Below are 72089 nucleotides of genomic sequence, written 5' to 3' on the forward strand. Positions count from 1 at the left end.
GTAAGGGCAACAAAGGACGTCCTTGGTGTGATCACTGCCACCGACCGGGACACACGATTGATAAGTGCTGGAGTCTACATGGTCATCCTCCTCGTGTTGCTCAGATCATTCAGAGTTCTGTTGCTTCTTCAGCTTCCACTTCACAGTTAACACCGAACTCAACTCCAACACCTTCCTATACTGACTTTCTGAAATGGTTTGAGGATCGTCAGGCTTCTGGTTCCACTACTACCATTGCACACGCTGGTACTTCCTTTGCTGGCATATCTCATTCTTCGGGTCCTTGGGTTCTTGATTCTGGGGCCATCGATCATATCACTTGTAATAAATCCTTATTTTCCTCCCTCACTACTTCTGGTAATTTGCTAATGGTCACCATGGCCAATGGTTCCCAAACTCAATCCCAGGGTATTGACATTGTTCATCCTTCTTCATCTCTTTCCATTCATAATGTTCTTTATGTTCCCGACGCTCCCTTTAATTTATTATCGATAAGTCAACTTACTCGATCTCTTGATTGTACCATTTCTTTTATTGATACGTCTATTTCCTTACAGGACCGGAGTACGGGGAGGATGATTGGCTTCGGATGTGAATCTCATGGCCTATATCGGCTTCAACAACCCTCTTTTGTTGGTTCGACGACGACATCTCCACTACTTATTCATGCTCAGTTGGGACATCCAGGTCTTAATAAGTTAAAATAGTTACATCCTAGTCTTTCTCACTTAGAGTCTTTATCTTGTGAGTCCTGTCAATTAGGTAAGCATGTTCGTAGTTCTTTTTCTCCTCATATTGAGAGTCGGGCTATGTCTCCTTTTGCTTTGGTTCATTCTGATGTTTGGGGTCCGAGTCGTGTTTCTTCTACAATGAGGTCAAGGTATTTTGTTACTTTTATAGACGATTTTTCCCGTTGTACATGGTTATATCTAATGAAGGATCGTTCAGAATTATTTTCTATTTTTGAATCCTTTTTTCTAGAAATAAAAACTCAATTTGGTACTTCCCTTCTAACTTTGTAAAGTGATAATGCACGCGAGTATTTATCTACTCAATTTCGTGTTGGTGCAAGTTGCACCAGAATCAAACCTAAGTTTTGATGTTGTCAAAGGTTCAAGTTAAGTCTTGTTATGATCTAACAAGTTGACTAAGTATGCAGGATATTTACTCAACCGGGAAAGACCTAGTTGGAGGCTAGGCAGGAGAAATCTTAGCAGATCGTGGAACCCAGGTGCAAGTCTAAGAAGGTCGAGGGGACCCGAAACTTGGTAGTGTGATCGAGAGGTCTGGAGGACCGAAGATCAAGAGAAAAGTCCTGGGGAGCTGATCAAGGCTGAGTGAAAAGTCCAAACTAGATCTGGAGGATCAAAGTTTGGTAGGTATGTTGAGGTAAACAAACTAGAGGAGCGACAGTGAGGTCGGGTTCCTGAAGGGAACAACTTTAGGTCGTTGATTCAACTGAAGAAACCGGGAAGGTTTCCAAGTTGAGATCAAGACAGTCCTACTGTCTTTATATTACTCATGCATTTTATTACTATGCTAATATCTGTTTTGTAGGTTATTTTGGCTAACACTGTTTTGCAGGTCAGACATGATCGGTCGACCGAACCAGGTCAACTCAAAGCAGTAATAAGCACAAAACAGATCAAACCAGAGTCCGGTCAAAGCATGATCGGTCGACCGAATAGTAAGATCGGTCGACCGAACCTTAATGACTCAGCACTAGCAGCTTAGCAGCACCGTTCAGCAGTAAAGGAAAAAGAAGTTGATCGGTCGACCGAACTCGGAGATCGGTCGACCGATCCAATCAGCATTAATGGTGCAATAAATAAAGATCTCGGCAGATTTCAATGAACAAGGAAAAAGCTTGTTCGGTCGACCGAACCATTAAAAGGCAGTTAATGCAGAAAATCGAGCCCGCGTTAGACTCCAGCCAGGAAGGAAGGGAGCGGGTTCGGTCAACCGAACAGTGGGATCGGTCGACCGAACAGTGGGATCGATCGACCGAACCTTCAGTACACCTATAAAACGAGGCTCGAAGTCTGAGGCAAAACAACACTTTCTAATCCATTAAAGTTCCCCTCTGCAAGCTGCTCGTGCTACGAATTTTCATCAGTCTTGCAAAGCTACTCCGTCCGACCGAGCTTCGACTTTAAAATTCTATTGTCAATATATTTCATTTTTACTACACTTAATTTTATAAGATAGTAGAGTGTTACTATCTTACATCTTTGTACCTGTATGATCAACTTCTTTCCGAAGGTTTCAGAAAGAAGTGTTATAGTGGTTTGCCCATCAGTGCGGTCAAGGACCACGGGTCTTCGAGTAGGAGTCGAGCTAGGTTCCGAACGAAGTAAACGCTTTTGTCTCTCTCCATATTTTCCACTACTTAATTCTGATTTTAAAAGATAAAAAGGAGTTTTAAAAAGAAGCGATATTCACCCCTCTTTCTATCGCTCTCAATCGATCTATCATTTCGTACCTTCTTGACATCTCATGGTATGTTGTATCGTACGTCTTGCCCTCATACCCCTCAACAGAATAGGGTTGCTGAATGCAAGAATCATCATCTCCTTGAGACCACTCGGACTCTTCTTCTCCATTCTCATGTCCTTCATCAGTTTTGGGGTGATGTCGTACTTACTGCATGTTATCTCATCAATCGCATGCCTTCTTCCACTCTCCAGGGTAAAATACATCATCAGGTTCTTTATCCGCATCAGCCTCTTCATCCTCTACCACCTCGGGTCTTTGGTTCTATATGTTTTTCTCATGCTCTTGATCCCGACATTGACAAACTCTCTCCCCGGTCTTATAAGTGTGTCTTCCTTGGGTACCCACGGTCTCAAAAAGGATACAAGTGTTATTCCTCTACTCTTCGTCGGTACTTCATCTTTGTTGATGTCACATTTTTTGAGTCGGTTTCTTTTTTTGGTCCTTCCGCTTCACAGGCCGAGGTTTCTCCCTCTTTACGTACACCAGTAACTATCTTTTGTCCTCCGGAGGTGCCTTTATCATCTCCAGCCTCTTCTGCTCCTTTGCAGGTATATCAGCATTGTCCTCGTTCTGCTTTGTTGCCGACCAACACTGACACTGTCATGGGCACATCTTTGGAGCCAAATCCTTCGTCATTTCCTCTGGTCTCATCTCCTGACTCTGATGTTCCTATTGCACTTCAAAAGGGTATGCGTTCTACTCGTAATGCTTCTCCTCACTATGTTTCTTTGAGCTATCATTGTCTTTCTCCATCCTATTATTATTGTATGTCTTCCTTGTCATCTGTTTCTCTTCCAAAGACTGCAGGTGATGCCTTTGCCCGTCCAGGATGGAAACAAACTATGCTTGATGAAATGAGTGTCTTACAGAGCAGTGGGACTTGGGACCTCGTTCCTCTACCTCCTCAGAAGTCGGTGGTTGGTTGTCGATGGGTGTTTACGGTGAAGGTTGGTGTAGATGGCACGGTTGATCGGCTTAAGGCTCGTCTTGTCGCTAAAGGCTATACTCAGGTATTTGGATTGGATTATGGAGACATCTTTTCTCCTGTTGCCAAGATGTCTTCTGTGCATCTTTTCTTGCCTATATATTGCTGTAATTCGCCATTGGCCCCTTCATCAATTGGACATCAAAAATGCATTCTTACATGGTGACCTGCTCGAGGAAGTCTACATGGAGCAACCTCCGTGTTTTGTTGCTCAGGAGGAGTCTTCTGGTCTTGTATGTCGCTTGTGGAAATCTTTATATGGTCTCCAGTCAGCCAGAGCATGGTTCAGTAGATTTAGTACAGTAATTCAACAGTTTGGCATGACTCGAAACGAGGTTGATCATTCTGTCTTTTATCGTCACTCATCTACTGGTTGCATCTATGTAGTGGTTTATGTTGATGATATTGTCATCACAGGTAATGATCATCTTGGGATTTCACAAGTAAAACAACATCTTTTCAAATATTTCCAGACAAAAGATCTCGGCAAACTCAAATATTTCCTAGGGATAGAAGTGGCACAGTCTAAAGATGGGATCATTATATCCCAAAGGAAGTATGAAATGGATATTCTAGAAGAAACAGGAATGTTAAACTTAAAGACAGTCGACAATCCCATGGATCCTAATGTCAAGCTCCTACCAAATCAGGGGGAGCCTCTTTCAGATCCTGAACGGTACAGGCGATTGGTAGGAAAACTAAGCTACCTTACTGTCACTCGTCTGGAGAAATATCTACTAGTTTTGTCAACTCACATGATCAACTAGCAGATATATTCATTAAGTCACTTAGAGGTTCCCGAATTGACTACATATGCAACATGCTTGGTGCATATGATCTATATTCTCAAGCTTGAGGGGAAGTGTTAGAATAAGTATAGGGGTATTTTTGTCTTTTGTTATATATCTTCTTTCCTATATAAAGGCCTAACTCGTGGTTCCCATGGTACGAGATTTTAGGTTTTGCTTTGAACAAATAACTTCAGAGCTCTTGTGAAAACTCAACATTCTAGTGTCATAAAGTGTTTTCGTTTTGATTTGAGAGGTGAATATACTTCGAATCATTTTTTACAATTACTTGCTTCTGATGGTACTATTCATCTAACCTCTTGTACAAATACTTCTGAACAGAATGGTATGACTGAACGAAAACATAAGCATCTTGTTGAAATATGTCGTTCATTTTTATTGTCTGCCAGTGTTCCTAGTACCTTTTGGGGAAAAGCAATCCTTACTGCTTCTCACGTGATTAATAGAATTTCAATCTCACACAATGTAGGCTTGTCACCTTTGAAAAATTGTATGGTCATGCTCCTCTCTATTTCTCTTTGCGTGTTTTTGGTTGTACTTGCTTTGTCCTTCGTCCACATGCCAAGCGTAATAAATTAGCCTCTCGGTCTGCTCTTTATGTTTTTTTGGATTATGGTGTTACTCAAAAAGGATATCGTTATTTTGATTCCGTTAGTCAAAAATTGTATGTCTCTCGTCATGTTGTGTTCTTGAGCATATTCTATTCTTTTCTATTCCGGCTAGTTCACATAATATGACAAAATCATATCTACTTTGTATTGATCCTTTCAATACCGACACTGAGGAAGTTTTACCCACAGCTCCTACTGGTAGCTCAACTGAATCTGGTACTTTGGTTCCTGAGATATTCGCTCCACATGCTCCTCTTTCTACCACTATCCAATCATCATCTTCTAAGGTTGCGAATGATCCTTCTCTCCATCATCGTCAATCCACTCGTGTTCATAAGTCTACTAAACTGCTAGATTTTGCTTAGTCTTGTTATTCTCATTCTTTTGCTTCATTTATTGCATCTATTCATTGTCTTTCTGAGCCTGTATCCTATAAAGAAGTTGTTTATAACTCACTTTGGCAGAGTGCTATGGCCGAGGAACTAACTACTTTGCATCAGACTCATACATGAGATTTGGTTTCGTTGTCACTAGGAAAACACACTATTGGTTTTCGTTGGGTATATAAGATCAAAACTAAATCTGATGGATCTATCAAGCGATATAAAGCTTGTCTTATTGCTAAAGGTTATTCTCAAGAATATGACATGGATTATGAGGAAACATTTGCTTCTGTTGCAAAAATGACAACTATTCGTATTCTAATTGTTGTTGCTTCTGTTTGTCAGTGGAGAATATCTCAGATGGATGCTAAGAATGCATTTCTAAATGGTGATCTTCATGAAGAAGTTTATATGACACATCCTCTTGGTATTTCACAGCAACTTAGTGAAGTGTGCAGGCTTTATAAAGCGATATATGGTCTCAAACAAGCACCTCGTGCTTGTTTTAGAAGTTCTCTACAGTGATTACAAGTGTATGTCATATTCTTTTATCATTATATGTTGATGACATGATTATTACTGGTGATGATTATGATAGAATTGCTTCCTTGAAGTCTAAGTAGGCTCGTCGTTTTGCTATGAAAGACTTGAGTATATTACACTACTTTCTGGGCATTGAGAGTGCTTATTCTCCGAAAGATTATCTTTTATCTCAGTCAAGTATATATATGATCTATTTGAATGTGCTTCTCTTACTGATAATAGAGTCGTTGATACTCCTATTGAGACTAATGCTAGATATTCTCCATCTAACGGATCACCTTTATCGGATCCTAGTTTGTACAGAACTATTGCTAGAAGCTTGGTATCTTGCTATAACTTATCCAGATATTGCGTATGTTGTTCATATGGTTAGTCAATTTGTCACTACACCAACTATAGTTCATTGGGATGTTGTTCTTTGTATTCTCAGGTATCTTTGGGGCACTCAATTTCAAAGTCTTTTATTTCCTTCTACTTCATCTCTTGATTTGCATGCATACTCTGATGCGAATTGGGCTAGTGATCATACGGATCGTAAATCTACCACGCCTTCTGTATTTTTCTTGGTAATTTCCTCATTTCTTGGAAGAGTAAGAAGCAAGATGTTATTTCTAGATCTTCCACAGAAGCTGAGTATCGTGTCATGACCTCAACTACTCGTGAGAAAGTTTGGTTGCATTGGTTGCTTGCGAATATGGGTATTTCTCTTCATCAACCTACTCCATTATATTGTGATAATCAGAATACTATTCAAATTACATGCAATTCAGTTTTTCATGAGCGGATGAAACATCTTGAAATTGATTGTCATATTACTCGTCACCATCTTCAGATTGATACCATCACATTGTCTTTTGTTCCATCAAAGCTACATATTACTGATATGTTTATCAAGTCACATTCTGCTTCACACTTTCATTTTTTATCTAACAAACTCTCAATGTTTCTAGCTATAGTATCGTGAGTTTGAGAGGGGATGTTGGATTATATATATTTATTTGTTTATAGCTTTTAGGATAATTTGATCTTTTTTCTTTTTATATTTAGAGTTTAGGATTTCTTAACTAAATTATATAAAGGTCTTATTTTCTGTATTTCTAATTATTAATTTTGGATTCAATAATATGATTAATTTTTTTTAAAATTTCTACAATACTTAAATTAATACTTAAATTGTAGATTCATCCTGCCTGCATTTCTCACCTTGAAAACTTTCAGGGCTTGAACCTTGAGAAGATGGATCAGGTGAGTCTTATAAGTTATAATCTTGTGTTCTTGGAAGAGTTTGATATTCATATTTCTTATTCACAATGTCTCTAGTTGACCTGCAGGCTACTGATCTTTTTTCTTCATTTTTTGTTAATTCATGTATCCAGCTTTTCGAACCAACTTTATATTGCTAGCCAAATTGACAAAACATTAAGCTGGAAGGTATGCTATTCTCTGGATGTTCCTTAAAAGCATGATTGAAGCATAAGCGAATTCTAGCTAAATATTTCTCTCAACTGATGCTGATCCTTCTGAACTATCTAAAGGATGTGAAGTGGTTGCAAACTCTATGTCTTGAGGTTTCATGTACATACGATATATGATTTCCTTGCACAATAGGAAATTGCTCTTAAACTATCTTTCTTGTGATCTGACAACTAGATTGGGAGGCCAGTGGTGTTTTCTTTGGCTGCTGAAGGTGAGGCTGAAGGTGACAATGATCGTCCCTTCCCCAGATTATGAACGGTTTAGAAGACAGAGCTAGAGACCTGTCTCTCTATGAACTCGTGAGTGTAGATGAACCTGTTCATCTAGGGATGGTCTAAATTAAGAAACAAGTGTGAGAAAGCTATCACACATGGGGCAAAGTTCTCCATTTAGATATGTTTGAAGCTTTAACCCGATCGAAGGTGGAATATGTTCGGATCAAGGTTATGTATTCTACATCTGTGGTGTCAAATTTATACCCGCATGCAGGCCCGAACCTGAGGTGAGGCCCAGGAGGCGTTTGCCTCAGGCCCAGTTTCAAGAGGGGCCCAAATATTATTAGTGTGTCATGTAATTTAATATGTATATTTTAATTTTAATGAAACTTGCATCATTGATTTCTCTCCTTAATTTTTCACCATCGGGACTTGAGAAGTGCCCCTTTGCCGATCACCTGATCCTCGTCCTAAATTCGTCGTTGCGAAGTGCTGTTGTGTCTATCCTCTCTTAATTTCGCCGTCGCGAAGTGTCAATCCTTGCCCTAATTTCGCCGTGAACTCTCCTCTTCAAGGGTGGTCGTTTCTAGTTTTCTAAACGGCCAGCGATAGCAACCTGCCAACCTCTTCGATTAATCTTCCATTTAGGTAAGTTTTTGTTTGATCTGTGTAGTTTTTATTTCTGATCAACTTTGCTGTTTTTTACTTCTTGCTTGCGACATTAGTTCTCTTACTTTTGAATTGTTGTGTTTTGTGCGGTTACAAAAGCAAGGAAAAAGGTGAGAGGGAGACAAAAGCAAAGCTGATTTTTCTTGTATTCAATGATTACCATAAATATTTATTTTTATTATATTTTGAAATATTCATGTTATTTAATTATTTATTTTATTATACATTTTATAGTCTAGCTAAAAAATCTTGATCGCATATTTAAAGGAGAATTATATTTTGAAGTGTAGATGATTTTTTAAGTTAATATAATAATAAGATGGTGTAAGGGGCCTTTTTATTGAAGTTCGATTCAGATCATCAAAATCTCAGGTACGACATTGCCCGCATGTATTGGCTTAATGGTTCATATAGTTATTTTTGACAAAGAAAAGAATTGGTTCGTATAGCAACTAGACCCAACTGAGGGTCATGTTTGAATCGGACCCAGCTCGGGTTTGTAATCATGTCAACGAGCTGAGTACCAGTTGACTAGGTTTCGGATAAGAAATCATAACCAACCTAGCTAGTCCTCTATCGGGCTGATTACGGTTCCAGCCTAAAATATATTTATTTTTTTTATAAAATATTCACTATAATGAAATATTTATAGTAGTATTTGTAAAATTTTAAAAATATTTAATGATACAATTGAACAATTTTTCAATTTTTATTATCCCATTTCTCATTTAATTTTACGTAATTTTTGTAGTGTAATATTAGTTTTAAATTGCAACCAACTTGACCCTTGTCGGGCCCAATTACGGCTCTAGTCTAAAATATGTTTTGCACAAGATATTAATAAAATTTTAAAAATATTTAATGATACAACTAAAAATTTTTCCATTTTTTTATCCAACTTCTCATTTAATTTTAGAGAATTTTTTTATGTAGTATTAGTTTTAAATAAAAATAGTGCCAATAAAATTTTATCTTTCTTGTGTATTAAGAATGGAAACGAAATGAAAAAATATTTTTTCCATATTCCTGAAATTTATTTATTTGTATTTGTTTTAAACCTTAGATATTTATTAGGAAGTTTTACAAGAAATATTAGATTTGTATTACTACGCTTTAATTCCATTTAAATATTCTTCTCTATATCCTAATAATATTGTATATAATATTAAAATTTATTTATATGATATTTATAAAGAATATAGTATAAAATATGGAATATAAATTAATATTTTTAAAATATAAAATTCTAGTAGTAATCATTTACAATTTACAAAAGCATTATTTTAGGACACATGAACTTGAAAAATTATTTTACGACTTCTTTTGATTTTAATGAAATAGATAGTGAAACGGATTTCAATATCCTAAAGTAGTGATCACAGAAGACTTAAAATTTTCCTATCTTCTCCATGATCACCAGAGACATTTTAGCTTGTCTACTGTCAACAGTTATTATGGAACATACATTCAATGTCGACGATAATATACTGGATGGATGATGATCGATTGTCTTCTGACTCATTGGAAATCCAAACATTACTTGACGGTTGGACTAAAGCTGAAAAAAAAAATCAAAGGAATGTAGCTTTCAGATAACAAAGTTGAAAATTTTGATACCTAATATATACTACAGGAATGGAAAATGAAAATGAGTAATAATGTCACTTTATAACGTAAAAAAGAACTACGTAAGTTTTTATTTTCCTATATCCTAAGAAAATATATAGGCAACGTGAATAAATATAAACCTTTTTTTATGAATTTATTATTTTATTTTAATATAATAATCTTTAACCATAGTAAATTATGAACATACAGTTCTAAATCATAAATCATAAATCATAATCATCTTGGACTAAGTGTCAACCCTAGAAACTGTCCAACCGGTGATTTCAAGCTATGTTCGGGTCTAATACAACCAACACAAGTTGGAAGACCTTGATAGTTGAGCTATCCGATCACATTTTGATTCGGACTAAAATAGCAACATAATTTCATATGGGTTTTTTATTTATAACTCGCTGTTTATAAAGATCATCTTAATATCTATATGGTAAATCTCAAAATCGTATTTCTAGCATAGTTGAAAGATTTGACTATGTTAGACTCTTGTTAGATCTTGGACCATCTCTTCGATGTTTATTATTTACAATTTTACAAGTTCTTTTCTTAAAACTTAGAATCTTCCTCTAATGATTATTATTCAGTTAACAAAACTTTGCATGCGATAACATTTAATATACAAGTTCCAATTGATCAATCAACAGTCCGTACATACAAGAAAATGAAGTTCCTTTCCCAATTCTCTTCAAAATCAAATTATCCTAATAAAAACTTTGAAATCTGGTCTGTACTATTTTTGTCGGATAGAATGATCCAACACTTTATCATCTCCCTGGACTTCCTCCTTTACATCTGGTAAATCAATATCTGAATCTAATTGACAATATTTGACACCATCATCATCGTCTATATTCTCATACTCATTTTCCAAGCCACCATTTGCATCTTGTTCAACTTCTGTATCAATGATAGATGGCTGATTGTTCTCGGAAACCCGGACACGATTGGCATCATAGCTGAGTGATTGCTTGTTGATCGATAACCGAGTGCTACTTTTGGCCTGAACCAAGTCAGTCACCCTAACCTGTTTAGGCAAAGTTCAGTTCAAGTTGTTATTATACACAAGTGGAGTGGACAACATGGTAAGAATACAATCACCTGCATTGGCTTCATGATATCAAGATCACGATCTTCATTTCTGTTCAACTCTTCTTGGGCTTGTAACTCCATCGAATCCCTCAGGAGTTGACTCACGAAAGTCACATCATCCGACATGACACCAAACCCTCTCAGTAGCTTTGAGCCAAGCTGCAAACTTGTCTGTATTACAAGGATAACCATCCGAAGAATTTAGTTAGCATAATGCCTAACCATCAGAAGAATTTATCACAATGCCAACCACTAGTTATGTGGTCAGAACAAGGTGTTGCTACTTCTTGGTATACCTCAGCATTCTCAAGAATAGCATCAGTAGCACCAGCTTTCTTTAGATCCAATAGATGAGAAACATCCTGAGCCCTTGCATAGATTGGAATCTGTAAAAGCATGCACCATGAAGCTTGATAAACATGAGAAGCTGCAGCTTGTGTTTTTTTTACAATGGAAATAAAATACAAGTTTTCCTCTTTGAAATTATGAAAATGTGCATGCTCTAATCAAATAGGGAAAAAAAATCACCGCAGGAAAAGCAAGTCTTATTCTTTGAACTGCATCAAGTGTCCTACTTCTTCCTGCATACATAACCATGACAGCTTTTGGGGACGATATACCAGCAGATTGCAAAACTGCTGGTCGGGAACCATCTCCATACAGTATGGGGAAACCCAGCTTCCTTGCTTCCTGGTCGGCAGAATAAGATCATATTTGTTTTTCAACAATTAGATGCTAATTAGATGCAAATAAATGTCAACTATTACAATTGTGAGAATCATTGTTAGTGGAGATGGAAGACTAAGACCACTTTGTACCTTAACAACCCTTAGATTAAGATCAAATGCAACATATGGCATACCCTCGTCTCCAGCCAAAGGAGTTGATAAAAAATTGGCCAGAACCTGCATAACTTGACGTTGAGTGTTTAGTGAAAAAGAAAACTACATTTTGATACAAGTTGGGAACCAGTAGCTAGTAGAAACCTTGTGATACCTGTCCCATTTGCTCAAACCCTAGAATAACTATTGGTTCACTTGCATCAAAGCTCACCATGTCAGCAATTTTCTGTAAAGTTTAAAGCGCTAAACTAGTAATTGAGAAGAGGCCAATATATATATATATATATATATATATATATATATATAATATTGCGCTAAACCAAAGGACTTACCTCTGTAGCTTGAAGCTTCTCATCAATGATTTCAGCAGCTTTTCTTCCCATTTCATTTAGCAAAGGTGTTAATGCCATAGACAAGACGACGACTATTATGAGAAGTTTATTCAACTCAAGTGGTAGAACTCCAAGCCTTTTAAAAAGAAATTTCTCTCAATCAGAAAATCTAAAGCAAAAGAAAACACCAAGCAAAGGTATTAATTGTATATCTTGCTGACAGCTGACCTGTTCGCTAAAGAAAACACCACAAACCCAAACTCCCCCCCTTGTGAAAGAAGCAGTCCTATTCTTACACTCTCTTGTAAGGTTAATCCAACACGAGGACCTATTGCAGTTATTATCAAGGTCTTGATAACAATTAAGCCTGATAAGAGGGAAAGTACATTCGGCCATTCTCGGAAAAGGAGCTGCATAACAGAAAAATTAAAACAACAAAGGATTAATATTCATAGAGAAGTATCTGATACTGGTACATATAGAACAATGAGACAGTTTGGAATGTAACATCAATCTCCGAAATCAATAGAGGTGACAAGATTTATAACTTACTACTAAATAGTTAGGCTATATTGCTCTCCTGAATTCAATTGAAATTTCAATCATTGGATAGTTATGTTTCTAGAAGTAATCGTTAGAAATAATTTATTTTCTTATTATTAATTGTATTATTCATAGTGATGAATGTAAAAACAAAGCTCACTTTCATGGAATGTGAGAATGAAAGGCCCATTGAAGCAAAAGGTGATATCACTCACTCTAAGCGGCCTCGCCAGCTCCATGGCAAGATGCAGGCATGTAGGGCATTTTGCCCTAGTGCGGCGATCCTTTGCATGGAGAGGTTAGACACCCAACAAGGCATTTTGCACTCGTTGAGAATTGACCTCAAGACCTATTGAAGCAAACACTCATGCAAATACCAATTGTGCCAACCAGTGGGGGCAAGAATGAAAGGCCCAATTGAGAATAAAGAGACAATTAAATGCATATATTGATGGAATGTGAAATGAAAGGTTGAAAAATTAGTATCTATCCATTAAATAGATCTTTTTCTCCATCAAAAAGATTAATGAAGAGGGAGAAACATCTTGAGAAGTTCTATTATTTTCTGTATACTTGAAGATCAAGGTAACGTTTCTCCTAACATATTGTGTTGCGAAAATTTTGGGTATTAAAGCTTATGCAAATGTAAGACTTGAATATCATATTCATGAAACAAGTTTTAACACATGTCGTAGTGACCACAATTACAATTCTAAATGGGTTGAGATTATCAGTAAAATAGTATTTTATGCATCATTAAACACTTACATGATTGATAAGCAAGAGCGAACTAATTTTTTTTTATTGATTTGTCCATGTGATGCAGATTTATTCTGTGATTTGCAAACATTATTTTATAGTCAGATAAAAAACAAAGGTTAGCTATCAAAAAATTTCAGCTTCTCATGTTTGGATAAATTTGATGGATATGGTAAACAATGTAAACTCCCTGAAAGGATGGATCTCCATGTTTTGTTAGACGATAAGATTTGTCCAGGCATCATTAGCATTCTAATTTTTGTTCAATTAGTTATTCCATATTAGATATTTCCATCTAGAACAAGCATAAAATCTTGAGGGATGTAAAATCATTGTGAATTCATGATCCATCATTCAGAATTTCAGTTCAAAATAGTTTTTTTAAATCTATAAAAGTAAATATATATATATTCAACTGTGGAATATACATGACTAACTATAAGCCAACCCCAGTTAACCAAACAAGACAATTATAACTATTCTGTTGGATAATTATATTTTGCATATAGAGCAAACCAAAAGCAGAACTTGTGAATCTACAACGTTCTTAGTGAATTGAAGGAAATAGATTTTTTTGAAAGTTAATGCAATCGTGGTTCATTGAGAATATGCAAAATTCAATTACATATATCAATTAGCAATACTTCGCATGTTTATAAGAACTTCTGAACAAGAAGAAATCACATACAATCAAAAAGAATAGAAAATGAATGTTTTGACACCGGGTCAATCTTTATGGCTCATGGCTAAGTTGGAAGTTTGATTTTATTTTTCATCAATAATGATATGCAGTCTGTTTAAGAAAGTCTATTAGAGAATTGCGAAGGTTGACAATTTATACACTAAGAGCATTTGATTTGCATGAGGCTCCGTCATTACCAAGGGCATGTGAAAAAATCTACAATTATAGACTTTATCCTCAGCAAAGAGCCCATGCTGAGTGAATTCCCCTCAACAGCAGTTGATCAGCAATGTGTGAGCTCAAGAAGTTAAAATTTTGTAACTTAACGCAAAAGTGTACCAATATATTCAGTTAAAATTATTGATGGTCCATAAGTAACTAAAAATTTACTGAACTGAAACAACTTTTGCACATGCTAGATATAATTCAAACATTTGCAAGCACCTGCATGTCAATGGACGTCCCAGTGGTGACAAAAAATAGTCCAAGCAGTAAGCCTCTGAAAGGTCTTATGTCAGCTTCAATTTGTGTCCGGAAATTTGTTTCTGCTAGGAGTGCTCCAGCCAGAAATGCTCCTAGCTACATGAGACAATGAGAATAGTATTTGCAGACAAATGAATTCAGATAACTATAAATTATTCATAACCTACTGTGTCGCTGAAGCCTAACATTTGGGTAAGAAGAGAAGTCCCTGACACTGTAAGCAAACACAGAGCAACAAAAGCTTCTGAGCTCCTTGACTCAGCAACAACCTGTATCAATTAACTAGTCTGTGGAAGTATCCTGTTGACATGATTGGATTAACAAGAAAAAGTTGTGTATATCAATATTCATACTTCAAATATTCGCCTGAGAAGATATTTCCCACCAAGGGAAAGAAGACCAAGACCACCTAAAGCTTTCAAGCTCTCAGCTGCTAAAACTGGCCAAATACTTTCAGTTGCAAGGTTCTGAAATTAAATATCAAAAGAATACTTATGATGTGCATGTACTTTTATAGAATCATGTCAAATGAGCATCAGTATCCATTAGACAATATGAAAGAGATGACAATGATACACGATCAAACCAGGTATGATACACAAGAGACAGCCTAAAGCTGAATAGATAATTTTTCTTTAAAAAAAGAACAGAATAACAGAACTCAATCTCAATATTGAAATTAAGATAAAATGAAATGTATGGGCAAGAGATGGCATTCGCCCATTTGAAAGTGAAGCAAATAATTGAAAAAAAAATGGACTAGGTGAAGAAATAGATAAATACTGAAAGGGGCCAATTTGATAGAATGCAATGGAGCAAATCATATGGACAGGTTTATATTAGCAACATGAGAACAATATTTGGACAGAAAATCATCATCATCCAGCCAGTTCAGTCCCGACTATTTGGAATTAGTGATGCAACAGGAATAGATCGTGCTGCCAACAACTCAACTCTTGACAAATGAAGAGTGAAAATAATATTATTTAACATAAAAATGATCTTAACCCCTTTTAGAGGTAGAAAATATAACATATTTGTAAACTCACGACTAGGTTACTAAAAATAAAGCTAAACAACTATTTAAAAAAAATTAGATAACAGAATCTATAAAAAAAACCAAGTGACTTATTAAATACTCTAATTACATCTTTCTCCTCATGAAGAAAAAGTCAACTCCATCGAGCAAAGGAGTAGGATATTTTGTCAAGTCATATGATGCCTCAGAGTGGAAGTTAGATGATCAAGGTTATCTCTATGGAAGATGGTTGTGGTACGGTGTACCTCTTGTTGAATCTCAAAAAATAAGTCAGGATCACGTGCCATAGTTCTTCTTCGATCCATGCGCCTTCTATATCTAGGAGTTGTTTCTAGCAGACTAATTGTCTCTAGTGCTCTGATGAGGAGCTAGCACTATATGCATATCAATGACTCTCAAAAAAATTGGTCGACAATGACGAGGAAGAGCCGACACCAAAGTGGTCAGAGCACAACTTGTGCACAAATGATCAAACAAAAAACGGGATGTCGATTGATAAGAAATTAGATTCATCATATTAAAAATTGGACTAACGTTTAATTCAAGTGATAAATCAACAACGTAAGCATTAGGATCTATTTTTCTCTCACAATATAGAAATGACCAAGAAATTGAGCATGAAGTTATCTATGGGAGTTTTTAGAAAATTGCTCAGGGTGAACGCAAATAAGGACATAATCTCCTATATGTATTTGTCTACAATGTGTATCTACTTGAATTTTATAAAGTTCATTACACATTAAATGTTTCTCCTGATATGGATGTGTATCTTTTAAGGACATTCAAAAAATCTCACAGTTGACTCAAAAGAGTAGCAGGTAATGAAAGCAAATCGATGTCGCTTACTGGATTTTACCCATAGAGCTATTTACAAACTCAACAATGGGTAAGATAGAATCCCAAATCTCTAGTTTTTCCCAATCGTGCATCTAAGAAGATTCTCTATAAGTTTGTGAGTGAAAGGCATATGAAAATTTGAGTTATGTTGTAGTCAATTCCTGAAGGGTATTTCAAAACTAATTTATCAAAATGATACGTTTTGGCTATGTTGCCCAACATTGCATGAGATTTCAAAACATGGCAATATAAAATACATATGGTTGTCAATTTTTTTGTGCCTTTGATCTACTTTTTTTCAATTGGCTTGATAAGCTGATGGAAATAGCTACCCTTTTTTATTGAAGAGGGGCTGCATATTGATGAAAGTTGGAACACTAAGCATAGCCCCAATGATACAAGAGCTTTGCATCAGTAGTTCCTTTTTACCAAAACAACAGTAGTCACTCAAGAAAACGTGCATGTTAGATTGGTATGATCATTAAAGAGATCCAAGTTATATGTTTGAAGGGAAATCATAACTTAGCAAGATATGCTAATTTTATAACCATGACATGCATAGTTGACTACATGAAGTTGCTTATCCCAATAGCTGCAAGTCTTTTGGCAATTCAAAATTTAGCCACTAAGCTTTTTTACATTCAGTCAATAATCATAAATGATCAACCAACCCTTCACTAAAACCCAAATAGAGTTTGGCGCAAAAGAGAACTTCATTTTCTTATAACGGTCCTTGGTAAAGTATGAAGAAGATAACAGCTAGAACATTAATATTGCTCATCTTATGGACATCTCCATGTAGCAGTTCTTAATCCTACATGAATATTAAGTATACCTGGCTCTCAAGCACCGGTAGAATCACCAGTAGAGGAACAACTGCAATGTCCTGAAATAATTGACAAAATGTAACATCAATTGAAACTGTCACCACATGATAAATAATAATGTTTTCCAAAAAGAGTAGATAGCCAAAACATTCATGAGAAACATACTAAACCAAGGAAATGAATACAAGATAAGTTATACAACAGGAAGAATATGAACCTGCAGTAGAAGAATGCCTAAAGTTGCAGAACCAAAACGGGTTGGGAGCTCTCCTTTCTCTGCAAGAAGCTATGCAAATGAATTGCAAGATTAGAGAGATGAAAATATCTTAAGTATGCTAGCTTACATATAGAAATAGAATAATGTAATCTTTTATACATGCATTGTTATGCTTTTGTCGGGAAGCCAAAGGTGAGGTGCTTCACCAAGCATCATGTCAGAGGAGGAGAGTGAAAGAGGAAAGTTTTCGATGATTGGGGGGGGAGGGACAGCGAGGTAATCAGCCAATCATCTTGTTCTTATGCTTAGCTATGTTGTCCAAGTGGGAAGGAGAAAGAGGAAAGAGAGAGATTGGATTCATTAAGTGGACCACAAATCGCACATTAACTTCAGGTATTCTTTTTGGGTGCTCCAACTACAACAAATCACCCTCTTTATCTATGTACAATAGAGGGGAGAGAACTTCATAACTTGCTCAACCCAATGCTAGTGACCTATGCATACTTACTGCTCGTTTAACCCGAAGACCATTCCTGAGGTTCACCTCCTTGATCGTGTCTCTAGTCAACTCAGTCTTGGTATTTGATTTGCATGAAAGATATTTAGAACTCTTATCCCTGCATTCTCAACATACAATTTCATTCTTGTCGTTTGATGTGTCATCTTCCTTGGTAACACTTTCTTTGTGATCTCCTTTTGACTTCTACCTTTAATTGATGTGGCATTGTCATATGCTAAACCCTAAAATTACTCCTGTTGGGGAAAGTGAACCTCTGTGATCATGAAGGTAGAAAATTTGGACGAAGCTCAAGTATTCGTACCATGAGGCTCTTGTAGGAGATTGGTTTGACTACTTGACTAAAAACTTTTGGTGTCTTTGGACCAATGGTAGATCCAAGAAGTCAAGGTAGAGTCAGAGGCTCCTCCTTTACTATAATGCAAGAAGGATTGGATCGGTTAACTCCTTGAGCCATGGAACTTTTTGAGGATCTAGATGTGAAAGATGGCATGAATTTTAGAGCTTGGTGGTAGCTTGAAATCATAACTAACTACACCAATGAGTGGTGTAGAATGGCCTACAAAAGCAAACCATAGCTTTGTGTTTGCATGATCTTGAATAGACTATTCGATTTTATAGTGCCTATTGACCACTGTCAAAGTGTGGTACCTAGATGTGCCAACCTTGTATTGGTTGGCATGAGTTGCACAACCCATGTTTCTATCGGCATAGATAGCAGTTTGCCAATTTCAATGATTCCAAGTCTATAAAGATGGAATATGGACTACCTTCTAGACTGTTAAAGTTAAGCACAAGCCTGGCTTAATGTTCCTACTAGAATCCGAACCTACCTATCTTGCCACAGTTGTGGATGGAATGACATTATTTTGTGCCAAGGCAATAAATTGCGAAGCTAAGGAATGGAAGAAGAAAGAAATAAAAGAAAATATAGATTATTGACTTAAGATAAACCAAGATATAATTGAAATTTTTGACCTAACCACTAGATATGTCAGATCACATATTAACACATCAAGTTGTGTTGTCAACGCAACAGACATTTTTTATTCCGTTACCTCATTGAGAGGCGGAACGGTGTTGTTGTGTCCAAAGAATATACACATATCTCCATAATGACATGATATTATCAACTTTGGACCTAAGCCCTCATGACTTTGCTCTTGGGCTCTACCCAAAAGGCCTCATGCCAATAAAAATATGTGCATATCCTTTGGACACAATAAATGGTATCAGAGCCACGGTCCAGACTAGATGACATATGGGGTGGCCTTGAACGATGTTGCAGGGAGACCTAGAGCAGGTCAGGATGATCGAATGCTCGCGGGGAAGGCCCTGGTAGGTCATGGTGATCGAATGCTAGACAATTGGTATCAAAGCAAAGCCATGAGGGCTTAGGTCCAAAGTGGACAATATCATATCATTGTGGAGATATGTGAACATCCTTTGGGCACAACAAACGTCAACATAAAAATGTGTGATAAGCTTGTTTGTAAGCCTTGAAACTCTAGTGGCCAAAGGTCCTTCGTGAGCATGAAGTTTTATTCCATGTATTGTAGAGGCAAAACCCTAATTCTCTTTCGCTCCTTAACAATCGAAGGCTTCTACGGAGCAATTTCTCTTCTTCTCTAGCATTTGCAACACCTCAAATTAAGCTTCCGCTCCTCCTCCTCGCCCCCGCCTCTTCCTCCTTATTGGAAAAATTGGCATCCTCTTCTTCCTCGTCTAGTCAGTGTACTCTTATTCCACATTGAAACATCTTACACTCACTGTCGAAATGCCCTCTTTTTCTTCATTCACCTCCTCTTCCTCCACACTAGATCTTTGAAACAAGGGGCAAAAGGCACAAAACTATGAAACTATGTCTTGTTTTGTCCAGGGACCAAACCCCGGCTTAAACCATGGCCCAGATAACATTTTCCCAAAAGCATATATGTTTTCGTCCAAAGTATACCGTTGTACACCAATACTACGACAACTTCTAAGCTAAATTACAACCATCCAAACTTTTCCCTCCTAAAATGTATCAAGGAGGAAAACCGAAGTTTGGAATGGGGCATGGAGGCCATGATAAAGAAGATAATTATTCAATAGCAATCCATCAAAATTCAGGCTATTAGAAAACAGAACATTATTAGCACTGCAATAAGAACATGGCAAGTTGCATAAGTTTTATTTTATATGATTTCTTCGAACTAGTTTCCTAATGATAAGAAGGTCATCAACTCATCATCATCATCAAGCCATATTTATCTCAGCTATTTAGGTGGACTATGTGGAACTTATCCCTCCATTGAGCTTTATACGAGGTTTTATCTCCAATGTTGTGTTTACTTTTTGGTTGAAAGAAAAGAAAAAGAAGGGAATTAAAGGGAAAAGGGGAGGAAACCAATTCCTTTCACAGGCTTTGTATTCATAGTTTTTGCTTATTTTTGTGTTGAGTAAACAAGGGGAGTATTGTAGGCATGAAAATTGTGTTTCTCGTTTGGAAGTCATGCTCTTTTGCTAATTTTAAATTCATCTGCTTAAGTGAAGACAACATAATACCAGCCATTTTCATTTTTATTACATTGATTGTTTTCTTTGTTGCCCTTCTAATCCTTTCATTTTTCCACTCTTAAGTATTGTCTTATACTTATAAAGCCCAATTTTCGTCTTTGAATGTACTCATATCATCTCAAACTATTTTCTCTCATTTTATTATTTATTAGATTTTATCATTTATTAAGTCTACAAGTAACTAATATCAAATATTAATATTTTTATTTAGCATTTTCTGTAACTTTTCATATAACATATTAGCATTCTTATCGTAGTTTATCTTTTCCAATATCTGAAAGTAAAATGGCAGGCCTCTGATGACATAATTTATAGCTAAGGCATAAACCAACAAAAACAACAAAATATACATCCATGAGTTATAGAATTAATATGTCATTATAGCAATCCATATAGATAACTATGGTGATATTGCTCAACAACCATTGAATTTTTCCTATATTTGATTTAGGATTCACACATATGATGATGCATTAGTTTACCTCAACAAACTTATAAGCACACCTGTAGTACAAAGGCAGAAGAGGATAGTGAAAGGGCAGCTCCAATCACAATCGCTTCATCAATGCTTCGGATATTGACCTGCATTGGAAAAGAAATTTAGGGACCATAGAAAATCAAAGAAAAAGTAAAGCTAGTTGATTATGAATTACTAAATTCAATTACTGTTATATTCCACAAATTAATTAAGAATCAAACAAATATAATTAGTGATTAACTAGAATTTTGTGAGATTAAATTATAGTTTTACATCTGAACCAGGTGATATCAGAAGCCAATTTTTAGTGGCCTTTAGTGTAATTTTTGCATTTAGATGGGTTGATTCATGTGGGGATCAATTTTATTTTGCTTCAAGCTCAAACTATAATTGCATCAGGTTTAAATCAAAGGTTTTACTTTTATAGTTGACCACTATTGAATCAAGAAAATATCCTTTATTTTCCTCGTCCTAATCCAAAGAAAAGTCTCGAACCCTCCCTCCTCTCTATTCATGCGACACAAGGTGGTTGATTTTTTAATATTATGATTTTAATTATTTTAAATATCCCTTTATTTTTCCTCTTCCTAATCCATGAAAAGTCAGGAAGCCACCCTTATCTTCTATGTTCACATGACATAAGGTGGCTTTCAACACCTTCTTTGCCCCTTTCTTGATTATTTTCGCTCGACCACCAGCATTGTCATGTAGGGCCATCATTCACGTAGCAGTTGTGTTATGGTTTGCCAATCGCATTGATGCATGATTGTGAACTTTGATGTTTTTGAGTCTTATTATATACAACTCATGTTGCCCTTTATGTCTGCTTTGCACATTTGTGCTCAATTTTCTAATATTGCCTCCAGTTTCAAGTTATCATCCAAGTTAGTTGTGCTGGGTATTCTTAGATGATTGTTGCTTCTTGATCAAGATATTGATTTCTTACTTTGACATGGATTTAAATCACTTGGACCAAGGGAAGTCTATACTTTGATGGATTGACCTCGGACGGGGAGTAACATTTACTTTCAAAGTTGTTTTGGCTATAGTTTGTACTTTATACCATAAAATCAGGTGAATTATATAAAAAAAATCACAATCAAGAAGACAACCATAATATGACTAAAAAAATAGAACATTATTTACAGAGGACTAATATTTGTACTTCAAAAAGAAATGTAGAGCTTTGTAGTATTCTTATGAATCCTTATCATATTTATGGTCATTTTTATATCAAAAGCAGCATGAAAGTAGCAACAATAGTTTTCATCAGAGATTAAAGAAATGATAATCAGTAATTTATTTACATAAATCATCTTAAAATGTCAGTTTACATTGAAAACCTATGACTGTCATGAGAAACAAGCTGTTCCAAGTTCAAGAACATGATCTAACTCAGAAAAGAAAGAAAGAGAGAATCCTCAAAGTAGTTTTTTTTTTTTCAAATTTCTCCCCGGTTGAGTTCATCAAAAGTAGAAATACTCTGTTTTCCAAAAAAAACAAGTACAAAAAATCCCATTTCCTCTTTTATTCAGCTTAGAAGGAAAGTGATGCAGTTCAAATTTAGGGATAAAATTTAGGGCTCATTTCAAAATTTACAAGTTTGTTAAATCTTTAAAGTTCATTATATTAGTTAGGGTATGTTAGACCATTTCTTAGGAAAATTAGTCTTAAAGGGCTTTGGATGCTTTTGTAATTCATCCTTCTTATGTTATGAAAATTTTCCCACTTTGTAAGTTTCTCTGCATGAGGTTATTGCTAGTGTGCTACATCAGAAAGTTTGGGCAATGTGCTCTTTCCGACAAAAGGAACTAAAGCATGATAATTCAAAAAAATTGCAAAATGGTCTTCATTAAACAATTTTATCTAAGGATATCTGAAAAGGACACCTCACCAGATCCGGCCGTGAATTAAAAAGAAACTGCAAAATCTTTGTTCCAACAGCTCCATTAGGAGGAAGCTCAAAAGCTGTAAATGCAAGCGTTGATAGTACAACCTTCAAGATATAGGATGGGAAATATGTTGGTCATCAGTACATGTTGATCTCCTTAGCTAATATTGATTTTCGAGTAATAGCAATAAGAAACTATCATGAAACTAAAAAAGACCTGTCATGAGGACCATCTTACAATATGCTACCAACTAAAAAACAAATCACGACTCGAAAAGAATTTTAAATACAAATTTTCATAGCATTTAATACTTGAGGGGACTTAAGAAATGATGTCTTGAATATGATAGGAATAGTCTATTTCTAATAGGATTCAAACAAACCTGAACCAACTCAGCAGCTACAGAAACCTAAGTCCAAGAAGAGAAGTAGAGGAGAGAGATTTAGGAATTGTTCAAGGATGAGACCTTTTCTCCAAAACTTTCCTAGTTTTTCTAAATAAGCCATGCAAAATAGTGAAACCAAAATTCATTGCAATATTCCAAAATCACAGAAACCTCATGATCTTGAATGGACAAGCAAAACTTCCAAAATCAAATGAAGACATCTTACTAAGGAACATTCCTCCCGATCAGTTCAAAAGAAAACAAAGACACAAAAGACTCATTCATTTACGGATAATTTCCAATGAAAGAAACGACTATATATTCAGGCTAAAACAAGACTACACCAGTGGCAAATACAAGTGACAAAGGTCTGACGCTAATCAGCCATGGTTTAAAATCTTATTCTACTTGGTGAAATAATTGAAATGTATTGTTGTGTCAATCATGTCGATGACTATTGTATTATGCCAACACTACTACGATACAAGTCAAGATAATTTGAGATAATTTTTTTTTGTAAATTGTCTTCATATAAGATAATGTTAAAATTGTACCATTCCCAATGGAAAAAATATAATTGTATTATCTTTTTTTTTTTCCATCTCCTTCCTCCTTCACGTCACCAACACCATATATCAGAATGTCGGCACGATACCGAAACATTATTGTTCCCGTCAAAGACTTAAACTCCAATACGGCTCGACATTTTGAACCTTGCAATCGACACATATTTTATGATATTTGATATTATTAATACACTTGTGTGGTTATCTCAAACCTCTGTACATATGCTAATTGATACACTCAAATAGACATGCTTTTAATTTATTTTAAGAGAAAAAACATTGAAATAAAAATAAAACTATCAAACTTTTATCTAGTAGAAATTTCCATTAACAACATTAATACTATACTTGGAAGGGGATAGGGAGGTGGAAGGACAATAAAATGAAGATATCAAAAAGTAGTTATTTTGTAGGAAATGAGAAAGGCCGGTGAGCTTACCATAGATGTATTAGGAGCTATGTACAAGGCCACTATTAAATCATCACCAACTCATGGAAGGGTCTAAAATTTTCTAGAGTTTACTAGAATTTTCCACAACCTTCTAGAGTATTGTAGGTTTCACTTGAAGACCTAGAAGAGTCTAGGTAATCCTAGGAAAGGACTAAAGAAAAAAGAAAATATCTAGACATCTAGCTAGAATGATTCTCTAGAATGTTGTATAAAGTATCTAGCCACCATCCACTCCTATAAATAGGGATGGTAGATATGATTTGTAACCATGAAAAGAAGAACAAAGAAAGAAGAATAAAGAGAAGAGAAGAAGAAAGGCAAGTGAAAGTGTGTCAGATGTGGGAGTAGAGCTAGTGTGTAGATTCATCTTTGTAAGCAATCCAATTTTATCAATAAAGTGATTCCAATTTAAAATCTTCCACTTCCAGTTTCCTGAGAGTCTCATGTTAGGCAATATGTACAAGGTTGAAAATGGGAACAAACTATTTAAAAGAATAAGAAATATGTCAATCTCTCCAAAGATTAAAAAATTAACATTAGCAATAGAAAGAGCTCCCCTTGTCAATGTTGACAACAGGATATTTGATTGTTTATTCTATTCAAATAGCCCAGCCTAGTAAGAAGCTTCTACTTATTATGACTGCCATTAGCATGAGCAAACATTAAATTTGTGTGGTCTTCCACTATCAAGGTTGTCTAGTAAGATAGTAACATTTTACTGAATTTGTAACCCCATGCCCAGCCCCCCATTTTGAACTCACCAAAAAGATATATTTGATTTCAAATTTTAGATTGACTGCAAGATGTCTCCATTTCACAGTTCAGACATGATTGCTACATCTTAATTTTTCTTACTCCCGCAATTTCCTGCATGTAGTTGAATTTCTTCACTTTTACAATCAGAGGATTGGACAAAAATCGAACTATGTAAGCATCCACCAGAACCATCACAATACTTTGTTTTAATCAAATAATCAAATCCTCCTGGTTTGTATCAGTTCTGAATTGATCGTTCGACGCCCAAGGAAGTCCCCCTGAGAGGAACAATTCCCAGTTCGTCCCTCAGCCAACATGTAATGGCTCACTCTTTCCGCAAGAGAAGCTTGAGCAATTCACTAACAACCATGAGTTTGGGGTTGGAATCTGCATGCCTAATCCTTAAGAGTCAATTCTTCTCAAAATTATAGATTCATTTTGCTAACCTCCCTTCCTATATTGTTCCACAGGCCAGAGATTGTCCACCCAGGAGACTTGATGTGGTTATCAGATATCTTATTGAATATTTAGCCTTAGTTTGTTTGGTCAATAGTCTATATAAACAAAAATTCACTTCTGACTTATTTAAGCTTCTTGATCTATCCTATTTATTTCCATTTTTGAGGCATTCTAGTTTAGGCATACAATTGTGTGAATAACTCTAAAATATAATCTCAGACTTTTCTATTTATATTTTTCACTTGCGTTTTATTAGTAGAGAACAAAAACACTAATGGATCAAATGCTAAAATAAATATGACTAATTCATAGAGATACAAATGTTTTCTTTCTAAGATATTGGCAAGCAATTTTCCATCCTTTCCCTTGGAAAAAAAGGAATATATGGATTGGTGGCTTAGTAAAATATCAAACATTAAAACTCGAAAAGAAATAACACACTATAAATTTTCATCAATATTAAATAGTGAAAAGTAGTACCGCACCTGTGTCAACCCCATTCCAAAAGCAAATTTTGCAAGAGCTTTCAGCCGTGCAAGTGAAAGTTCAAGGCCCATCTCAAACAACTGTAGGTACATGGAAAATAATAGATCACTATGTAGTAATGAATTCTTAATGATGAATTGAACATCAATACGGTGGAAATGGACTCTCCATGACTTGCTTAAATTCACTTTATTAACTATATATGTTCCTTAGTATGGCAATCACAACCTGAAAAAACACACTCCAAAACTGATGAGCCTAAGCAGGCAACTTATATCTTGTTTCCTAGGTACCTAAGCTAGTCAAGAACTTATATCAGGCATCTTTAGGTTCTCCATGCAAACATATTTTCCCTTAGAAAGACAATAAGTTCAGATATAAGTTTTATATTCAAGAAAAGGAATGGGCATACCAGGAAGAGAATCCCCCATTCTGATAAAAGTTTAACATCCAGGAGATTTCTAATGAGACCAAACTGGTTAAGTACTACACCAGCACAAAAAAATCCAAGTATCTGCACATAGACACAAAGAACAATATTAAATATCCTGAACGTAAAGAACTAGTTGTATTTTTCAATAAGAATAGAAAATGAACAGGCATTTGATGATAGTCTTGCTGACCCTAATTAACCATTATTCCTTATTAATCAGGAAAAACTAATAACTAGAGAACAAACTCAGAAATCCTCTTGAAAAATGGTAGATAATAACCTGTTAATAATCTTTTTAGTGTTTCCTGATTAACAAGGATGAAAAATCATCATCGAGAGAACATAAAGCAACAAAGATATGCATCTGGAAGTAAATGAGATTTTGAAAATAATTCTTACCGGACTAGCTTTAATGATCCTGAATGCAGGTACAACCAGAACAGTAACAGCCAAAAATGTGAGAGTATCAAAACCTAAATCATTTATAACATCAATAGCATTAGCAACCTCAAGCTGTGCTTGTATTTGAAATCTTAGGCTATAAGATTTTCTCCCAATGTAGTTGTAAAATCCTCCTAGGTTATCACTTTTTTGCAATGACAAGAAGTGGGAGCCCTGGGTTACATCCCTTTGTGTCAACCCTAGATGGCAATATGTGCGGAAAAATCTTGAGGACTGAACATCCCATTGTTTCTTGCAGTAGAGTGTATTCAGTCGGATATTGTAACTAGAGAAAGCTTTTATTGGATTTTTCCAAGATCCAAGCAAACTTCCCTACAAAATTAGGAGCAGATAGCATCAGAACAGTACATTTGAGGAAAAGTTTTATCTACACCATTACTGTAAAATGAAATTAAGATCCACAATAAAGGAAGACAAACAAGCTCATTCATGGGAACCAAGAGCTAGTGTTAATTGTCACATAGACCAGTAGACAAACATAACCCCAACAGAACATGGACCATAAAAAAATTTGATTGCCTTCCAAATTTCAGCCATGGATGAACATCTTTCTGAACCATTTCTGAAAGTTAAGGATGAATGACCTGTTTGGACTCAGTTTTATGGCAATCAATAATTCAACAAAACCATAAAATAAACTTAAGCTTCTGGGTATCTAAGAATTATAACTAATAATTGTAAATGAAAACCTCCTAGGGAATAAACTTCTCAAACCATCTGTTAAATAGTACTAATCTTGCTCCAACAATGGTTGATTCATGCTATAACTGGTTCAGATCTCCAAATTATTTTCAACAAAATGCAGAGACCAAAGTGGTAACTTCTCAACTTATTAAAATTTTATGCTCATCTAACTTAATTATAGTCTGAGAAATTACTTGTATAGAACATCTAATACTGGGAATTGCCCAAATCTGGCCCTTGTGTTCCAAAATTCAAATGAGACCCCTCTGTTTCTGGACCAAATTACCCTCTCTTCTTTCACCAAACATCTTGATTCCTTCAAAGCCATTTAAAAGTTGACAACTGTACTTAGTCAAAATAGGAGCTGATTAAAGAGTTGCAGAGAAAAAGAAATAGCTAAGGATTTTAATAATCTATTCTTGTGAGGAGGACTTGGTATCAAGAAAGAGAAAGACACTGAGTAAAGATTGACATTACCTTGAGAGGAAAGGAGAAAATGTTAGAGAAGGGACTGAAAAAAAAGTTCTAATACCTACTCATCGAGTGAAGTACTATGTTTGGTTTGCTATGTGAGAGATAAGTTGGCAATATGAAAGAACAAGAATAGAATATTGTAGCTTGTTTTAATGTTGAAGTCGAATATAGCACATGAAGCTTGTGAGATGATATGGATCAAGACTCTTCTCAGCAATCTCAAGTATACAACTCTTCATGATGGTCACGCACTATGATAATCAAATTGATAATGTGCAAGTAGCTAAATTTTTTATGAACGCACTAAACGTACCAAAGTTGATAGTCATTTCATCAAATATGTTTAAGGAAATTAGTATTTCATACACCACTTCTTAGGAATGTTTCATCGAACCTATTAGTGGGATTGATCCTCTATTTTGTGCAACAACTAATGCATGATAGATATCTATGCTCAAGATTTAGGGGAGAGAATAAATGGTCTCATTATTCATATTATTTATTTACTTATTTAGGGCAATGCTTGGGACTTCATATAAATAGCAACAAGAAATTGACTGTGAATCCTAAGCATTTCAGATCAGGTCATATTTATTAAAGTTATATAATTATTGTTATCTGAATCTTTTAACTTTCAATCGTGCTATGTAGAGTTTGTTTTTTCTCCCTCTACCACTCAGCCTTCCTTATTCAACTTATCTACTTATAGAATTTATCAGCCTTTATGTTTGTACCATATTAATATGTTTTCTCATCGGGCATTCTATGTGTTTTAATTGTATTCTTCTAATAATTCAAGTGCAACTTTCTTCTAGACTAAATCAAAGATCATAGCTGATTTAAAAGTAGCATCCTCCATTGAAGTAGAAACATACCGTGATGGTGTGATAGCATAAATGGTATACATGGAACAGAAGAACAAATGAGATGGAAAATAACCATCAGTTAGGATCAAAGTAGATTGTTGAATATTTTAATCAGGATGCTTGACATTAATTAGTACTTAGCACAGAGACAATCAGAATCACAGTAGTTATCTCTATGGATCGTTGTGTGCGTACGCATTCAACAAGTATTATATCTTAAACCAACAAAGAACTCAAACCTGTGCACCACTACTCGAAAGCATTATTCAGCTACACACACTAGAGAAACGTAACTAAGTGGGCATGTTAAAAGAAAGAAGTCTTGCATTCACCTTAATGTATTTAGGTTTCCATGTGATCATTTGCAGTACAAAACCTATCCTATCAAGAAAAACTTGCGCAAACAACTATAAAGCGGCGAGAAACTTATCGAGGTTGGTACAAATTCATGCCTTCACACATAGTTGTGAAAAGCGCGCGCCTGACTGTGCCTAGGCACAAGGCGCAGCCAGCCGTGCCATTTGTGCATGGGCAATGACCCAAACGTAGTACTTGAATGAAGCACGTGCCTTTTGAGAGGTTAAGGCGTGCTTAAGGAGAGATTTTCCTCGCCTTATTGAAGTTTTAAATTTTTTTTTAAAGCCCAACTCATACCTTTAATTACCCTTTAAATTAATTAGGTTGCTTGCATGCATGGACACATTTTTCTTGTGTGATTCTTCCTCTCTCTTAGAAAATGAACATCAACCTCCCTTAGTTCCTTGCAAACTTATTTCACTATTTTATCTCTATGTGATTCTTCCTCTCCCATAAAAAATAAGCATTAACATCCCCTCCCCTCCCCTCCCCTCCCACTTATTCCACTGATTTTCTCTATGGTGTTGATTTTCAAAAATCAACACCACTGTGGCAATGGAAATCAACACTACTTTGATGTTGTATTTTGAAAATTAGCACCACTGAGAAAATCAGTGAAATAGTTAGTGAATTTTATTTACATTATTGTTTACTAGTTTATGAAATTTTTGAATTTTGTTAGTGAAATGTTTTGACAATAATTTCTCATATATGTTTGAATTGCAAAAATTTATACTCAAAATGCACCTAGCACCTCAGGCCCAACAGCACCTATGTGCTTTTGGGTGCCTCACGCCTTAAATAACTAGGCCTTCACGTAACCAGCCAACAAACTCGAAAATGCTAAATAAAGGGAAAAAAACAAATAAGTAATCAGAATGACCTGAAGGAAGTGGCAGTCGGTCATGGCTTCGAAGACTTGGCTGAAATCCAATCGAGAAAGAACAAGAAATTATCTCCGTTTAATCTTTTCGAAGAAGAATCAGTAGTAAGAAGAGGAGACGTCCTAGCGCTGCGGCACCATCTTCTCATGATTAGTGTGGCCGGAGGGAGGATATCTGACGCCTCCGTGGCTTCTCGGCCTCCGGTTCAAATAATCTGGCAGCGGGGGAAGAAGAGGACAAGAGGAGGAGGGAGAGGTGAGCAGAGAGCCGCGCCGCCATTTGATTGGTCGACTGTCACAACCAGCACGCGTCGATATGGGGTTCGTGGCTGAGGGCTCTTCTCGCCTCCAATTGATTTTTTTCAGTGCTATATCATTTATCCACTTATTATAGTACACTTATTTTTCAGAGCTATAAATAATTATCAGAAACAAATACTCAGATAATTAAAATTGTACAATAATAAATTAAAAGAATAAGGCCATTTTATATGATTTTTTCTAAAAATAATTATTCAAAACATTGCAGTGATATTAGGGCATCTCCAATAGTTAAAATTTTGAATGAGTTTTTTTGAAAATTTTAATATGTCACATCAACATTATAACAACTCATTGAAATATTCCTAATGGTTAAAGCTCTAAGTAAACTTTTTTATAATTCTCTCCACATGTAATTGCATGGCTCATGCACATTAATTCTCTCCATAAGTAGATTTATTATTAATTATTTATAAAATGAAACATTATAAAATATTATGACAATCATTGACATTAATTATTAGCTCTATGTTTAAGAGAAAAAAACAGATTTGAAAACTCAAATCTGTTCTTAAATTAAAAACCTCAAACTTTATATACACAACCATAAAAATTCTTTTTGGTGAGATTTTTAAATTTTACAAACCTCTAATAAAGCTTGCATTAGAGATGCCCTAAGAAAGAAGGTTTTTGTGTGCGTTTGCAAACCCAGATACAAATTGAAGGGTCTGAACTAAGGCTTCATACATTACAATCAACGCTCGGATGTAGTTTATTGTCTGAAGCAAAATTATGTGTTTAATGAGTGCCGACTGAATCTATCAATCTACTGAATTTGAGGACAGAGCGACTGCTGTGCTAGGAAGGAAGGCAGTGGGAGCTTCACGAGGATGGTACTGTGCTAGGAAAGGAGGCAGTGGGAGCTTCACGAGGATGGTGCTATGTCGATGGTGGAGGTGACAATGGTGATAAAAAATGAATATATTCGTCCCTCAATGTGTCCGTCAACTAATGATGGAGGTGACAATGGATAGAGAGGAGCGAGAGGAGGAAGTAACAAGCGGCAATTTACCAAAGGGCGCACATGAAAATCTGAATTTATCAAAAGACGTACACTACTTTTGTATTTACCAAAGAGTACACTTTTTAAAAGCATTTCCTATTTTACCCTCCTGATAATTTGACTTTTTCTACTATTTTTCTTTTTTCATTATATTTCTCTTACTTCTCTCTCTCCTCTGTCGACAGAATATAGGAAAACATTAGTCAATTTTTAATCACATTTTAATACATTTGAAGAAGCCAAAATAAATAATGGACACCATATTTGGACTCCTTGCAATTTTAGAAATCCACAGGAACTGAAATGGGTGCAATCGGAGCTTTCTAGGTCGATCAGTGAGTTTCGGTCAAAACCCACTGATGGACCTAGAGAGCTCCGATTTCAAATATGGTGTACATTATTTATTTTGACTTTTTATAGACGTTAACAAGCAAAATCAAAGAATCGACATAAAAGCACACGTTGGGCCTGATATGGAATCATATCAGGCCCAATGTGGGCTTGATATCATTCCATATCAGGCCCACGTTGGGCCTGATTTGAGTCCATATCAGGCCCAATGTGGGTTTTTTTGCCGATTCTTTGATTTTTGCTTGTTAACATATATAAAAAGCCAAAATAAATAATGGACACCATATTTGAACTCCTTGCAATTTTAGAAATCCATAGAAACTGAAATGGGTGTAATCGGAGCTCTCTAGGTCCATCAGTGAGTTTTGATCGAAACCCACTGATCGACCTAGCTATGAATTTCTAAAATTACAAGGAGTTCAAATATGATGTCCATTATTATTTTTGACACTCCTATTGGTAGACAAGAGGTTTTGAAAAACTCTAAATCTCTCTTTCTTTTTTTTTCCCTTTTTTTTGTTTAGGCCTGAAATGAAGAGATATCATGCCCATGTTGGGCCTGATATCCCCCCATATCAGGCCCAATGTGGGCTTGATATGAGGGATATCAGGCCTAGTAACAACAAAAAATAAAAAAAATAAAAATAAAAATAAAGAGAGATTTAAGATTTTCAAAACCTCTGGTCCACTACTAGGAGTGCCAAAAATAATAATGGACACCATATTTTAACTCCTTGTAATTTTAGAAATTCATAGAAACTTAAATGGGTACAATTGGAGCTTTGTAGGTCGATCAGTGAGTTTCGGTCAAAACCCACTGATGGACCTAGAGAGCTCCGATTGCACTCATTTCAGTTTCTATGGATTTCTAAAATTGCAAGGAGTTCAAATATGGTGTCCATTATTTATTTTAACTTTTTATAGATGTTAACAAGTAAAATCAAAGAATCGGCAAAAAAGTCCACGTTGGGCCTGATATGGACTCAAATCAGGCCCAACGTGGGCCTGATATGGAATTATATCAGGCCCACGTTGGGCCTGATATGGATGATATAAGGCCCACGTTGGGCCTGATATGATTCTATATCAGGCCCAACGTGGGTTTTTATGCCGATTCTTTGATTTTGCTTGTTAACATCTATAAAAAGCCAAAATAAATAATGGACACCATATTTGAATTCCTTGCAATTTTAAAAATCCATAGAAACAGAAATGGGTGCAATCAGAGCTCTCTAGGTCGATCAGTGGGTTTTGACCGAAACTCACTTATCGACCTAGAAAGCTCTGATTGTACCTATTTCAGTTTCTATGAATTTCTAAAATTACAAGGAGTTAAAATATGATGTCCATTATTATTTTTGGCACTCCTAGTGGTGGACCAGATATCTCCCATATCAGGCCCAATGTGGGCCTGATATGGGGAGATATCAGGGCCACATTGGGCCTGATATGAAGAGATATCAGGCCCAACGTGGGCATGATAGCTCTTCATATCAAGCCTAAATAAAAAAAAGGGAAAAAAAAAGAAAGAGATATTTAGGGTTTTTCAAAACCTCTGGTCCACCACTAGGAGTGCCAAAAATAAAAATAGACATCATATTTCACTCCTTGTAATTTTAGAAATTCATAGAAACTGAAATGGGTGCAATCGGAGCTTTCTAGATCGATCAGTGGGTTTCGGTTAAAACCCACTGATGGATTTCTAAAATTACAAGGAGTTCAAATATGGTGTCTATTATTTATTTTGGCTTTTTATAGATGTTAACAAGCAAAATCAAAGAATCGGCAAAAAAGCCCACATTGGGCCTGATATGAACTCAAATCAGGCCCAACGACCCACGTTGGGCCTGATATGGAATGATATCAGGCCCAACGTGGGCTTTTATGCTGATTTTTTTATTTTACTTGTTAACATCTATAAAAACCCAAAATAAATAATGGACACCATATTTGAACTCCTTGCAATTTTAGAAATCCATAGAAACTGAAATGGGTGCAATCGGAGTTCTCTAGGTCCATCAGTGGATTTTGACCGAAACCCACTGATCGACCTACAAAGCTCCGATTGTACCCATTTTAGTTCCTATGAATTTCTAAAATTACAAGGAGTTAAAATATGATATCCATTATTATTTTTGACACTCCTAGTGGTGGACCAGAGGTTTTGAAAACCCTAAATCTCTCTTTATTTATTTATTATTTTTTATTTTTTATTGTTACTAGGCCTAATATCTCCCATATCAGCCCCACATTGGGCCTGATATGGGGAGATATCAGGCCCACAATGGGCCTGATATGAAGAGATATCAGGCCCAACGTGGGCATGATATCTCTTCATATCAGGCCTAAACAAAAAAAAAAAGAAAAATAAAGAAAGAGAGATTTAGGGTTTTTCAAAACCTCTGGTCCACCACTAGGAGTGCCAAAAATAATAATGGACACCATATTTTCACTCCTTGTAATTTTAGAAATTCATAGAAACTGAAATGGGTGCAATCGGAGCTTTCTAGATCGATCAGTGGGTTTCGGTCAAAGCCCATTGGCCCATTTCAGTTTTTATGGATTTCTAAAATTGCAAGGAGTTCAAATATGGTGTCCATTATTTATTTTGGCTTTTTATAGATGTTAACAAGTAAAATCAAAGAATCAGCAAAAAAATCCATATTGAGCCTGATATGGACTCAAATCAGGCCCAACGTGGACTTTTATGCCGATTCTTTGATTTTGCTTGTTAACATTTATAAAAAGCCAAAATAAATAATGTACACCATATTTGAACTCCTTGTAATTTTAGAAATCCATAGAAACTGAAATGAGTGCAATCGGAATTCTCTAGGTCTATCAGTGGGTTTTGACCGAAATCTATTGATTGACCTAGAAAGCTCCAATTGTACCTATATCAAAGTAGTGTACGCCTTTTAGTAAATTTAGATTTTCAAATGCGCCCTTTGATAAATTGCCGAAGTAGCAACTTTTGGGAGAATAGCTGCAGACGGTAACGAAAATGGGCAGGGAAATAATTGCATGAGGGAAGGGAGTCTGAGATGCATATAATGATCTTTTACTACGATGATAAACGGACAGACGAATTTCCTAAGCAATAACGTGATGAATTTGCCGGATGGTCAACAAAAAAATCCAATGGGAACTAAGAGATTTTTTAAAATAAAAAACATCAAAAGAGAAGTAAATTACAATATCAAACATTTTCAGTAGATAAGGCTACAAGGAAAGGGGATGGCCGAGAGAGTTTAGCAATTACACATTGAGTTGGTCCAATGAACATTAAGCAAATATATGAAATGCGTAGCGGAAATTTTTTTCAACTTCACATACGTAAAATAAAAATTTTACCAACAAAATAAGCACAAGAATGTAAAAGCTACTGCTTTACCAAATTGCCAGAAATAATATTAGTACAATTTGCAATAGCTAAGGCTTGCAATTTGAAATGTGAAACTAAATAGCAAACCCACACACAACTATAATCACAGGCATAGTTACATCTCTAATAGAGTTAGCTCTACATCTTATGATCTGTGGCAATGTAGGTGAGAATTAAATCCACCACACGGAGGCAGTATAAAACATAATCTTATTGATGTTTGACGCATGCAAACTCTTGTTGCATATGGATTGTCACTTCCAGCGTCTGTATTCTGTCTAATGTCACGGGACTTATTCTCATCGATTCTTCCCTTGTCACAATGATCTGGAGGCCACAATATCACATTATATAAACTTTATCAATGATTCGTGTGTGACATTTGCTGACAATAAGTCTTCTCCATTAGGAAGCTGAAACATAATTTCTACCCACTGCAGGCTCCAATATTTACCAAGTTAGCGGCTGCCTTTTGGAACATTCAAACAACAGGCATTCAAACGTCATCGTGATTCACTACCCTCCAGGTATGATCTTTTACTTTCTGAGGCTTCTTATGGTGCTTAGTAGTTAGGCCGAATCTTTCCTTTTCACAAAGGCTGTGCTTTTAGATGTTGATGTACTGTTTAACTCAAATGAATCAAGGTCTTCCAGAAGATGACTTAGAGAATGTTGTTTGAAACCATCTTCAACAGTCATGCGCTTGGCTTCAAAATCAGAAGTATTTGGTTCATCATTGTCTAAGGAAGAATTTGGATCGACCATGTCACCTATTCTATTCATAAATATATCTTCTTTTTCTCCAGGTGGCATTTCATAATGGGGAAGTTTCCCATCCACAAAATCTTTCAAGATTATTCGTGCAGCTCTAGTCTCATCTGGCAACCCACTTGAGGTAAAATAGCCACGAGATGTGCAATATGCTCTGAGCAACTCAGGAGACAAGGGTGGCCTTGATTTTTGCTCATATGCCTTTGGCTTTGGCAAGGTGATGTTGTATGTGCTTTCAATGACATTTCTAGGAACTCTGTTAGCCACAACTTGCACTGCTTCTCGGTGTTCAGTCATCCGATCAATGGGAAGAACTCCTGATGCTATCATTTCATACCTCGAACTGGAAAAAGAAGGAAACACCAGACCAGGGCAGTCACAGAGCATAAGCTCATCTGAGATGATTAATGTCTGGAAATGCTTCGTTTTACCAGGGGTAGAGGTAACCCCGGTGCGCTTTTGTCCAACCAAAGCATTTATCGTAGAGCTTTTTCCAACATTTGGATAGCCAACAAATCCCACAATAACTTGCTTAGATATGGGATTCATAGAACTAGTTTCCGAATATCTGCCTTCAGGAGCTTCATGGTTTTTGGACCTATATGCTCTTATAGCCTCTGCTTCAGACTGCAAACGAGACAAAAGCTCTTCCCTGCCATATATTTTTGTATCCAACTCCGCCTGGATGGGATCTTTCAGCACTTTCTCTTCTCTTAATTGACCCACAAATAGTTTGCCGTCTAATGCAGCAGAAGCAGCTTTAGCAGACCAAAATACAAAGAGAATCCCATGGCGATGAAAGTATTCTGCCCACCGATATCTGCAGAATTCAAATTAAACAGAAGAGAGAAAATCCTTCAGTTTGATATCCCTGCAAGTATCTACAAAAATAAGGTCACCAAATCTCACCTTATACTGATTGGTAGAAGATCTGCTTTATTGACAAGCAACAGTGTTTTCTTGTGCTCATCCAGCTCCCGTGCATATTCCTGATCATTTAGAGGGGCAAAAAAATATATTGTACATCCGATTTAAAATTTAAAACATAGGTTTAAACTTTAAGCCTGTTTAGACCTATTGCATCAATCTGATAAGGAATGTTAACATAGCAAGACTGAAGCTATTGGTTGGTGGATAATAGGTGATATCAACCATCTAACAGTACCATAATTGTTTGAAATTGAATGGTATCTTCCATGTCTTAAGTATCTAATACTAATTAAATTATATCACAAAAAAACATTTTTAGTCTAGCAGAAGTATTGTTCACATTCACAAGATTCCAAGGGCAAGAATACAAAGAAAATTTCATCTTGAACGTGGAGTGATTTGAAGATCCATACATAAAAAAACCTGTAAAGTGGGAATAATTCAAATCCTCAGTCATTCAAGCTCAAGTGAGTATGAAAACTACTTCCATCTTACAACTTAGGAATTACCATTTCAAAAGGGGGAATGGCGCACCTATATAGTGTGGACAGACCACTCTTCACATCCCTTTGTAATATTTTGATTGCTTTTTCTTACTTTTCAATTGCAATCTTACTGTAAACATCCATGATTATTACACCAATTAAATATTCCTAGTTATTGTCATGGAGAGTCCTACCTTACAATGGCATAACCTTGCAGAATCGAGTCAACAAGCTTGAGACATCAGGTAAATTTTATTCTTAACAAAAGAACTCATTGGAGTCATACAAGCTAATTGAAACAAGAACAACGTGAAACTTCAGGACTGAGATGTACATTAACCTTTGGAACATTTGGAATAACTAGTTGCAGAGACGCTGCATTGTGGAAGAATATATTCCAAACAATTTTCTGTTTGATGCAGAATATCCTCTTTGGAAGATTGCACGTTGAAGGTGAATGTTTGGGGTTGAATGAGCTGATTAAAAGTCAGCGAATGATTATTGATGGATGGCTTTACGTGAACAGAAAAAAAGTAAAATCGTTGAGTACCAATTGCACAACCGATGACTAATCTCCCTGTAATTATAGTGTAGTTCATGGGTAAACTTTAGTGACCATGTCTGAGGTCAAGCAGCAATTTAGTATTCTTCACCTACCATCATTTATTGATTAAGGTATTTTTTAATCACTTCATTTAGAGCTAAGAATGCATCTCATGATCTGTCCAAAGATGTGGCTTAATTTGATGTTTGCCGATGATGGATATTTCAAAGACGAGTAGATATTCTTGCTAACTTGAGAGGCTTCCTGATAATCTGCATCCCAAGGAATGGTGTGGTTTTCTTTACAATTTTCAAGGAAAGAGCTAGTGTCTCACTCATGCAATGTACGACATACACATTACAATGTGGGTCTCATTGTACCTCACACATCATTTGGTTTTAAACCATATGACAGAAGAATAACAGGTAATACTACGAAATATCCTAATTACATTGAGATCCAAGGCAATAAATGAGATGGTTACTGAAGTAGACTTGCACTTGGAGTACAAAATTTTACATAACAAAGCCACATATGCATATAGTTTATCAAAAAATGATAAGAAATATGGTAATAAAGGACGGAAAATACCTCAAGGTCTGGACACCGATAAAATAGTGGATCCCGAGCATCAACCACCATGACTAGCTAATCAAATGTATTCATCTCCTTCAGACAACTCATGAAATATAATAACACTGGAAATAGATTCTAGAAAGTTGAAAATGTAATTGAATAAACAAAATTCAACAGGATTTTTATAGATAAAATGTAAAAATTGCAATAGTTGCATAGTTAAAAAAACACCCAAACTTTCACTTTCCTAGCATACTTATACCAATTAATGAATTGCTTAGTGATAATTAAGTAACATGAGGATCATAGTTTTCAGGAAACAGAAAGCAGAATCAAGGGTGCATGCTTAATATACCATCGGTCCCTCTCTTGGATTACTTATTCAGCATGAAGTTTACTATAGAATACTTCTCACATATAAAGTGATTGTTTTAGAGATCCAAGTCCATTCTCTTTGATGTAGATGGTTAACAATATGCTTGAATGTTACTCATGGTATGAAGAAGATATACAACAACAACAACAAAGTCTTATCCCACTAGATGGGGTCGGCTGGTATGAGGAAGATATACAAACAATAAAAAAGTAGTGACCATACACATATGAGAAAGTGTGCATGTTCGACATGCTAGTCTGCTCACACTTCATATGAGGAGAAACATCATTACCTATAAAATTACAAAAAGAACTTAAGCTTTAGGGATAAGTGTTTACCCAATCAAATTTTACAAAAGAAATACCTTTAGGACCATCTTAAACTTATGTGAGAATGGCATAAAACTATGTGGGAAGCTTGTTATGACGAAGCATGTATATCATCCCAAAGAAGCAAAGCTTGTTATGATGAAGCATGTATATCATCTCAAAGAAGCATAGAACGGCTGGGATGTGATAATCACTGTTGGTAGCTTGAGATGTTTCAAACACATTGGAAGCCTTAATGAGCAGTTTGCACCAATGAGTATATGTGCATGTAATAATCAGTCTAGCAATGCTATGACGCCTTTGTAAATTTTAGCAAGTAAACTCAGTCTGCCAATTAAGAAATAAAAGCTAAACAACATAACTAATTATTTGATAATACATAAAGCTGCAATTCAATTCAAGGTAGGGTCACATTGTATGCCACTTGACTGATGTCAAAAGGAAGTGACTTGTAAAATGATTAATAAACAAATTCTAATAACATATTAATAATGAAAATTGTTCAGAATTGTGTTTCCAGTGTTTCATCAATGATATTGTCAAAATCTATGAATTTCAAGACAAATTTTGACTACAAGCATAGGAGCTCACATGATCTGAGCGGAGAACCAGTACAATATAATGCTAAATTATCATTGATTAATAAAAGCACATTCTCTAATCAAATACACTTATGACACTCACTCCAACTTGATATTTGTATAATAAGTAAATAGTCAATTATCATTTAATTCTAGTCTTCATGTCACAGACCAGCATCACATGAATGGCATATATTCAGATGCAAAATAAAGCAGTTTTTGTCTTTATTAAAGGAAAGTTTTGTCAACAAAGTGAAACTGCAATAAAAGCCATATAAAGCACTGCCAATTATGCTATTAAATGCCAATTGAATGCAAAAAGGACACACCAGATCACTTCTTTCAAGAACTCTCCATAGTTGTCTCCAGATGTCCAGGTTTTTCTCAAAAGGAGTAAGTACAAGTTTCCCATTCTCTTCTAGCCTGAAAAAAAAATGCAAAGTGAGATACTAAAAGCAACTAAACAAAAACAAGAAAATTTCAAGGTCACCAAAGAAATGAAATATAACTAGGAGAATTTCATGCAAGGTTGAAAAGTCCATCTGGCATCTGTGGTACATTAAGCCTTGTCACTAGGTTCTAACGGTTGAAACAGGACTTTAAACCCTACTGCTTTTGTCATACTAGTGCAGTAATGTGATTGGAGATAGGAGTGGCAACTTATGAAACAATGCTTGATCGGTTGTTTTTCCAAACCACTAAAATGGTAGGAAAGACTAGCCTTTTAAGATAAAATCACAGTATAATTCAAAATATATTCAATTATTCAACTTATCTAGAAGATGAAAAAAAAAAACGTAGGCGATACTGTGTTATAATTCTATAAAAATATAACCTGGCAAGATTTCTCCGCCACTCCAGAAAAGCCTGTTTTTCATTAGCATCAAGCTCCTCAATTGACATATGAGCACTCCATGGTGGCCTACAACCGACACCAACATTGAACATAAGCATACGCGTGGTTCAACCAAACATCACGAGAAACAAATAAAATCAAGCAACTGCACCTGCGAGGAACCCGAAGACTCCTAGCGTGCAAGGCTTCCTCCTCTTTCCGCAGCTTCCGCTTCTCCTCCTCCGTCATGCCATCCATGTCAGAACTAGGGTCCCTGTTCCGCATGATTGAACAAATAGTAAGTTGTAAGCAAAGAATAACAGGAAATTGAACTATCAGACAGAGATGCAAATCAAAATATAGATAGATACAACGAGATGAATAAAAACTGTTATTTATTAAACTCTTATTTTTCCAAAAACAAAGAAGCGAAAATAATTAATGTAAATATCGAACAGTCAAAAACCTAAAGAAGGAAAAAGCGTACAGATTGATGAGGAGATTGGCGGAGGGATTATCGAAGGAGTAGATGCGATCTGCCTCCGCGGCCTTCTCGAGGATGGCGTCTATGTCGCTGACGTCGATGACGGACTCGAGAACACGCCGCTGCTGGAGGTGGAGGGCGAGGCCCTTCTCCTTGGACTCCCGCACCATCCGTTTGTGTTTCTTGATAAGAGCACGCCCCAATCCATCCGATGGCCCCTTATTCCCTCCCATCTTCCTGCTACTCCCGTTTCGATCGACGCGTCGCCGGAGGTGTTCCGGAGGAGGAAGGTGTTAAGAAAACCCTAGAATTTCTCTTAGTCGGTCGGACGGCAAACACGAAATGGTAAGTGTGGTGAGATTGGTCTTTTCCTCTTATGACGCGCGTACTGTTCTTTTCTTCGCATGAAATCAGCTTTGAAAATTTATTAAGATACAAGAATTTTAAATACCTATTTTAGGTCAAATAAAATAAATTATAAATAAGATTTTAAGTGAAAATATCGCCATAATTTTTTTTTTCCATTCTCTCGAATAATGCCAAAGCCAAGGGCAACAAGGCCTTCACCGATGGCCGCTTCGACGACCGTCACTTTTTCGAGGCCATCAATGTCGCTACTGTCAACCACGTCCTCTGTTCCAATCGGTCGGTTGCATAAGCCTCTCTCCATAACTAGGTCATCTGCTTCAAGATGCAAAGGTTGGAATCGCCAACCCGCTCCCTCATCCCGGCCCCACAAGTATAAGAGGAAATAAATCACGGTGAATACGGGCCCAGCTATGACATGACGATCTTAAGTGTTTAGCACGGACAGATATTGATGTTATCGCAATTGCTGCCGCATACCTTCGACCTCCCGACTCATGATGCAAGAATACCATGTCATAACCGGCTGATCCTCATCACCATGGAGGTCTCTCTCTTTTTCTGGAGAGAGGCGTATGCAGCCGACCGATTGGAATAGAGGACGAGCAAGGTCGATGGCCTCGGATAAGCGACGGATGCGGCCATCGGCGAAGGCCTTGGTGCCCCTTTGGCGTCCTCTGCCATGGTGAGGGGGAGAAGAGTCGGGCAGATCGCCAAAGTAAAAGCAAAATTATGGCAGGAGTTGAGAATCATAAAGAAACAGCAGAAAAAAAGGGATTAATGAACTTTTATCAGTCAATAATCTAAAGCCGTGTAATAGAGCAAGGTTACAAAAGAGTGTTACTCCAGTATCCAAATATTCACGTCAGGGAGGGTACCTTGGAAGAACTTATTATATTGGCTGGTCCTGAGTTTTGAGTACAATTTGGAGAGAGAGAGAGAGAGTACTGCCTCATATTGCACATACCTCGTACCATGAATTGCGAAGAGTAGTTCCTATCAGGATGATCAAATGGCTAGCGTATAAGGTACTGTTATCATAAGATTTGAAATTTGAATTTCGACATAGGTAAGATAAATGTTTTTTTCATGCACTAGTCACTAACACAACATTGTATAAGAAACTATAGCGCTAAACACGCAGAAAGTACAGCGGAAAAATAAGTTCCTTTCCAGAAGATTTATGCGAAGGAAAATCATATATTAAGTATTTGTTAAAGAGAGTTATCTTTGTTGCATAAACATGAACTCCCGATAGTTTGAATTTCAGCACGATCAAATGTTCGCAGCTCTTTCGATATCTGCATGAACAAGTCTTCCGTTCGTCTCACGAACTCACCAAATGGAGAAGAAAAGCAACCAAAGGTTGTGCTATCAATCCCTTTTGGTGGATTTCGGTCAAGAGCGAAAGAAGGAAGAAAAGGAGCAAGAACACAAAAGCCTCTTTGTGAAAATGAATCAAAATCCTTTTTGTACTCATTCATGAAATTATCTTAATGTCAATTGCCTTAATTAACATTAATATTTGTCTTCATCCAATGCATCCAATATATGAGCAATTCAAAATTAACCACTCTTCCTCCAATGTATGATCAATTCTAAATTGAACACTTCTCTTCTTTCATGAATTCAAATTCATCAAATCATTCAATGAGTCTAACTCATTAATCACCAATCCAAATTGACTCAATGAGTCTAATTCAAATTGGACTAAATTCAATAGTGAGTCTGACTCAATGAGTTCAATTCAAATTAGACTTAATCTAATAATCCATCATATGAACCTATCTTCAAATCGACTTGTTTTTTGTGTATGACCCAATAGGTTCTCGTAACATTGACAATGTCTCTAAAACTATTTTACATACATAAACAATGAATGACATCTAACAAGACATCATTGAATGTCAAGATCTGACTTAACCTTTCCGTATCCATTATCTTGTATGACTCAATCCTTCTTCCTTGATATCTAGATTGATCAATACGGCATACACCGTGCATCCTCTTATCAATTTTTCTATTTCTTGGTATCTAATTAGACACACTCCATCAAATAAGCTCAATATTGCATATTGACTCTGATTATGTCTGAAAGTCGATGAGATGGATGCTGGAGACGTGGCGCTCCTGCTGACCTCATGTGGACTTTGATCTGACCTGCAACACAAGCAGTGCCAGTGCTGGGCCAAGGAAGGGGTCCCTAGCAATGACCCTCCAACGCTCAGGTCAGTCTCCGGCGAAGCAAGAAGAAGAAGAAGCAACGAGAACTGTAGCGCAACAGTAAATATCGCATGTAACGCCTACCTCCGCCGATGCTTGGACCCCCCTTTATATAAAGCTCTTGTACCGTGTGTGCACGCTTTCCAATGTGGGCATGCATCTCAAAGCTTCCCCTGAAAAGGCGTGTTAGTAAAGTGTCCCTGACACAGTACCTTAACTGGTCGAGCATATCTCTGAAGTGACAGTGGAAGCTTCAGTCGTACGATCCTCTGTCTGACCATGTCACCTGTCAGTGACACTAGCTCCCAAAAGGATGTCAAAAGATATCCTGTTGTGTCTATTGCTTGGCTGAGCAGGATAGCCGCCCAGTCGGAATTCTGTTGTCCACGTGTTGTCTGTTGTCGGGCCGAGCGGGATAGCCTCTTGACTGGAAGTCCAGTGTCCAAGTGTTGTCCGTCGCGGGCCAAGCGGGATAGTCGCTCGACCGGAAGTCCACTGTCTCCGTGATCTATTTGGGCCGAGCAGGATGACCGCTCGGCCGAAAATCCATTGTCCGCATACTCGACTGATGTTGAGTCTGCTGCTCAGTCGTTGTTGATTATGCTGCTCGGCTGAGCGGAGGCACCGCTCTACTCGGTTTGGCTTCTACGCATCGTCCCTTGAGCGTCGGTTTTGTCACGCCCCCAGAAGAGTCCCTGTCCGAGAAAATTTCGGCAGCATCTCCCCTGTACGGTGGACAATCAAAATTTTCTACAAGCACTAAATACTCAGCCACAGGCGGCTGGAATAATAACAGTAATAAAAATCAATCACCACGCAGTTTATATATATATTCAGCCTCTGGCTGACACAACCACGCAGTAATAATACTCTGACTCGAAATCAACCCTACTCAACTACACTCGTAAAGCTCAAATCCGATTTTTCTTACCTCTTCTGCCGTTCAGGCAGGCATGTAGTAGAGTAAATCCAAATCATACGAAAAGTTCATCCAACGGAAAGATTCCATACAATATCCATATGTAAGTCCAAAACAAAACTAAAATAAAGTCTGATAGCGAAAAGCTAAAATGAAACAACTCAGAAAAGAGGAGTAGCACTACGTGCGATGGGGACTAGCGATGGAACTCCCTCCGACAAGATCAACCCGAAAAATAACAACAAGGCGGGGTGAGTCCAACACAGGTACAGTTGATATGCAAAGTAAAGAAACAACACCTAGCACTAATCATGCGTACAGTCTCCTGATAAGAAAGATAAGAATGCATCTGAAATAAACAGGAGAATACTGTACTAACCAGGTCCTGAGTATAAGGTCAAACAGTCCGAGGGATAAGGAATCCTGTATGCATGTCAAACATAGGTATCCAACAATATGCAGCATAAATGCAGGAAACACAAACACAAGCAATAAATGCATCATGCATATGATGCGAATGATGCGTCCTCACCCCGACGCCGGTCGATCATCTCATACAAAGGTGAGGCCGAGTGGGTAGGGACAACCGTGCACTCTGTCGTCACTACTCCGATGAGTGACCGAGTGGACGGGATGCTGTCGAGTACACCTATCCTCCTACCCCAAATCATAGATGGGGAGCGCAATGCTCTCAACTCCGGTACACGAGGAGGAATCCCTCACGGATAACACGTTGTGTCACACTACCCATGAGCGGACCAACGGTGCCTAACGAGTCCCTGCAACACACTCATCCTGAATCGACCACTAACCCATGAGTGGTGGTGTGTGCAGATCCATGTAACTGGCGATGTGCTCAACAATAATGGAGCGGACTATCGCACAGCATGCAATCATGCAAATGATGCATGGCAATAACCATATAAACATCCTGACCTAATCCATATATATAGAAAAGTGCACCCTAGGTCAACGAATCATATCGAATCAAAGGTACACAGAAGGTATAAAAACCTAGGTCCTGAACATGGTCAAGCATGGCATATCACTACCCCTATAAGCATGTATAAACAGGTAAAATATACCTGAGATGTAAAACCAATCAATCAATCAAGCATGTAAGATTTGGGTAGTGATTAACCGAAACAGATAAGAAACACAATTAATGCAACATGTTAATTTAATTACTAAGCATATCAAATGACATAAGTCAAAAGTACCCGCCTCCGATAAAATGGTCCAAATCTGACTCCGAGATACTCGTCTCGCGTCAAAGTCCTGTGATATCAAAAATACATTTTTATTTAGCTAAAATTTGAATGAATTGCTAAATAAACCCTTAAAACCATTTAGGGCAAAACCCTAAATAATAATCATCAACTTATCTAAATAAAGTCTAACGATAAATTAGGGTTAGTTACCTAATCCCCAATCCACCATTAGATCAATTCCAAACTACCTAATCCTATCTATCAATCAGCAACAACATGATTAAAGTAAAACCCTAAACCTTACCTCAGTTCACAATCCAAATGACTGCGGTGAAAGGTTGCTTGCTGCTGAAAAATCCTCCACACTACCAGGATCAAAATAAAATCCACAACAACAATTAAATACCCTATAATATCAATTAGGGCAGCACCCAATACTCTGTAAATCTGAGCCTCCAACCAAAAATACCTAAATTTCCTTACCTATCTTCTGAATTCCGGCAATCTAGGGCAAAGTGGCCGGCTGCCGGCAGTGCAAGGGCACAACTTTAGCAGGGCTCGGCTAGGGCAGAAGCTCTGCTCGACGATCGGAGGGAAAGCTCTAGGACTGAGGAAAGCCGGCGACAGCGCTGCTCCGGGCGGAGGGAGAGGCGATCGGCGCTGTGCCGAGACGCGGCAGAGAGGAAGAAGGGCACAGAGAAGTCGGACTTGGGAGAAAGGAGGAAGATGACCGGCGCTGCTCTGTGCGTCGCCGACGGCAGTGGCTCGGCGTCGGGTGGCTAGGGCAAGCAGAGGAGAGGAGGAGAGGAAGAAGAAGTGGCCGGCGTTTTGTGCTCTCGGAGAGGTGGAACCGCCGGCCGACGGTTAGGGCAGAGAGTGGGCGCGGCGGCAGAGAAGAGGAGAAGAGCGGATGAGGGCAGGGGGGTTTCGGCGAGGAAGTGAGGAATAAAGGAAAAAGAATTAAAAGAAAAGGAATTTAAAAAGAAAAGTAAAAATCAACTTTTCCTCACTTAAATGGGGTAACCCAAACAGACTTTTCTGGGCCCCGTTTTTATCCCCGTTAACTCCGAAAAATTCCCGAAAAATGTCCAAAAAATTCCGGAAAATTCCCTTATTCATATTCGCCTATTTCCGGTATTTTACATTCTCCCCCACTTATAAAAATTTGGTCCCCAAATTTCGTTATCTACCATCAGCAAGTACTAACAACAGATATAGAATATAAATGCTGAACGGTAAATAAATCACATACCTCAAGTGAAAAGATGGGGATATCGAGCTCGGATAGTGTCCTCGAGCTCCCAAGTAGCCTCCTCGTCCGAATGCTGCTGCCATCCGACTTTAACCACCGGATAGTCTTGTTCCGCAACTGACGCTCCTTCCGGTCGAGAATCCGTACCGGAACCTCCTCATACGTAATGTCAGGCTGAACTGGAACTGGAATATCTGCCAGCACATGTGTCGGATCAGGCACGTATCTCCTCAGCATCGATACGTGAAATACATCGTGTACGCCTGACAGGGACGGTGGTAGTGCCAGTCGGTAAGCTACTGCTCCGATCCTCTCCAAGATCTCGAAGGGACCAATGTACCGAGCTAGCTTACCTCTGAGGCCAAATCTCTTCACCCTTTCGTGGGTGAAACTCGTGAGAAATACATGGTCGCCAACAGAGAACTCTAGTGGTCTCCGTCTCAGATAACTCTTCCGGCGATCCTGCGCCTCGACATCCTCCGCGACAGCCTCGGCCTCTGCATTCTGCTGAACTCTATGAGGTCCCAACAATCGAGCCTCTCCAACCTCATCCCAAAGGACGGGTGTCCGACAAGGTCTACCGTACAACGCCTCAAACGGTGCCATCCGGATAGCCGAATGGAAGCCGTTGTTGTGGCAAACTCTACCAATGGCCTCCCAACCGCCTCAAAATCCATAACACATGACCTCGTGGGTCCTCTAAAGTCAATGGTCCGCCTCGCCCATCGTCTGCTGGATGGAAAGTATCAAACGGAGCAGTGTGCCCAAGGCTCGCTGCAGACTGTAAACAGAGGCGTGAACCGTGGATCTCTATCCGAAATGATACTCAATGGAACACCATATAGTCTGATAATCTCTAATACAGATCCGCCAATCGATCCAGGAATCAGTCCTCCGAATCGCTAAAAGTGCTGATTTGGTTAATCGATCAACGATTACCCAAATCGCGTGGCCTCGTCGTGTCCTCGGCAAACCCACCACAAAGTCCATGGTAATGTGATCCCACTTCCACTCGTGAATAGGAATCCAAGTAATCCTGCAGGTCTCGGTGTTCAGCCTTCACTTGACAGACAAGACATCTAGCTACGAAATCCGCGATGTCTTTCTTCATACCGCTCCACCAATAGGAACGCCTCAAGTCTCGATACATACGGGTCCCTTTGGATGGATCGCAAATCGAGAACGATGTGCCTCCAAGTAGCTCTGTAAGACCGAATGAGACCGAGGTACGCATAATCGCCTCGGAAGAATATAATACCTCCTCGTCTCGTGTAAACTCCGTCTGCTATCCGAAAGCTATCTAGCTGCCAATGCTGATCACTAGCCTGTGCCTCTCGGATCCTCGTCACGATCGACGATCGAGCAACCATGGTAACCAGAATACCTGCACTTGGTCCCTCGCCTCAAGATCTAACTCGAGAAAGCTGAATCAAGTCCGATCAAGTCCGTGACTAGCCAAAGTCCCTCTGGACTTCCTCTAAGTGCATCTGCAACCACATTAGCTTTCCTGTGGTGGTAGCTAATGGTACAATCGTAGTCCTTCAGAACTCCATCCATCTCCTCCGCTGGAGATTAAGCTCCTTCTGAGTGAAAATGTATTTGAGACTCTTATGATCAGTGAGAATCTCAAATGTGATACCGTATAAATGATGACGCCAAAGCTTCAGAGCAAAGATGATGGCAGCTAACTCCAAATCATGAACTGGGTAGTTCTTCTCATGCTCCTTCAACTGACGAGAAGCATAAGAGACTACTCTGCCGTGCTGCATCAGAACAGCACCCAAACCCTGTAGAGACGCGTCGGTGTAAAGTACAAATCCATCCTCTCCAGAAGGTAAAACCAAAACTGGAGCCGACACTAATCTCCGCTTCAGCTCCTGAAAGCTGGTCTCGCAATCCTCGGACCATATGAACTTCATGCCTTTCCGTGTAAGACGTGTCAGTGGCATAGCAATACGCGAGAAGCCCTCGACAAAACGTCGATAATATCCGGCCAATCCCAGAAAACTACGGATCTCCTGAACTGACTTCGGCTGCTCCCAACCGGTGACAGCCTCGATCTTCTGAGGATCAACTGAAATACCTCTGCTAGGAGGATAGCCAGAATGCACACTTGCTGAACTTCGCGTACAGCTGATGTCGTCGAAGAATCTCCAAGACTGTGCGAAGATGCTGTGCATGCTCCTCCTCGGAACGAGAGTAGACCAATATGTCATCAATGAAAACGATAACAAAGTGATCCAGATACTCCAGAAATATGCGGTTCATCAAGTCCATAAACACCGCTGGGGCATTGGTAAGCCCAAATGGCATTACCAAAAACTCATAATGACCGTATTTGGTACGGAAAGCTGTCTTCTGGACATCAGAATCTCTGACTCTCAATTGATGATATCCGGATCGCAGATCAATCTTAGAATACACTGATGTACCTCTGAGCTGATCAAACAAATCCTCTATCCGTGGCAGGGGGTACTTATTTCTGACGGTCACTGCATTCAGCTGCCTATAGTCAATACATAACCTCATGGTGCCGTCTTTCTTCTTGACAAATAGAACTGGAGAACCCCATGGTGAAACACTAGGGCGAATAAATCCCCTGTCCGAGTTGAACCTTCACTGCTCAACTCTTTTGGTGTCATACGATCAGGAGCTTTATGTCGGCACGGTTCACGGAATCAGTTCAATAGCGAACTCCACCGCCTTCTAGGAGGCAAACTGGCGCTCCTCCGAAATACATCTGCGTACTCCGGACAACAGAACGGGAGAGTCGCGAACTACTCGTCCTCAGATCGATCAATGACAACAGAAAACCATGGTAGTGACCTGCTGAATCGCCGAAATAATCGAGATGCCGTCCTAATGCCGGTGAAACTCCACGAGGGTTGGTTCTGAGGGAAGGTGACCACCCTCGTCGGCAATCAACGGTAGCATGATAATCGACAACCAATCCATACCAAGAATGATATCAAACCGACCATCTCCAATACTAGAAGATCTACCGTAAGTATCATGTTGCCAAAGTCTAACGGGCAACCTCGATCTCCTGAGTGGCGCCTAAAGTATCACCGACGGTAGGGAGACAATCAACCGCAACCTAACAATGGGTAATCTACCAATCTCCGCATAAGTACAGGATATAAAAGAGTGCGAACTACCAGTATCAATCAAAATATCAGTAAATGCATAAATGGAAATCGTCTGCGGAAAACGGATCCGTCCGCTGAGCATCCTCCCTGGTAATCGCATGAACTCGTCCAGTCTGGCGGAGGAGGAGGTGGTAATCTTTGCCGGTAGCTTTGCGGTGAACACGCCAGGACTATGTGCGAGATAAGACCGAGAGGATGATGGATCTTGTCGTGGTACATGGCAGAATCGTCTGACATCGCCTCGAGTCGGATAATAAGGTCCTGTGACAAAACTCGGGTGCTTCTGAAGCAGAGTACTCGTCCAGCATGCCAAATCTTTGCTGCGGAGGAGCTGCTCCCTGGCTGTGAAGATTGGGCCGCCCTCCTCGATATCGATCGACTAAACTGCCCCTCGACGACCCTCCGGCCGTGTCTGAGCCTTCACCGACAATCTCGGCTCTGGTGCCTGATAAAGCCTAAAAGCCCCAGAGAGCAAGCTGGGGTGAGGTGATCTCTGGATCCACATCTGAAACAATGAGTATCACCGGAAGGTGGTTGGTCTACGAGAAAACCGGGGCGTCAAGAAGACCTCCACGATTTCGAGGCCTACGAGACGCCCGTAAGAACTCGACCGACTGTCATGCGACTACTCGAGGCATCACCTGCCGCCCGAGTCTGCTTGGACCTGCCACGATGTCGACCGTATGCTTTCTTTTCCTGTCCGGATATGCTGTCTGCCGAGCTAACTCTATCATCAAAGCTCGATTCAATGCATTAGAGTAAGATGTAATCCCTAATCCGGCAAGCTGTACATGCAGATAACCATCTAATCCCTGTATAAACTGCATCATGTGAGTTCTGTCCTCCGCAACTAACTCTGGACAAAACTGAGCCAACCGGAGGAATTCTGTATTATACTCGGTCACTGAGCGGTTATTCTGTCTCAGACTCATAAAATCTGTCGGCGAGACATCTGATAGGACAGTGGAAAGAAACGGCTCTCAAAAGCCTCTCTGAACTTGGTCCATGTGACGTTGCGCTCACCAATAATAGAACGCTGAGTAACCCACCAGGCATTAGCTTCATCCCGTAAATGGTAAGCAGCCAGCTCTGCTTTCTCCCACTCGGAGCAAGCCATATAGAAGAAAGTCTGCTCCATAGTCTCTATCCATGACAGAGCCATACTCGGATCGAGATCTCCGCGGAAAAGAGTGTAACGAGTCTTCATCGACTCGGCCAGTGCTGGAATCCTAGCTCGTGCAGCGACAATATCAGTGAGCTGTGTCGGGACGGCTGCAGGAACTGTCGGAAACACTGGAGCTGATACTACAGGTGGTACCGCGGAATAAACCGGAGGAGGAACTCCCGGTGCTGCTGTATATACCGGAGCATAAGCCGTCGGTGGTACTGCCTGGGGAACAAACGTGGTGGCAACTGGAGGTACGGTAGGAAAAATCTTGGATGTGGAACATTCATCGCTACTATAGGCCTTGGAGGTACAAAGCAGGTGCCGGTGTCTACCGTAGGTCCAGTGGCGGTGGTCCCGAATACACCGTAGGCTGCACTGGAGCTGGTACCAATGGTACTCCTGATGGTACTGTAAACAGGTAGGCGTGGATACCGTCGGTATGGCCAAAGTAGGTATCTCACGGGAGCTATCGGGTTTGAGGCCCGATGCTCAGCTGCATCTGAGTGCATCACGGTAGCGGGCTCACTAACAATGGGCATCTCTGGCATATCCAGAGATCCCGTGGTCCTCGCACGTGGTCGACCAGCACCACGTCTCGCAGCAATACGAGTAGATCGTCTCATATCTGTTAAATTAAATTACAGATATCAATACCAATATAACCAACATAAAATAACAACATACCTATTTGCTGTCTGGAGATGTTCCGTCGCTGTCCAGTCCCCAATTTGACCTCAAAATTCCGAACGTACATATCGCCGGAAATCCAAATAAATCCGAAGCGGAAATCCGAAACATAACCATTTGACTCGCAAACCTGGCTAACCCAAATATCCAGAATACCAACAACCGGTATCCGATAAATCTCCAGAACACCAAAAGCAGGTATCATAACCCGCTCTGATACCAAATAAATTGGTATCAGATAAATTCTGAAAATCCAAAATACGAAACAAAAGATCGTAAAACCTCGCTCTGATACCACTAAATTGTCACGTCCCCAGAAGAGTCCCTGTCCGAGAAAATTTCGGCAGCATCTCCCCTGTACGGCGGACAATCAAAATTTTCTACAAGCACTAAATACTCAGCCACAGGCGGCTGGAATAATAACAGTAAATAAAATCAATCACCACGCAGTTTATATCTGACACAACCACGCAGTAATAATACTCTGACTCGAAATCAACCCTACTCAACTACACTCGTAAAGCTCAAATCCGATTTTTCTTACCTCTTCTGCCGTTCAGGCAGGCATGTAGTAGAGTAAATCCAAATCATACGAAAAGTTCATCCAACGGAAAGATTCCATACAATATCCATATGTAAGTCCAAAACAAAACTAAAATAAAGTCTGATAGCGAAAAGCTAAAATGAAACAACTCAAAAACCGGTGGAGTAGCACTACGTGCGGTGGGGACTAGCGGAACTCCCTCAGATCAACCGAAAAATAACAACAATGGGCGGGGTGAGTCCAACACTCGGCAGGTACAGTTGATATACAAAGTAAAGAAACAACACCTAGCACTAATCATGCATACCTCGATAAGAAAGATAAGAATGCATCCGAAATAAACAGGAGAATCTTGTACTAACCAGTCCGAGTATAAGGTCAAACAATCAGGGATAAGGAATCCATGCATGTCAAACATAGGTATCCAAACAATATGCAGCATATAAATGCAGCAAACACAAACACAAGCAATAAATGCATCATGCATATGATGCCAATGATGCGTCCTGGTCACCCCCAGTCGATCATCTCATACAAAGGTGAGGCCGAGTGGGTAGGGTGACAACCGTGCACTCTGTCGTCACTACTCCCGATGAGTGACCGAGTGGACGGATGTTGTCGAGTACACCTATCCTCCTACCCCAAATCATAGATGGGGGCGCGCAACTCCCGGACTCAAAGACGGGAGGAATCCTCGGATAACACGTTGTGTCACACTACCCATGAGCGGACCAACGGTGCCTATGAGTCCTGTTTGCAACACACTCATCCCAGATCGACCACTAACCCATGAGTGGTGGTGTGTGCAGATCCATGTAATCAATGGCGATGTGCTCAACAATAATGGAGCGGACTATCGCACAGCATGCAATCATGCAAATGATGCATGGCAATAACCATATAAACATCCTGACCTAATCCATATATATAGAAAAGTGCACCCTAGGTCAACGAATCATATCGAATCAAAGGTACACAGAAGGTATAAAAACCTAGGTCCTGAACATGGTCAAGCATGGCATATCACTACCCCTATAAGCATGTATAAACAGGTAAAATATACCTGAGATGCAAAACCAATCAATCAATCAAGCATGTAAGATTTGGGTAGTGATTAACCGAAACAGATAAGAAACACAATTAATGCAACATGTTAATTTAATTACTAAGCATATCAAATGACATAAGTCAAAAGTACCCGCCTCCAATAGGAATGTCCAAATCCGACATCGAGATACTCGTCTCGCGTCAAAGTCCTGTATCCAATAAATACATTTTTATTTAGCTAAAATTTGAATGAATTGCTAAATAAACCCTTAAAACCATTTAGGGCAAAACCCTAAATAATAATCATCAACTTATCTAAATAAAGTCTAACGATAAATTAGGGTTAGTTACCTAATCCCCAATCCACCATTAGATCAATTCCAAACTACCTAATCCTATCTATCAATCAGCAACAACATGATTAAAGTAAAACCCTAAACCTTACCTCAGTTCACAATCCAAATGACTGCGGTGAAAGGTTGCTTGCTGCTGAAAAATCCTCCACACTACCAGGATCAAAATAAAATCCACAACAACAATTAAATACCCTATAATATCAATTAGGGCAGCACCCAATACTCTGTAAATCTGAGCCTCCAACCAAAAATACCTAAATTTCCTTACCTATCTTCTGAATTCCGGCAATCTAGGGCAAAGTGGCCGGCTGCCGGCAGTGCAAGGGCACAACTTTAGCAGGGCTCGGCTAGGGCAGAAGCTCTGCTCGACGATCGGAGGGAAAGCTCTAGGACTGAGGAAAGCCGGCGACAGCGCTGCTCCGGGCGGAGGGAGAGGCGATCGGCGCTGTGCCGAGACGCGGCAGAGAGGAAGAAGGGCACAGAGAAGTCGGACTTGGGAGAAAGGAGGAAGATGACCGGCGCTGCTCTGTGCGTCGCCGACGGCAGTGGCTCGGCGTCGGGTGGCTAGGGCAAGCAGAGAAGAGGAGTTTGGCTCGGGCAGGCGGTCGGGCGGCGGTGCTAGGGCTCCGGCAGAGGAGAGGAGGAGAGGGAGAAGAAGTGGCCGGCGTTTTGTGCTCTCGGAGAGGTGGAACCGCCGGCCGACGGTTAGGGCAGAGAGTGGGCGCGGCGGCAGAGAAGAGGAGAAGAGCGGATGAGGGCAGGGGGGTTTCGGCGAGGAAGTGAGGAATAAAGGAAAAAGAATTAAAAGAAAAGGAATTTAAAAAGAAAAGTAAAAATCAACTTTTCCTCACTTAAATGGGGTAACCCAAACAGACTTTTCTGGGCCCCGTTTTTATCCCCGTTAACTCGTCCGTACGAGCTCCGAAAAATTCCCGAAAAATGTCCAAAAATTCTGGAAAATTCCCTTATTCATATTCGCCTATTTCCGGTATTTTACAGGTTTGATTACTCCTTGTGTCGAAGACGGTGGATTGGTGTTTAATCCCCGATCAGAGTATGATTCACCCGATCGGCCGATATCGTCCATCCGTTGACCGTCTTGACTCTGACCTCCTTTGACCTCCACCGTGGCAGCGGGATGGGGCCCTTCATCATTACTGCATCACAAGCCTCCCCCTGAAGTCTAGTCGAAGAAGGCTCTAGTCCGACTGACTAGACAATTGTGTGAGCAGATTCCCTCCTGACTGACCTTGTGTGGCCTCCGATCAGGATAAGACCAATCCTCGTCGATCGGCTGTTGAAGCTTGTCGCTCGGGCATAAGTATGCTCTCTCTATCCGAGCGGCATAACGAAGGTTTGCATTTGTAAAAATTCTCCTAGAGTTGTCTCGGGCGAGCACGAGCTAGGCTGACATCACCTAGATTTCTTGGAAATCGTACAAATCCCCGCTCATTAAGGCTGAGCATGCTTCCATGCCGTCATTAAATGTCGACCCATGGTGGTGCGCCACGTGTCACGCCCGCTGCAGCCGCACACCTGACGTGACAGGCGTGATGTGACATTTGACGGTTTAAATTCAACGATGAGATGTGGGCCTGGATTTCCCTGACCTAGATCGGACAGCTCCGATCAGGCGAGTCCGGGCCTTATAAGCCCGCTGCGCTGCTTCCTTCGCATACTTCGCGTTCGAGTTCCCCGGCGTTCGAGTTCCTGTTTCCTTCATTCTCCGGAGATCCTCCCCGCTTCTTCTCCGACTATTTTGGCTTTCCCAGTGACCTTTCTCTTGTAAGCCTTCTCCCCATCGGCTCTCTATTTTTTTCGGCATCTCTTTTTGTTCCGACAGTATTCCAGCAACTTTTCTTCCTTTTTGATCGCATTTCTTCCCCTTTTCGTCTGTTTTTGCGTTGCCAAGCTCTTCTCAGTCATTTGCTCCTGTCCCTAGATTTTTGGTACACATCCATGGAGTCTAGGTTTGATGGAGGCGATGCTGAGAGCCTGTGCGATGCTTTTGAAATTCCCTCCGATCATCAGATCATTCTGCCTTCTTTGTCCAATTGGCCCAATTCCCTACCGACCAACTGCCTTTGTTTCTTCCGAGACCAATTTATCGTCGGTCTGCGGTTTCCCCTTCATCCTTTTTACCATACCTTAGGGTTTTCTACCTGCCTAAAATCCACTAGAACTTTCCTGCAAGCTCAATCACACTTGTTAGACAACAAAGACACCTTAACTTTTGAATCATTTGTCATTATCAAAACACAGGTTTGATCGTCTGGTACTTCATGCACCAACAATCTCCCCTTTTTTTTATTATGACAATCATGTTCAAAAGTTAAGTAAATATATAATAGTTTAAAGAAAAACATAGCATTTTCTCACTAAGTATTAGCTCCCCCTTAATTATCACTCCCCTTAACTTTTGATCATTCTCTCTCCCTTGACCATATATCAAAAACAATTTAGGGAGGAAAGGTTGGTTGACAAAAAATTTGTACTCTGTTTAACTTTAAGCTCCCCATGAAGGGTAACACTTAAAAAAACTTAACTAATTTTAAAGCATTGAAAGTAAGTTAGTTTTTTCAAAAAACTTAGCTAAACTTAGCTTTTAAAAATAATTACTTTGAAAAATACTTAGCTAAATTAGAAATGCTTTGAAAATACTTAGCTTTTTAAACAAAAACTTAGCTAAATTTAAGCTTTGAAAATTACTTAGCTGTAAAAAAAATTTAGCTAATCTTAAGTTTTGAAACTATCTTAGCTTTTTTTTAAAAAAAACTTAGCTAAATTTTAGCTTTGAAAATAATTGCTTCGGCAAATACTTAGCTTAATTAAAAATACTTTATTAAATACTTAAGCTTTCTGAAAAGAAATTTTGATAACAACATGACTTTTAAAAATACTTTGATAAAAACTTAGCTTTAAAAAGATTTTGATAAACACTTAGTTAAGTACTTAGCTTAAAAAGGATTTTGATTAAAGCTTAGTTAAGTAATTAGCTTAAAAAGGATTTTGATTAAAGCTTAGTTAAGTAATTAGCTTAAAAAAAAATTGATAAAAGCTTAACTAAAGTACTTAGCTTATAAAATACTTTTTCAAAAATATTTAAACTTGCATTGTCAAATAAGGTTTATTTTCAAAAATAGAAAAAAAAACTAAACTTTTTAAATATTTACAAAATTAACTTTGAAATCTTGAAAAATAATATTTTAATTAAAAAAACTAATGTCTTAAACTTCTTTACACTCCCCCTTAATTAATGCTAAAAATAAATGAATATTTTTTAGGGTATCCTAAAGTCCAAACATGTAAAATAATCATAAAAATAATTATTTATTTTCCTAATTTTCCACCTCACTCATTCTAGCTTATTAAGCATGATTAGCTTATAAGTTTATGTGACATGGAGTTAAATATTTATGACGTTGAAGAATAATAAATTTGAAAAATAAGTTAAGTTAAATTTGGATTTCAATTGAATTTTGAATTTCCGAATATTTAAGTTTGAATTTTAGAATTTGAAATTAATCAATTAATTGAAATTAATTATATTTTTTAAAAATTGCTCATGAGTTGAAAATTAATTATGATTTGAAAATTAATTATCATTTAAAAATAATTAAGATTTTAAAAATTAATTGAACTTTGTAATTAATTGGATTTTAAAATTAATTACAATTTTGTAATTAATTATATTTTAAAATTAATTATGATTTTGAAATTAATTATAAATTTTAATTGAGTTAGTTTTAATTTAATTAATTTAGGTTTGGTTAACTACTTTAAACCTAGGTCCATCTCACCCTTTTCTAGATTTTCAATCAGGAAACTTTAATAGTTTTGTGAGATGGTTAATTTAATCTTCAATTTAAATTTCAATCTAAGGATTGATCAACATTTGAGTTAGACTAAGGTTTAACAGTTAGTCAATTAAATATTTATTTCAATAATTAGCTTTCAGACTGTAGCGAGGCATTAGACCTTCTTGGGTATTGAATCATCAATCACTTCTAGACAAAGTCTTTTAAAGAAATTGAATATTTAATTTTCTTCCTAAAAAATTCTAGGTCTAATTAGTCAAGCGTAGTTCAAGCCTAAGTCCTAGAATGGTTACATCAAATATCAAACAATTCTATTTTATGATAACAATAATAAAAAGCAATAAATCAAACATCAAACAATTCTATTTTATGATAAAAATAGTTCTTTTATTGGCTCCCCCTAAATCATAGTCTCGATAAGATCTATCAAGATAATAAATTTGATCTTTGGGGATCCAATATTGGTCAAATCTAAATTGATTAGTCAGATTAGACTTTGGGACTCATGCTTGGACTATTCTTCTATATATTCCATTAACAAGTGAAAGATAAGATCTAAATTTATGTTTAGTCTTATATCCAAGTCCGGATCGGTTGTATACGGTCCTTTGTTTTCCAAGAATTGGATCAAGGTTCTTGGAACCCAAAGTGAACCGTTACAATGAGTCCTTGAGTTCTTTGACCTGAGTTTTTAAATTGGAATTCTCTTCCTGAACTTGCTCAGTCAAAGAGCTCAAGTTAATCACTTCCTTAAGGGTTGTTACCTCCTTTTGGAGTGACTTGACTCGGACGTTGGATTTGGCCAGTTTTTTTAATAAATGTGCAACTAAATTTTGTAAGTCATCTATCTGAATACCAAAAATTAGGGAACTTACAATGTTGTTTGGCCCTTCGGAAATGGATACGGATCCATGGCTTCTCTCAGACTCGATTTTCGATTCGCTCTCGATTTTGGACTCGGACTTGGTTTCGACAGCATACGCTTGTACCGGTAGAGCGAGGAAGCTTGTTTGCTTGTGTTCTTCTTCGTTCGACTCTTCCGATGACTCGGACCACATTGCCTTCAATGCCTTCCTTTTTCCTTGCTTCTGGTTTGGACAGTCAAGCTTGTAGTGTCCCTTCTTGTTGCAGCCATAGCAAGTAACTCTAGACTTGACTTTCATGTTCGATTGAGTCACCTTCTTCTTCTTAAGTGCTTTCCGAACTAGTTTGACTAGTTCGGTGGTAATAACGTCTTCGTCTGAGCCCAATTCATCTCCGGACTCGGGTTCGATCTGGTACTTCTTCTTGGTTTTCTTTGTCTTCTTTGTACCAACAACCAACGCAATACTTTTCTCGGTCAGACATGGATTAATCTGTTCGTGTAACTCAAAATTGGAGAATGATTCATCTAATCTAATAATTGAAAGATCCTTAGATACTTTGTAAGCATCTATCATTAATGCCCGCAAGGTATTCCTCGGAAAAGCATTCAGCACGTACCTGATGACATCGTGATTCTCCAATTTTTGTCTGATCGCGTGGAAGCCATTTAGTAGATCTTAAATCCGGGAATGTAGTTGACTTGCTGATTCTCCTTTCTGTATTTTAATATTATGTAATTTATTTAACAACAAATCTTTCTTACATACCTTAGCATCAAAGGTTCTTTCATGAAGTTTGATCAACTTTTGCCAGAGATCCTTTGCACTGCTGAATGGTCTAACTTGATTCAACTTATCTTTGGTTAGTCCGCATTGTAGGGCTTGAGTTGCCTTTGCATTAGCCTCTATCATTTTCATCAGGTGTGTGTCCTAGTTTTCGTATGACACAAGTGCTCCGGTGTTGTCGACTGGTAGGGAGAAGCTCGTTTGGATGATAATCCACATCTCTACCTCTGTCTTCATATAGTACTCCATTCGATCCTTCTAGTAGTCGAAGTCTTCACCGAAGAAAAGAGGCGGATGAGCAGTGTTGTAGCCTTCTTGGTGGGTCATTAAAAATGAGAAATCTCGCACACAATAAAAAAAATAACGAATGTTCTAAGACTTGGTTTTGGATTAGTAGTATAGGAGAAAATAAAATATTTCACTAATTTTGAGGAAAAAATAATAAAATATTAATAAAATATATTATTACAAATTTTAGTAACTGCGATATTTTGTTAATACTAACCAATGGTGAAAAGATAAAAAAGAAATTTTCAAAAATAATTTTGGAGGAAAAAAATGAAATGCGTAAGAATATTTTAATTTAAAAACAAAAATGATATATAATTTTCTTTAAAAAAGAACCCTCTTTGCTCGATTGGTGATTTCATTAATTCAGAGCAACCTGACTCTGATACCAATTGTAAGATTGATGATGTGCTAGGGGGGAGGGGGTGAATAACACTCGTGGATAATTCGTTCGTTTATTGGAAAACACAAAGTAAGAACGCAACAGAATAAAGAAAGACACAAAAGCAATCGCTAACATGATTTCTTTTACTTGGTTCGGAGCCTGTGACGACTCCTACTTCAAGGCCCGTAATCGTTGATCACTTTCGATGGGCAATCACTAATAGCTTGGAAATTACTTACAAGTAAGCAATTACAAGTGCAAAACTAAACAAAGTATACTGACAATATAAGGATAAGTAAAATAGTCGTCAATTGTCGGAGCAGCAGTTGAGCGTTGTTGAAGCATTTCGGAGCAACATACAAAAGCGCAAGTAGTTTGATTTTTGGTATCCCTTAAGTGTTGGTCGAGACCCCTTTTTATAGCCTCTTCAAACCTGATCCAGATCCTCTAATCTCGGGATCAAGTTTTGACTCGACTTGGATCGGTCGACCGATCCCCAGATTCGGTCGATCAAACCTACTGAATCCACCCAACCTTCCGTCTAGATGCAGTCTTTTTGGATGAGCCTTCGTTCGATTGACCGATCCCTCCATTCGGTCGACCGATCAGCTAATGGTCTCCGCCTAATCTGATCTGATCAACCTGGTTTGATCCGCTCACCGCTTATCCTCGGTTCGGTTGACCAATCCCGAGGTTTGGTCGATCGATCCCTCAATCAAACTCGGTCTGATCTCTATAAATATGATCCTGTTGTATTTGGGTTCGGTCGATCGATCAGGCCGTTCGGTCGATCGATCAGGTCGTTCGGTCGACCGATCAGGTCGTTCGGTCGACCGATCAAGGCTAAATCCGACCTTGCAAAACTTGTTAGTTTTCTACAAAACATAATTAGACAAATAGTAATTAATATGTAAATAAATAACTTAACAGTCTTTGGACTGTCCGATTCTCACTTCGGATTTCCTCCGGAAACCTAGATCGAACCGACGCCTACTGTTTCTTCAACGGGAAACGCATCCTCACCTACTCCTCTCAAGAAAAGTTACATGTTGCCAGACTAGTCCTCCAAACAGACTGAACTTTTCGCCTAGGGTTACCACCCCCTAGGACCTAGGGTTACCACTCCCTAGGATTTCCCACCTGCCTAACCGTAGCTAGGACTTTCCATCACTTAGCATTACCGCCCCCTAGGACCTAGGGTTACCACCCCCTAGAGTTTTTGACCTGGCTAACCGCAGCTAGGATTTTCCATCACCTAGTGTTTCCACCCCCTAGGACCTAGGGTTACCTCCCCCTAAGATTTTCCATAACCTAGGGTTACCACCCCCTAGGACATAGGGTTACCACACCCTAGGATTTTCTACCTGCCTAGAATCCACTAGGACTTTCCTACAAGCTCAATCACACTTGTTAGACAACAAGATATCTTAACTTTTGAATCATTTGTCATTATCAAAACACAGGTTTTATCGTCTGGTGCTTCCTGCACCAACACGAGCGTGCGATTTTATCACTCAGTTGGAATCACAGTCGGTTGGCCCACTAGCAATCATTCCAATTTCTCTTTGAGTGGCGTTGCTCCTATTTTCTTCCTCCCGAGCTGAGGGTCTATTCCACTCAGCAGAAACTCGGGCAGGACTCATGTTATTCCTTTGCTGGGGCTGATGATGGCGCCGCTCAAACGCCCCTCTTTCTTCCTCCTTCCAGCCGGTTGACCTACGTCTATAATGCTGATCGAGTGATGGTGACCAACGACGATATCCTCATGGAGTCGGTCGGCTTGCAATCAGAGTTAGATCATAGCAGTTACGCGTGTTATGCATTGTCGATCGATGAAAGGAGCAGAATAGTGGCGTCCATGCCTTGCCTTTTGCAGCCTTTGGGCAACCGGCTGCTACATATTGCATGGCATGTGTCCTCGGCTCCTAGTGTTGCTGGGCTCCTCCCGATCGGAGCCCCTTTGGAGGTTGATGGCTACTCAACGATCGTCGCTCGGGGGCTGTTATGGGCTCGGCAGGCACCTCCTTTCTTCTGGCCGCTTGGGTCTTCCACATTTATGTATTCCATGACCCTCCTGAGTTGCTAGTCGAAGTCCCTCAGAGGCTTCCGAATGAGTGATCGAAAGAACTCCCTTTCGGTGAGGCCTTGGGCTAAGGCATTCCCCAATACTTCTGCAAAGATCGAGTGAATATCCATAGCCACTTGGTAAGTGCTGGATGTAGGCCCTCAGTGCCTCCCTTTGCCCTTGCTTCATGGAGAGAAGATTGACGCTTGTCTTCTTGTGGTGGCAACTACTGGCGAAGTGGTATTAAAACGCCACTCGGAAATCTTTGAAGTTGTGGATTGATCCGTTCGGCAATCTCTTGAACCAACGTTGTATTGATCCGGAGAGGGTGGTGAGGATGACCCGACACTTCACCCCGTCGGTGTACTAATGAAGTGTGGTCGCGTTGTCAAACTTGGTCAAGTGGTTGTCCGGATCAGTAGTTCTGTTGTATTCCCCGATCGCCAGTAGGGTGTAGTGCCTAGGCAGATGGTCATCCAGAATCCTCTGCTAGAATTGTTGATTAATCTGCTCGGGCGAATCATAGTCCCTTGGTGCCTTCCCTTTTCTCTCGTCCCGAAAGGGTGCGTCATCCGAGGAAGACCCCCAGTCCTTGTCCGTTCGGTCTCGTTCCTCTGATTGAGTCCGAAACAACGCTCGATGAAAGGGGATCGACACATTGGGTGCCTCCCCATATGTGTTGATCGGCTTCTTATTCTATCCCCGAACGGATACATGCTATGCTCGATCTCCATATCCTGTTTGATGTCCTGCCGTTGATGCCGCGGGCTCATGCGCTTAGCGCTCGGTCAGCGCTTGTTGTTGTTGTTGCTCCATTATCCTTGCCGCTTGGGCTTGTATAAACATATCGAGCTCCTCCTTTGTCAGTGTCACCATGGTGAGTCATCCAACATCCTCTATCTTCTCATTTCGGATGCAGGCTACGTTCCCACAGACGACGCCAAAATGATCCTGTCTGAAAACGGGAAGGTGGAAAGCTGGAGATGTGGCTACTGTGTTGACTGGATGTAGACCGCGTCCCACTCCATAAAACAAGCAACGTCAGTGCCGAGCCAGGAAAGAGATTCCCGACGTTGGTCCTCCGACACTCAAGTCAGTCACCAGAAGTGTAGAAGAAAGCGGAGCAACAATAACGCAAGCGCAAACAGTGAATAACACGTAATTCCGTCGATGCAGGACCCTCCTTTTTATAGAGCCCTGGTGGGTGACGTGTATGCTCCTCGAGGTATAGACACGTTCTCCAATGTGTCCTATGAAAGGATATGTCAGGAAAGTGTCTCTGACACCATACCTTAACAAGACATGCATATTCCTGACAGGACAGTAGAAGCTTCTGCCGTACAATCTATCTATTGACCATGCCTCATGTTAGCGGTACTATCTGTTAGGGATCGGTGACCGGCTAGAAGGGGGGTTGGATAGCTAGGTCACCCCCAACTTCTTTTCTTCTCTACAAAAGATTAGTGCACACGCGGAAATACAACTAACTAATGAAAACAATAAAGAAAGAATACCAAATCGCTAACAAGCTCGATGTAACATGGTTCGGAGATTGCTTGCTCCTACTTCACGACGTGTCCTTGAGGTGGACGAGCCCTTGATCCTTCGGTGGATCAATCCCCGGCAATCTCCGGCTAGAGTTTTCTCCTTCTCGGTGGAGCAAACCTCTCACAAAGGATCTCTTCCTCTTTACAATGATGAACTTAGGTTTAGGAGGAAGAGAGTAGGCTTGGAAGATTTGGGCAATGACAAAGAGTTATTCAACAAGCATGGGTAACCTCCTTCAAGCCCCAAAGCTTCCCTTAAATAAGAGGAGAGAGTTGATCATCATATCAACTCATCTCTACACCAGTCGACTGGTGTTACCGTTGGAGGTAGCCAACGGCTACTTTGCAGCACTAACAATATGCCAACGGTCATTTACCAGTCGACTGCTAAAACATGCAGTCGACAGCTAAAACTTACAGTCGACTGATCCACACTAACCGAATGAACATAACCATTCTATTTGCACCCAGTCGACTGCGCAGTCGACTGCTAAAATATGCAGTCGACTACTACAGTAACGCTACAATACTGTTATGGTACTGCTGTGGTACTGCTACAGTAAAACCCTAAAACTAGGATTTTGCTCCGAGTACAATCTCTCGTGCACTCGTACCCTCACCCTTACGACTCATTTGACGCTTCTTTTGTAGTTTTAACCTCTTGCCTTCAAGCACACTTCCTTTGGCTCTCGTCCCTCAGATGCATTCAAACCCGCGGCTCGTCCCCAATGTCATCCTTCGCGTATGCCTCGAAGTCGCTTCCCTCGGCCCTTGTCCTCGCTGCCTTGTTCACAGTCCCTCGGATGCTCCATCCTTCACTGGACCTGAAGCCGTCAACCTGAGTCACATGTGTATCCTGCAGTCCTGCACCACTCAAATACACATATCAAATACAAGGGTGAACCTAACTTAAACTCTTTGATACACACATTAAAACCATGATCGTACCGATCAAACCTAGGTCGATTGTATCAACAATCTCCCCCTTTTTGATATGTGGCAATACTTTTAAGTTAGGCATAAATATCAACATGAAAATTAGAAGCAATATGTGAATATGAAGCATAATACCCAAGCTCCCCCTTAACATATGCTCTCAACCATAATTTTCAAGTTTTGTGCATAGTTGCACATAGTTAGGTTTCTAACTTAAACCTTCGCATTTCTCCCCCTTTAACACCATCAAAAATTGTACCAAACATGTATACATACTATGGTATCAATGTAGACTTAAAAATACCCAAAATCAGCTCTTGACAGTGCTGGAAAACAACTACCAGTCGACTGCTATCTGTCGCAGTCGACTGGCACAAACCAACCCAATTTTCAACATTGTAAAGTCAACTTCAGAAATGCATAGAAAATTCTAAAAAATTCAAAAAATCATGAAATTTTGAACACACATTCCTTATAATGTTCTTTACCAAGGAAAAATATGTTTTCATGAAAATTCATCATATTTTTGAAGTTTTGATAAAAACTCAAACACCTTGAAAAATACTCAAGTTTGTATCAAATTAAAACCTAGTTTTAAATTCATATGTTTCAAAATAGCTATCCACTGTAAATAAAACATAGAATTACTTTCAAAACATTTGAAATGTCCAACTATAATCTATGGACAAGATGTCCATTAATTAAACATTTGCTTTCCCTATAGTTGGCCTATGATCACTAAAAATTTGATACATTTCATAACTCATCAAAATGCCATAAGCATATGTGAATTATTTGTATCATCCTATCATCTCACATTTATGGTTAGAAAATAATGAAAATCATTGTGAGATAAAGGTAACCTCTACTTACTCCTTTTTATCATGAATTTCTATCAAGGCTAAGTGTTCCCCCTTAAGGTCTCAAGTCAACCATTCTTCAAGGATTTGAACTTATGATTTTAATGGTTGACTAACCTAAAATCCTCTAACCCTTGAGGATTGATTTTGGCACCCAATAGAAATTCTTTCTAATTGGGTTAACCAAATATTCCTTGGGGATCCATTTTCTATCTATGGTATTGGTTTTTGATTGCCCCCTAGCAAGTAGACAATGATAGGTCTTTTCATTGTTGGGTTCATTATATCCTAATCCATTTTTCTTAAGACTTGCCCTTTGGCTCCCAATGATCATGTTTAGGGTTTTAGAGCCAATTTCAAATTTTCTAAGGGCATTGGTAAGGTATTCTACCTTTTCCCTTAATTTCCTATTTTCTTCTTCTAAACATGAATCATTTGAAGAATTAGAAGAATCATGCATATTGTTGTCCTTAAAGCACATGGATTTTAATCTTTCTTCAAGACAAATAATATCATGTTTCAAAGATTTATTTTCCCTTTTTGCCTTGAATAAATCCTCATTTGTGCTTTTAATAATTTTAACCAAAACATGGGGAGGAAGATTGTGTACCTCACTTACCGAGAAGTCCGAATCCGAAGTTTGACCTCCCCCTTCACTTGAGCTCCCCTCTTCATCTTCACTTGAGCTCCTTCCTTCTTCTCTTTCGGATGAGGTGGAGGCTATATCATCAATTCTCATTAGAGCAAAATTGACTACATGGTGCTCTTCTTCCTCCGATGATGATGGATCATCCCATGTTGCTTTTAGGTTGTGAGCCTTCTTTCCCTTTTCTTTTCTCTTTTTCTTCTCCTTTTTCTTCTTTCCTTCTTTCTTTTTCAAGAGGGGGCAATCATCCCTCATGTGTCATTTTCCTTGGCAATTATAGCAAATGACTCTTCTTGTCCTACTCTTGCTTCTTGAACTCCTTCTAGCATGAGACTTGTTAGTAGAAAAGGTTTTAAATGTTTTTCTCATCTTCCTTACCATATACGCCTCTTGATCGCTATCTATTGAGGCGCTTGAATCCTCGGAGTCGGAGGATGGTGGGGTTGAAGTTTTCTTCTTCTTCTTTTCTACAACAAGAGCTATTCCCTTCTCTTTTGAAGGCTCATTAGCTTGTTCATGAAGTTCAAATTCGGAAAATAATTCATCAAGCTTAATCAAGGAAAGATCCCACTACAACAAAAACTGCAAACGACAACACCCCTACGACAACGGTTTTAAGAGAAAGCGTTGCGTATTTGCTCAAAGACAACGGTTTTTGCCAAAATCGTTGCCTTTGAACTCCCCATTAAATATAAAAGACAACGGTTTTGGCAAAACTGTTGTCATTGAGCAATATTTGTTTAAAACGACAACACTTTTTACAACGGTTTTATAAATCGTTGTCTTTATCCGCGTTTTTAGCGTCTACGACAACAGTTTTGAAAAAAAACCGTTGTAATTGAATTTAGTCATTTTCCCGCCTCGCTGTTTTCCTTTCCCTCGCTGTTTTCTTTTCTACGCCGTGTTTTTCCTTCGCGCTCCCGAACCTAGGGCAATTTTCTTTCCCTCTCCTCATACAATCTCTTCACGCCATCCCGTCGACCACTGGATCTTCCTCCACAACGGTGTGCTCTCATCTCTCTCTCATTCTCACCCTCACTCTTGATTTGTCTACCTTTGCCTCCTAAAGGTTCGAGATGAGCCATGTCCTTAGTGCGCTCCTTGCATCTTCCCCTCTTCTGGCACAAGCCTGGACCCGCTGCCTGCGCGCCAATGCAGGTAGCGCCAACTTCGTCATTGACAGGAGCGACGATGCGGTCTTCATCACCTTCTCCGGGACGCAAGCCGTCGCTTCGTCGTCTGTCCTTGGCAGAGGGTTCTTCGAACCTGTTTCCCTATATAGCAACACACACGACATCTTCACACCGCTGGGAAGAGGCGAGGAGGATGACGGCGGGAAGCCGCAGCCCATGCTCCTCCATGCCAGTGCCCTCCGCTTGTTTATGAGCTTGTACCACACCTCCGAGTTCCAGGTCTGCGCTCGATCTTTTTTTCCTTCGATTAGGGTTTCCTCTGCTTCAGATTCAATCGAATTAGGGTCATTTTTTTTAAAAAAAATAATTCACCAAATCATCTTAATTGTATCATTAATTGAATATGGCGATCATTTTCCACGAGATTTGTTCCTCTAGTTTTTCTTAATGACTTCTTAGATCAGAGAAGAACATGAAGACATACGTCTGTTTCGCATGTAAGCAAGCTTCTTCTGCAAGGTCTATAGCAGACTGCAAAGGCATCAGGATTTTAGCCATGGCATCCTTGTTTATTGTTGTTTCTGTTCATGTCTATAGAACTACAACAGAGTCGGAGATGCATATTTCTACATTATATGCTCCAAGAAGACGACCCATTTTCTAACAAAGAGAGTCAACAAGTTTCAGTCAAAATAGGCTAATTTTTCCATGCCTGGAGAAGACAGCAGAATCTTTGATGTCCAAGTAAGTTTGATCTGCTTTCCATCATAAAATTAGCATGTGACCTCTTCTATACTCCTTTTGTTGTTTAGTCAGTATTAAGATAAGAAGTTCTGATTTTAAATCATTAATTAGTATTAGGATGGCGCCGAAGCCGCTGGACTACGAGTTGCTGAATGAGAATGTGAAGAAAGTTGCATATGCTGTCAAAGGGGAGCTTTACCTGCGGGCTTCGGAGTTGCAGAAGGAGGGGAAGAAGGTTATGATGCTTTCTCATACACAATTTTCGTTGATTGTGCCACAACATGATTTGAGTTAAATAGAATAAATTTTATTGAAAGAGACTCTTATTTCGATTCCTGAAAGATCTGACTTTGATTGTTTTTTTTCCATTCTTGTTATCTGGTTGAAGATATCTTCCTGGGTTATTTAGCACTGTATATGTTTGCTTTATTGCTTGTATCAAGATATGAAGTGCACATATGCCTTTGATTCTTTTTATTGTTAGCTTGTTGGGATGCCACTTGTGAGATTAAAATTTGAGGTTATAATAATGCACTCCCCTTGTAATTTATTCTTAAGAAACAAGATACAAGTTGGACTTACTTTCCATGAGATTGGTTTTTTTTTTGTTTGCAGATTATTTTCACAAATGTCGAGAACCCTCATGCTCTCGGATAGAAGCCACTAACATTTCCCCATCAGGTTTCAATTTTCTCTTTATTCTTTCTTTAAAACTACTTGTATCAAAGTGTTGATCATTCTTCTCTATTGCTTGACTTGAAGAACTCAGTGAGAAAAAAATCATCTTCACAAGTAAAAAATTCCTTGTACATGGAGCAATTTCTCCTTCTCTGTGCTCCCTGAGATAAAGAGACATTTTCCATTAGATTTCTCTTTTTAATGGTGTAATTTTTTACCTATATTATTCTCCAGGTGGTAGCATTGTGCCAAGCTCCCTATTGGATGACCCTAATGTCGGGCTTTTATTCCCAGCAGATGTCATTGCAAGAGCTAAACATTATCTTTCATTGACTTTGGGTGGTTTAGGTATTCACATATTCCTACAATTTTCAACTCACAGTCTGCTTAAACGTTTCCTTTTTGATGCAATCTGTTTCTCAAGCTAAACTGCTTTGCAACTTGTTTCCTCTTGTTAACGGTGATCTGGAAAAGAATGTATTCTGTACTTGTTTGTGCATTTGTAACCCAAGCAATTTTTATGTTGGCATTTTCATAACATTTGTGTCATATTCCAGTTTTTAGTTGTATCTTTATATGTAACAAACCCAAAACATCATCTGCAGGCCTTGTTATTTTTTTCATGTTGATGAGTAAATATTGTTTTAGTCATTCTGATAAGAATCTCAACTTTCTTTCGAGCAATCAGGTGCATATAGTGATTCTCGAGGACTTCCTGGAATTAGGAAAGAATTTGCAGAGTTCATTGAAAAATCTATGCATGAGTTGGACTTTTTAATTTCTTCTTCTAACTCTTGACATTTTGTATGGTCGATAAGTCATTTGCAAGGGATGTTCAATCGAACTATCAGATTATTAGAAGTAGGTATCGAGCCAGTGTAAGTCCATTTGCATGTCTAAATATAATTTTGTTTATCATTCAGCCACCATATTTTATTATCATCTTTTTTATGCCAGATATGTATTTGACGGTCAACCTCCAGAGTTGAAGAAACAAGAACTTGCCAAAAGGCTAGTCTTTACAGGTTTGTCATTGTCCCCCTCCTTTTTTTTTTGTTGCAAGATAATGATAATCTTTAAGCTTATTTTATTCTTTAGATATTTAAAGAGGAAAGATGCAACTAACGATCTGAATACAACAATTGAGGTCATTGCTTGTGCATAACAAGTACCTTTATTGGGACTCCTTAGTGTGCTAGAATTTCTTTTGCTGTCTTGGTTACATTTGTTGTTTGCAGACTGGTGATTTGGAGGGAATTGAAAAGTACAGCAAAAGGACTGTCAAGGTAATCTTTGATATTGCTATTTTATTGGAAATTACCATGAGGATCTTATTGATTATGATGCAATCAACATAAAATTAGCATGCTGATTATCTGTTTTCTTCATATGTAACATAGAGTTTCTTTAAATATATTTTGAACTTTCAAATTACTTTCTTGAAGAATTTGATTCCAGTAGATAACTGTAGAGTTTTTTCACAGGTAACCAAGCAACATAATGAAGATTGTAAACGTGTCTTAAGACTAATGGGTGTGCCTACTATTGAGGTAAACTAGTCCACTTTCACTTATTGAATTCTTTATCCTTGCTACAAGAATTTGAACTAACAATGACACAATTTTACTTTCTCTTGCAAACATTTCCTAAAGCTGCATGCAATTGCTTAATATACAAGTATTGTATCTCTAGTTTTAGAAGCTAAACTCATCTTTCTGATCTAAAGGCACCCTGTGAAGCAGAAGCTCAATGCGCAGCTCTTTGCAAAAGTGACAAGGTAAAATGATGCAATGTAACACATTCTATTTTATTTTTTTAACTTTAATATCCTAAACGTATTTGTTTGTTATCAATCTCTAGGTGTTTGCGGTTGCCTCAGAAAACATGGATACTTTAACTTTTAGGGTACCAAGGTTTCTCCATCATTTAATGGATCCTAGTTCCAAAAAAATCTCTGTGATGGAATTTGACGTTTCAAAGGTATATTTATTCTGCTTATTGCTAATTGAATTATTGTATTTATTCTCATCCTTATTTTTCAGGTTCTTAAAGAACTAAGACTCACTATGGATCAGTTCATTGATTTGTGTATTCTCTCTGGATGTGATTATTGTGATAACATTAAAGGTAAACTTTCTTATGAGATATTGTACATTCAACAAGTTTAACATACAAGGCTAGTACTCTACTGCTTTCTGTTTACGAAATTTGATAACTAATGTTCATTCAAATCTCTAGTATGATAATGCTTGTGTGGTTGAATATGGTGTCAGTGCTACAACTGTTCCATGTCTATGTTACTTGGACTTGATATAGTTCAACATGAGTATGATCGCAATCTCTGACATGACTATTTTTACAAATTGTACATGTGTTCAATAGGATTAGTGATTGTTCACTCTTAGTGTCACTGTTTGAGTGTCATTATCCAAGTATCTATATCCAACGTAGATTTGGGCAGTTATGTCATGCTTTGGAAATTTTCATTTTTTTTAAATGTTTGGTTGAAGGAAAAAAAAACTCTGTTTCTACATTTGATGTTCCATGAAATAAATTATACACATACCTTTGCCCAATACCTCATTCTAACATTTGATGTTACATGACGCTTATTTAGTTGTTTCTGCATTATGTAAGGACTGACGGTTAAATTATATTTTGTGAATACCAGAGTTCTTTTCCTTTCAGACACAGCCTTGATATTCCTCTTCCAATGGGTTACTCATGAATGCAGCTGATTGAGAGAGGATTTATTATTATCATTATTAGAACCATATTTTGATAAGGCTCCTTAGTCACATGGAGTACATTAGTTGGAAGAGTTTCTCCATTTCTTCTAGCAGTGGCTAACAGTTCTGCAACATGTACAAATAGATACTCAAAGATTATGTTCAAGGGTAGTCATAAGTTTGAGTCAACGTAAAACTTGATGAAGTTGCAAAAAATCCTCTTTAAACCAGTCATTAGTTGAAAACGTAAGAGAAGGAGGAAAATTTGCAATTGTCTATTTTTTTCCCTAACTGGATAAAAGTAGTTTTTTAGTTGCTCTTACTCTTTGGTAATCATATTTATAGTAATTTTAACTATAACCACCTCAAACATGCAACTTCGAGTATAAAATGGCATGTTTCCTTGTATTGCTTATTTTCCAAGAATTCATGTTGTCATGTAGACTATAATCTGGAATTATGGAATTTTATAAGTTTTGTTGAATTTTTCTTTTGCAGGTGGGGAAATTCGTGAGGCTTGAGTTTTTTTGATGCAAGAAGTGAGCTTTGT

The 72089-nt window shown here is 38.5% G+C and overlaps 2 protein-coding genes and 1 long non-coding RNA gene across 3 annotated transcripts; 1 reads left to right on the plus strand and 2 right to left on the minus strand.

Moving 5' to 3' along the window:
- Positions 1-10410: 10410 nt before the first annotated feature.
- Positions 10411-30523, minus strand: LOC121995656 (K(+) efflux antiporter 3, chloroplastic-like). The gene is made up of 19 exons (XM_042549395.1): positions 30169-30523; positions 26842-27216; positions 26422-26523; positions 26009-26089; positions 22909-23010; positions 21041-21118; positions 17461-17529; positions 17252-17302; positions 14894-15007; positions 14708-14809; positions 14502-14636; positions 12302-12483; positions 12074-12209; positions 11896-11967; positions 11718-11804; positions 11428-11589; positions 11196-11285; positions 10909-11070; positions 10411-10834 (listed from the first exon to the last, which is right to left on the minus strand). Exons 1-19 carry the CDS (start codon positions 30190-30192, stop codon positions 10541-10543), a joined length of 2418 nt encoding a protein of 805 aa, XP_042405329.1. The 5' UTR covers positions 30193-30523; the 3' UTR covers positions 10411-10540.
- Positions 30524-35176: 4653 nt separating this feature from the next.
- LOC121995657 (GTPase LSG1-1-like) lies at positions 35177-41501 on the minus strand. The gene is made up of 7 exons (XM_042549396.1): positions 41143-41501; positions 40828-40929; positions 40656-40742; positions 40150-40243; positions 38550-38606; positions 36909-36988; positions 35177-36819 (listed from the first exon to the last, which is right to left on the minus strand). Exons 1-7 carry the CDS (start codon positions 41370-41372, stop codon positions 35799-35801), a joined length of 1671 nt encoding a protein of 556 aa, XP_042405330.1. The 5' UTR covers positions 41373-41501; the 3' UTR covers positions 35177-35798.
- A 27179-nt stretch (positions 41502-68680) lies between these two features.
- LOC121993666 lies at positions 68681-69557 on the plus strand. Its single transcript, XR_006115354.1, has 3 exons — positions 68681-68813; positions 69045-69158; positions 69499-69557. It is a non-coding gene; the product is annotated as an uncharacterized LOC121993666 (long non-coding RNA).
- The last annotated feature ends 2532 nt before the right edge of the window (positions 69558-72089 follow it).

This window comes from Zingiber officinale, chromosome 6A, assembly GCF_018446385.1.
Source record: "Zingiber officinale cultivar Zhangliang chromosome 6A, Zo_v1.1, whole genome shotgun sequence".
NCBI lineage: Eukaryota > Viridiplantae > Streptophyta > Magnoliopsida > Zingiberales > Zingiberaceae > Zingiber > Zingiber officinale.

What these genes read in the sequence shown, in the direction of transcription:
- LOC121995656 (XM_042549395.1), bottom strand. Translation starts at nt 30,192, where the DNA reads ATGACCGACTGCCACTTCCTTCAG. An exon ending in GGATCATTAAAGCTAGTCCG is followed by an intron (nt 26,524 to 26,841) that starts GTAAGAATTATT and finishes GTCTATGTGCAG; the next exon opens with ATACTTGGATTTTTTTGTGC. An exon ending in AGAAGCTTCAAGCTACAGAG is followed by an intron (nt 11,968 to 12,073) that starts GTAAGTCCTTTG and finishes TAAACTTTACAG; the next exon opens with AAAATTGCTGACATGGTGAG.
- LOC121995657 (XM_042549396.1), bottom strand. Translation starts at nt 41,372, where the DNA reads ATGGGAGGGAATAAGGGGCCATCGGATGGATTGGGGCGTGCTCTTATC. An exon ending in AGTCTTCGGGTTCCTCGCAG is followed by an intron (nt 40,743 to 40,827) that starts GTGCAGTTGCTT and finishes TGTCGGTTGTAG; the next exon opens with GCCACCATGGAGTGCTCATA. An exon ending in CTTCTACCAATCAGTATAAG is followed by an intron (nt 36,820 to 36,908) that starts GTGAGATTTGGT and finishes TGAATTCTGCAG; the next exon opens with ATATCGGTGGGCAGAATACT.